Source organism: Pelophylax lessonae (assembly GCF_965119305.1).
Source record: "Pelophylax lessonae genome assembly, chromosome: 2".
Taxonomy (NCBI): Eukaryota; Metazoa; Chordata; class Amphibia; order Anura; family Ranidae; genus Pelophylax; species Pelophylax lessonae.
In genome coordinates this window covers 293,085,005-293,155,469 of record NC_138769.1, presented here as the reverse complement: position 1 = coordinate 293,155,469, position 70,465 = coordinate 293,085,005, and the positions used below count along the sequence as shown (strand labels likewise).

The 70,465-nt window shown below is 43.8% G+C and overlaps 1 protein-coding gene across 1 annotated transcript; it reads left to right on the top strand.

Annotated features, from left to right (window-relative positions):
* The first annotated feature begins 11,225 nt into the window (after positions 1 to 11,225).
* On the top strand, positions 11,226 to 66,652 carry FRS3 (fibroblast growth factor receptor substrate 3). Its single transcript, XM_082247620.1, has 7 exons — positions 11,226 to 11,285; positions 11,587 to 11,715; positions 20,300 to 20,382; positions 31,338 to 31,524; positions 34,919 to 35,080; positions 62,867 to 63,018; positions 65,009 to 66,652. Exons 3-7 carry the CDS (start codon positions 20,323 to 20,325, stop codon positions 65,999 to 66,001), a joined length of 1,554 nt encoding a protein of 517 aa, XP_082103746.1. The 5' UTR covers positions 11,226 to 11,285; positions 11,587 to 11,715; positions 20,300 to 20,322; the 3' UTR covers positions 66,002 to 66,652.
* Positions 66,653 to 70,465: the final 3,813 nt, after the last annotated feature.

The window sequence follows — 70,465 nt, the reverse complement described above, 5'->3', positions numbered from 1 at the left end:
AAATGGAGGTATATTTGTTAGGTGTGGGTAGGATAGGCTTCTCTGAAAAGGAGGGTTTTCAGAGATCGCCTAAAAGCTAATAGAGTAGGAGATAATCGGACAGATAAGGGTAAGGAGTTCCATAGGATTGGAGAGGCTCTGGAAAAGTCCTGGAGGCTAGCATGGGAGGAGGTGACGAGGGAGCTAGAGAGCAGGAGGTTTTGAGAGGAACGAAGAGAGCGATTAGGTTGGTATTTTGAGACGAGGCTGGTGATGTAGCTGGGGGCTAATCTGTGGATTGCTTTGTAAGATTTTGTAAGTATTTTGAATTTAATTCGTTGGGTAAGCGGAAGCCAGTGGAGGGCTTGACAGAGAGGAGCAGCGGACACTGAGCGATTTTTTTCACCTTTTTTTTTGAGCTCCATTTTGTAAAGCTATCAATGAAGTTATTAATAATGTTTTGATTATTTCTGAATGTGGACACTGATTTTGGGTCTTGGTGTGGCACATTGGGTGAATAATTTGTATCTAGAAAGGGCCCAATCAGTAACAGGAATAACTGTAAAGCCTGCCATCCAGGGCAGCCTTTTTCAACCAGGGTGCTCAGGCACCCTGGGGTGCCTTGAGGTTTGTTCAGGGGTGCCTTCGCAAAATGCCTAAAAAAATTGCTCCAAAATTGTATACAAGCCAGGAGATGGATGTAGCCTGCCTTTTAGTTACACAAAGTCACAGGATTTAATTGTGCACCATTACAACCTTCTAGCCGCCGGCTTCCTAAAAACCAACGACCCTCCCCTGCTCCTCTCTTTCAGTGCTGGAGTCATATTAGCTGAGTGATGGAGAAAAACTGATGGAGAAGAGAAACATTGGAATACTAGTCAGTACCAGTGTGCAAAGTGTAAAAGATTTGGAAGAATAAATCCCATCTAACTTTGGGTGTCCTATATATGTTGATGTTGATGTATTATGTACAACTATTAGAATAGTTTTTTACATTTTAGAATGGGGTGCCTCAAGACTGTTTTATAATTTTAGTGGGTGCCTTGAGATAGTCCATAATTTTAAAGGGTGTCTTGACTGAAAAAAAGGTTGAGAAACACTGATCCAGGAGGCTGAATGTAAAAAACAAAACAAAAAAAACCCTTACATTCTGGACAAGCTCCTTTAGAATTTTATGTGGCCAGCTTTACTTCTGCATCATTAATTTAGAACAAAGATTAAATTAGTCAAAACACTCCAAACAAGTAAAAAAAAAATGAATAAAATAAAAGCCATCAATAGGGGTTGGTATTACCGATAATGCAACAAACACTTATAAGACAAAAAATATGAAAATATAGTTTACTTTGTTCACATTTTTACACGGTTTCCCCTGCCTAAAGCATTTATGAAAAAATATATAGAAAAGATTCTAACTATGATCATCCTTCCTTGTCAAAATGTTTTCCTATCCAGAAAGTGAGCAGTCACTGAAAGGTTGTCTTTGATTTTGATTAATGTGCCAGCCAGGTTGCTGATTTCTATTAGCTTTGATTAGGTTTAGTTAAGTATTTGTCCTCTCTTTAGTTTAACCTGTTGTACTATGTTCAACAGAGCAGAACATTCACATCACTACAGTGCACTGACCCCTCTCATTCTGCAATAACAGGTCACTAGTTATCCTATTTTGGAATTATGGGTCACTGCATATATTGGAAAGAAATTCCTCCAAAATTATTCAAATAATACATGCACTTTTTTTGGCCCCCTCCTCTGACCTAACAGATTCCACCCTCTCTCTTTGCAGATGCACACTAAAGCCCCGTACACACGAGTAGAAATTCGGCCGGGAAATTTCGTCCGACGACCGATCTGCCGATTTTCGGCTTGTTAGTATGGTGCTTCTGACAACCGACTCCGACTTTTAGGCCGAAAATAGCCTGGTGTGCAGGCTATAAATTTTTTGTCGACCATCAAAACACGTCCGATTTTCGTCTCATTAGTACAGATTTCTATGGGGAAAAACCCTTATGAGCAAGACTAGGCATGCTCAGAGATGAAAGAACACATACAAAGCAATCCAACACATGACATCACTTCTGAAGTAGAATTCTGTTGTGCGGGAAAATTCGTGTGCAGCCTAGAGCACATTCCAACCAACAGACACGACTCTGGACAAAAGACGGACGACCGGTCGGCGGAAATTCGTTGCGTGTGTACGAGGCTTTACTGAGAGCCGACGTCCATGGACTCCAAGGATTGTTTATATTCAGTGTTGCAATTCCTCCCTCTATTGCCTCTTCTGAGCAGTAGAGCATCAGTGAAGCCTAAAGCCCCGAACACACAAGCCAAATGTTGGGTGACATCGGCCGGTTGTTATTGCCCATGTGCATACCAGCCAGTCCAAAAGAAGCAGGCCATTTGGCTGGCTTCTTTTGGACGAGCATCCTGAAAAACCAGCAGCTGACCGGCTCCCAATCAGCGCTCTCAGCCAATGACTGAGAGCGCTGACTGGAGTGTTCTGGCAGGGGCGGCTATCCCACTGTCAGAACACAACAGCTCAGTGGGGAAGATCGCTGTACCAACATTGGATCGTAATTACAGTAGCTCTGACCGGAGCTGACAGATTTTTTTAGTTCAACCCAGCAGAAATGCATAGTGTTTACCAGGCTTAACCACTTTAAGACCGGAAGGATTTGCCCCCTTAATGACCAGGCCCTATTTTGCGATTCGGCACTGCGTTAATTTAATGGACAATTGCGCGGTCGTGCGACGCTGTACCCAAATAAAATTGACGTCCTTTTTTTCCCACAAATAGAGCCTTCTTTTGGTGGTATTTGATCACCTGTGCGATTTTTTTTTTTTGCGCTATAAACAAAATAAGAGCCACAATTTTGAAAAAAAAAAGAAAACAATATTTTTACATTCTGCTATATGACATTAAAAAAAAAAAAAAAAAATTGAAAAATCTAAATTTTTTAACATTTTAGGCCAATTTGTTTTCTGCTACATATTTTTGGTAAAAAAAAAAAAAAAAAAAAAAAAAAAAAAAAAAAATCGCAATAAGCGTTTTTTGATGGATTTGTGCAAAATTTATCAGGTCTACTAACTACGGGAAAGATTTATGTTGTTTTTATTGTTTTTGTATTTTACTAGTAATGGCCATGATCTGCTATTTTTTGCGGGACTGCGATATTGGGGCGGACAGATCAGACCCCTAATTGACATTTTTTACACTTTTGGGGGTACCAGTGACATTACTACAGTAATCAGTGCTATAAATATGCACTGTTACTGTAATAATGGCACTGGCATGGAAGGAGTTAACAGTATAGGTGATCAAGGGGTTAAATGGGACCCTAGGGGAGTGATTCTAACTGGGGGGGGGCGTGGCTTTTGAGATGACCATAGAGACATGTGATCCTATATAGAAGGATCACATGAGCTCTGTGATCATTTCAGGGAGAAGGACGGTCAGCTGTGTTTACAACAGCCGACCGCCCTTCTCTCTCAGTGGGGAGCGAGCGTGGGTGTCAGACGGCAATCAGAGCCGCCTGAGACATGCATCGGCTTCCCCGCTAGCTTCCCGCGCGCCACCGACGTTGATCTATGACGGTTTGCACAGGAGAGCCACCCTGCCGCAGTAAATAGGCGGCGGGTGGTCAGGAAGTCGTTAAAGTGGTTGTAAAGACTTGTAAAGGTTTTTTATCTTTATGCATTAAGATAAAAAGCCTTCTGTGTGCAGCAGCCCCCCCACTTACCTGAGGTTCATCTAGATCCAGCGATGTTGCAGGAGTGTCTCGGCTTCCCAAGACTCCCCTCCTCGTTGGCTGAGACAGCAGCGTGGCACCATTGGCTCCCGCTGCTGTCAATCAAAGTCAGTCAGCCAATGAAGAGAGAAAGGGGGTGGGGTGGACCACGGCTCCATGGCTGAATGGACACAGGGAGCTATAGCTCGGCTCAGGTGCCCCATAGCAAGCTGCTTGCTGTGGGGGCACTCAACAGAAGGGAGGGGCCAGGAGTACAGAAGAGGGACCCGAGAAATGGCCCGGATTCGGCCCGCGGGCCTTGTGTTTGACACAAGTGATCTAAACCATTCCATTGTAGCTCTGGCTGTATGTTTAGGGTCATTGTCCTGCTGGAAGGTGAACCTTTGCCCCAGTCTTAAAGCGGAGTTCCGGCCACAAAATCGACATAATCGATTTTGTGGCCATCCGCTTGCTTTTCGTCACCTGAAAAGGAAATGGATAGTTACGTTTTTTTTTTTTTTTTTTACTTACCTTGTTATTGTAGAAAAATATACTCACCTTTCTTCCACTTCCTCCCTCGGCGGCCGCGGCCCGCGCCGTCACTTCCGGTTTGCAATGATTCCTAGGAGCTGAACGTCATCGCTCCCTGGAACCAATGCGACGGCACCAGCCCCGCTCGTCACTTCCGGTGCGGCGACGCATTCCTCCACAGCTTCTGGGCATGCCCAGAAGCTGCTTAGCAGGGAATGCGGTGCCGCACCGGAAGTGACGAGCGGGGGCCGGTGCAGGCGCATTCTGGGAGAAGAGGACACGGAAGAGGACGCAGAAGAGGATCGCGCTGGCTTCAGCTGCCTACATCCAAGATGGCAACGCTGGAGAAGAAATTTTAAAGGTAAGGATTTCTTCTTGCAGGTAACTGCGACCCGGGACAGTACAGAGGCTATCCATTGTGGAATGTACTAGCCCTGACTGTCCCAGGGGTATTTTTATTGAAAATCTTTTTTCATGGCTGGAACTCCGCTTTAAGTCTTTTGCAGACTCTAACAGGTTTTCTTTCAAGATTGTCCTGTATTTAGCTACATCCATCTTTCCATTAACTCCGACTTGCTTCCCTGTTCCTGCTGAAGAAAAGCATCTTTACAACATGATGCTGCCACCACCATGTTTCATGGTGGGGATGGTGTGTTCAGGGTGATGTGCAGTGTTAGTTTTCCCCACACAGCGTTTTGCTTTTAGGCCAAAAAGTTACAGTTTTGTCTCATCTGACCAGAGTACCTTCTTCCATGTTTGCTGTGTCCCTCACATGGCTTCTTACAAACTGCAAACATGGTTTTCTTTCAACAATGGCTTTCTTCTTGCCACTCTTCCATAAAGGCCAGATTTGTGGAGTTAATGACTTAGCCCCGGTTCACACTTGTGCGTGTGCGGGGTTCGCATGTAATATCGGAGCGCACTGCTCCGACATTACATGCGATCGGCTGTGCGGTGCGAGTTTAGCCATACAGTTTGTATGGCTAAATTCGCACCGCAGCCGCTCCAAACACGCACAGGACCCTTTTTTCTAGCCGCATCAGGATCGGATCGCACAGCGGTTCACACTTGTGCGATCCGATCCTGTGCGAACTGCACGATCGCACTGCGATATGCGATCAAACTGGGGGTGTCGTTAAGATTACATTGACACCCCCAGCGTATCGCATATGGCAGTGTGAACTGCCGGGGGTGCGTGTGCGATGCGGGAAAAGGCTGCGAATTCGCAGCCTTCCCGCATCGCATATATGTGAACCGAGCCTAATAGTTGTCCTGTGGACAGATTCTCCCACCTGAGCTGTGGATCTCTGCAGCTCCTCCAGAGTTATTATGGGCCTCTTAGCTTAGAATGAAGGTATTTGTTTAATGTGTACTGTTTTTGTAAGATTTTCGTACGAGAAAAATCAGAAACGAAAGACTGCACATGATCAGAAACAATAAACAAAAAAAAAAAAAAAAGTTTGTCATATAAGAATTTTCAGATATTATTCCCTTCCTTAGTTCCGACTTGCTGTGAAACAACGAGGAAAATCGGACGATCGTTCACCTGATTTTCTTATAGTGTGTACTAATGATCGAGCAATATCGGTTTTTCATTGCCGATAATGATATTTTGGTCAATGCATATCGTATCGGCTGATATTTTCGTACATTTAAAATTTTTTTATTTTATTTATTTCTTTGACAGGTACTCTTGTGGAGGGATCTGGGGGTCTAAAAGACCCCAAACCCCTCCTCTGCACTTAAAAGCATTCAAAACACCAAGTTTGGCTGTTTTGAATGCTGTCATTTTTTTGAATTTGGCGCCAAGTACCCAGAAGTGATGTCATGACATCACTTCTGGGTTTTTGCATGGAGACCCGAATGTGGCTTTGATTGGGTCTTCGGCTACTGTGCAGGCTGGTTGCCCGGGTCTCCCGTGGGACGGAAGACCCAGGGGAGCCGTGAAAGGCAGTTGGAGGGGGTGGGGACGTCCCCTATTGCTCCTTGTAATGACAGCTGAGTGGCTTCTCAGCCACATTGGTTGTCATTACAAGACAGCTAACCGTTGGTTATGGACACCGGTACCGGGGTGATGCCTCTAGCTGCAGGCATTACTCCCGTACAAGCACTTTCCCGAAATATCGATCACCTTGGTGGCCGATTCCGATATATCGGGGAAAGTGCAGATTGGCCCTCGATATATCGGCTTTGCCGATAATCGGTCGATCCCTAGTGTGTACCCCACTTTACAAGGTAAGGTAAACAAAAAATCGCAATGAGCGTGTTTTGATTGGTTTGTGCAAAAGTTATCGCAGCTACTAACTACAGGAAATTTATGTCATTTTTATTTTTTTTTTTTTTTTTAAACTAGTATTGGCGGCGATCTGCAATTTTTTATTTTTTTGCGGGACTGCAACATTGCGGCGGACAGATTGGACCCTAGACTGACATTTTTGACACTTTTGGGGATACCAGTGACATTACTACAGTATTCAGTGCTATACATATGCACTGTTACTGTAAAAATGACACTGGCAGGGAAGGGGTTAACTTTATTGAAGAGGGAGGGGTTAATGTATGCCTGGTGCTTACTGACGTGTGTGGGGGGAGGGAATTGTGTGACACAAGGACAGATCGCAGGTTCAGCTATGCTGAATCCTGCAATCTGTCACTGCCTGTCACTTAGGAGATCCGCCCGCTTTGTTTACACAAGCCGGTGGATTTCCACACTCGATCCCCGGCGATCGGGGAAGAGCGGCGGTGATCACCGGCGCTCTTTCCCTGGCCCGACTCCCGCTGTGACTGAATACAGCGGGAGCGAGCCTCCGGCGGCACGCGCGCGCAGCCCACGAGGGGAGGAGTCCAGCGACGTAGGTCTACGTCGCTGGACGATATCGAGCCACTTTGCTGCAGTACGGTCAACGTGAACGGTTGGCAAGTGGTTAAAATAAAAAAAATACAAAAAAATACCCAGATCAAGGTTTGATCTAGGTCAGTGCCAGGGTTAGTGTTTGGGTCAAGGTCACGATCAGTATTTTTTTGGACAAGGTTTTTTTTTTTTTTTTTTTGGTTTAAATTAGCATGAGTGTGTTTTAGGTAGGATAAAAAAAAAATAAAATAAAGCAAAATGCGCACTATTGTTTTTGGGCTGTTCTATGGGTATAAACAGCAACTGACATACGCATATGTGGTACTGCTGCGATTGTCAGGAGTAGGAGAATTTATTTAGGGTTTTGATTTGGTGAAAGGTTATGCTGCTAGCAAGAAATAAACAGCTAAATAAAAAAAAAAAATTTTTTTTTTTTTTTACTATTTTGGGACAATTTTCCTTTGATAATAAAAAGACAAAACCAAAACAAATATTTGGAGATAGCCATTACCATTTACCACTAAATGAAAGCCCAATTTGTCCTAAAAAAAAACAAAATGAGGTATAATCCATCTGGATGCACAACGTATTTGTGATGATATGTACGGTTTTACTAACACGTTTTTTTGGACCTGCGAGGTAAAGTCATACTGCGCTAGTATGCATCGCATGCTAAAACATTATGTTAGACTTACCTGAAAACTATTCTCTCCAGGAATTCGATGTAATCGCTGGAGGCAGCGTCCATCTTCACCTGGTTTTCCTCCTCGGTCCACAGTCTCCGGCTGTGTGACAGGCGGAGCTGCAGTGACATCACTCCCGCGCATGCGTGGGGAGATGTCATTTACTGTACAGGTATCTGAAGGAACGGCACAGGTGGCTGTTCCTTCAGAGCGCATGTGCCGATGAAGTGATCAGCTGCATGCAATGTAAATATCTCCTAAATGGTACAGATTTAGGAGATATTTACAGTACTTATAGGTAAACCTTATTATAGGCTTGCCTATATGTACAAATGTTGCCTTTGCGTTTACTTTATGTTTAAAGAAGTGGGCATAATGAAACCTATGGAACTGCCACCAATGGAAAACAGTGAGAGATTCCAGTTACGGGGAGGAGAATGGATTGTCCAGGAGAGGTAACTGTGGGCCCAGATAGCAAGGGTAACTTGCCACAAATTTGCATCAGTGTTGAATTGTTAGGCCCCTTTCACACAGGCGGACCATTCAGATCCGCCTGTCAGTTTTTTTTGGCGGATCTGAACAGTCCCCCCATGCATCTCTATGGGGCATCGGATGTCAGCGGAGACATGTCCGCTGACACCCGATCCGTCAAATCTGGACGGATGGAAACCCTATTTTCCCTCTGTCCAGTGGATCGGATCGGATGAGAACGGACCGTCGGTATCCCCATAGAGATGTATGGGGCTCTGACAGCTGCGTCTCCCCACACAGCACGGAGACACAGCTGTCATTCTCCTGCTCAGCGGGGGATCGGCGGATCAATCCCCCACTGAGAAAAATGGAGTCCGTCCGACGGACGGGCTGTGTGAAAGAGCCCTAAGTTTGTTAACTTGCTGCACATTTTCACTGGCAAGTTGTACACTTGCAGAGCACTTGAAGCACAATCTCTGGTTGACACTTTTCCCATATTGTTACACATTTTCATGGCAAGTCTCTAGCAAGACCAAAGTTGCACTGGGGAGTCTACAGCAAAAGCTCTGCAAGTCTACAGCATGAAAATTCAGTCACAGTGACCCCTGTGGTGGGATGACTATTGCACAACATAACTGAACCAGAACTTGCAGCAGACTTGCAGAATGTTTGCAAAGAAAGTTGATCTGGAGCAGTGTTTCTCAACCTTTTTTCAGTCAAGGCACCCTTTAAAATGAAAGACAATAGCAAGGCACACTTTAAAATAGTTTTACATAATGCAGCAACATCCACATGTAGGACACCCAAAGTTAGAGGGAATTGATTCTTCCAAAGCAAATACACTTTTGCACACTGGTAGTGACTAGTATTCCAATGTTTCTCTTCTCTCTCAATTTCTCCACATCAGTCAGCTAATGTGACCCCAGTGCTGAGGGAGAGGAGCAGAGAAGGGTCAAATAAGAATAGTGTGGGGGCAACAGACATCCTCCTTTTTAACTAATGACATCATTGGTTTTAGGATGCCAGTGTCTAGTCATAATGGTGCATAATGAAAATCGGTGGCTTTGTGTAACTAAAAGGCCGACTTGTATACAATTTTTAGGCATGTTGCTGAGGCACACTTGAAGGAACCCTGGTTGAAAAAGGCTGATCTGGAGTCATGCAATGTAAACTTGCTGCAATTGTGCAACAAACTTATGAAGCCTGGCAAGTCTAGCAATAGCTTAGCAAGGCATTTTCAAACTTGCAGTACAATTGCTTGCTATCGGGGGCAGTTTGCTAAAATATCTGGTGGTGTCTCAAATATTATGCGGGTGTAATAATTGTTATATAAACAAAATACAATTTTTTTTTTTTTGTAAGCCATTTGTTTTCCCTGATATTAACCACTTGCCGACCGCCGCAAGTACATTTACTGCGGTCGTCAGCCCCTCACAGACAAAGTGACGTATGGGTACGTCACTAGCCTGTGAGGCTCTGGGGAGCGAGCACGCGCCGCCGGTGGCGCGCTCCCGCTCGGTCACGGACCCCCCCCGCGCGTGTGCCCGGCGGACCCGATCGTGAGAGCGGGAGAAAGGCAGGTGGCTGATGTAAACAAACCGCCTGTCATTCTCCCCTGTGTAGGAATAGTGATCATACGATTCTACTATGTAGGACCGTTGATCACTGTTCCTACACTTCAAGCCACAGCCAATCACAGTTAGAATCACGCCCCTAGGGACACACATAGCCCCTCCCTCTCAAATAAAGTTAACCCCTTCACTGCCAGTGTCATTTTACAGTAACAGTGCATATGTATAGCACTGATTACTGTAGTAATGTCCCTGGTAACCCCAAAAGTGTAAAAAATGTCAGTCAAGGGTCCGATCTGCCTGCCGCAATGTCGCAGTCCCACAAAAAAAAAAAAAAAAAAAAAAAAAAAAAAAAAAAATCGCAGATCGCCGCCATTACGCGTAAAAAAAAAAAAACAACAAAAATGACAAATCTTTCCCGTAGTTGGTAAACGCAATAACTTTTGCGCAAACCAATCAAAATACGCTTTTTGCGATTTTTTTTTTTTTTACCAAAAATATGTAGCATAAAACAAATTGGCCTAAAATGTTAAAAAAATTTTGATTTTTACATTTTATTTTTGGGCAATTTCATATAAAAAATGTGAAAAATGTTGTTATTTTTGCAAAATTGATGCTCTTTTTTTGTTTATAGCGCATGATCAAAAAATCGCACAGGTGATCAAATACCACCAAAAGAAAGCTCTGTTTGTGGGGGAAAAAAGGACGTCAAATTTTAGGTACAGCATCGCACGTCTGCGCAATTGTCCGTTAAAGTCACGCAGTGCCGAATCGCAAAATACCCCCTGGTCAGGAAGGGGGTAAAATCTTCCGGGGCTTAAGTGGTTAAAATAGATTTTCCCTTTTTTTTTTTGCACTTTTAAAGCATGAATCCACTGTATACTTTGCATCCCCTTGGCAACCCAGTTGTCAGGGAATTCCCTGCATCAGCAAAGACTAATAAAATCCACAGTAGGATGAAGCTGCAGCAAAACGAAGCCAAATAACATGAAGCCCCAGATCATTCCCACACATGTGTGGCAGCCACCTTCTCAGGGGAAAGAGACAACCAGGAAGGCCGTAAGATGTGGCGAATCTCTCCCCCTAAATCCATCTCCTGTGGCCCTTTCTTCCAGCACTCGGTGTCCTTCTGTAACCAATGGCTACGTGTTTTATTGGGCCGTCGTGTAATTGTATATACAATGACCTGCGCCCATACATCGAGCCATGCATGAATTAGCATAAAGAATCTTCCTGACGTCAGAGCGGAGGTGTGAGCACCGGGGAAACTGACATCACTGCAGCCTCTGCCGGCTGGTCCTCCAGGTGGAGCCGCTCTATCCCGAGCCTTTTGTCGTTGATCCTCCGTCTGTGACCTCTGACCTCGACGGGGAGGCCTGCGCTGGCCGGGGGCTGCGATGTGAATGTGACCGGGGTGGCCGGTGAAGGTGGTGATGACAGGAGCAGACATGTATGGATGCGTGTATAGTGGGTGAGCAGCTTTGTGCTTTCATCATGTACCAATGCATGCACGCAGCATCCTATACAGATATATGCCATCTTCCTCTATGATACACACTGAGCCTCCTCCATACACAGCTGCTGGCCTTTCCTATACATCCCATCTGCATCATTGTCCTGGCCATGTCAGCAGTGAGATGCTGAAAAGAAATCCAGTGATACACAAGCACATGCAACCCAGGATATACATGGCAATGGAGGCTTGTAGTTTAGGAATGCATTAAGTGTTATTGATGAGTGATCAGTGTTTTCTTTTTCCTATTTACGGGCAGATGTTTACCATGTAGCCCTGTTTGGCCTCGCTGGATCCAGGTCATCAAGCAAAGAGAGATGATACTCGTAGCCGGGATCTGTAGTCCCTGAACACGCAAAGAAGATTCCTCACCCATGGCCACATCACGGTAAACTTCACTTTTCAATAGCAGCCGGGGTGGTATGCAGTGTGGTTTTCTACATTAGTGCAGGCCATTTAAAGGGGAACTCTAGGAATGATCATTTTTAAACTTGCATTGGCCCATCTTGGTTACATCTAATGGGTCATACACATTATAAGATTTTCTGAAGACTTTTTCCTTTAGATTTACCAAAACCATATAATATGAGGTCAGACCTAAACACTTTCAATTTGTATGCAAACAGGCAAGCCCCTGCACTACATAGAAAAGGTAAATCTGAAGGAAAAAGTCTTCAGAAAATCTTATAGTGTGTATAGCCCTTAAAGCTGGGGTACGCACAGATAAAAAATTGGCTGCTTTTGCAGGAATCAGCTGAATTTTTATCTATGTAACCCTCTCTGTTCAATAAGAGATCGGTAGACTAGCTTCTGTCAAACAGTCCTGCTGGAAAATCAGCCGCTGCATTCCTGATCAGTGTATTCTGACAGGAGGAGTCCCTGCTGTCACAGTGCAATAGTGCAGTGGGGGGGGGGGGGGAAATCCCTTCATCCACATCACTTGTGTGCATGCAGGAATCTGTGAGTTTTTTTTTTCCATTCAGCTCACTCAGGGGTGTCCAAACTTTGGCCCACCAGCTGTTCAGGAACTACAATTCCCATGAGGCGTTGTAAATCTCTGACATTCACAGACATAACTAGGCCTGAAGGGAATTGTAGTTCCTGAACAGCTGGAGGGCCATAGTTTTGACATAGCCGAGTTCACTGTTGTGTTCCCAGCTTTAACCACTTTACCACCGGAGGATTTTGCTGTCTTACGTCTAGGCCACTTTTTGCAATTCGGCACTGTGCGACTTTAACTGACAATTGCGCGGTCATGCAACGCCGTACCCAAACGAAATTTACGTCCTTTTTTTCCCACAAACAGAGCTTTCTTTTGGTGGTATCTGATCACCTGTGCGATTTTTACTTTTTGCGCTATAAAAAAAAGCGACCATTTTGAAAAAATAACTATTTTTCACATTTTTTTTAATATAAAATTCCCCCCCCCAAAAAATGAAAAAATCCAATTTTTTTTTATCATTTTAGGCCAATTTGTTTTAAGCGTATTTTTATTGGTTTGCGCAAAAGTTATTGCGTTTACTAACTAAGGGAAAGATTTCTGTCATTTTTGGTGTTTTTTTTATTTTTTAACTAGTAATTTTTTTTTGCTGGACTGCGACATTGGGGCGGACAGATGGGACCCTTGACTGACATTTTTGACACTTTTGGGGGTACCAGTGACATTACTACAGTAATCAGTGCTATACATATGCATTGTTACTGTAAAAATGACACTGGCAGGGAAGGGGTTAATTTTTATTGGTGATCAAGGGGTTAATGTGTGCCTGGTGCTTACTAACGTGTGTGGGGGGAGGTGACTGAGTGACACAGGGACAGATCGCAGGTTCAGCTATTCTGAATTCTGCAATCTGACCCTGCCTGTCACTTAGGAGATCCGCCCGCTTTGTTTACACAAGCGGGCGGATCTCCACACTCGATTTCCCGACGATCGGGGAAGAGCAGCGGCGATCGCCGCTGCTCCTCCCCTGGCCCGACTCCCGCTGTGACTGAATACAGCGGGAGCGAGCCTCCGGCGGCGCGCGTGTGCCGCCGAGAGGGGAATTTCTGGCGACGTAGGTCTATGTCGTCAGACGTTATCGAGCCACTTTGCCGCAGTAGCAGCTCAGTTAGCAGCGGTAAAGTGGTTAAAGTGATTGTAAAGTCTGATTTTTTTTTTTCCATTAAAAATAACATATTATACTTTCCTCCTCTGTGCAGTGGTTTTGCACAGAGCAGCCTGGATCCTCTTCTTCTCAGGTCCCTCTTCTGTGCTCCTGGCCTCTCCCATTGAGTGCCCCCACAGCAAGCAGCTTGCTATGAGCGCCCCCCCGAGCCGAGTCACAGCCCCATGTATTCATTCAGACCCGGAGCTGCAGTTCGGCCCCGCTCCCTCTCTCATTGGCTAACTTACTCTGACAGCAGTGGGAGCCACCGCTGCTGTGTCTTAGCCAATGAGAAGGAGAGTCCTGGACGACTGAGACAGTCGTGGACATCAATGAATCTAGATGGGGCTCAGGTAAGAATAAGGGGAGGGGGGCTGCTACACACAGAAGGTTTTTTTTTTTATCTTAATTTATAGAATGCATTAAGATAAAAAACCTTCTGACTTTACAACCCCTTTAAAGTGGAACTTTATTCCCCCAATCAACATTGGTTATTTTTAATTCTCATGCTGCTAGCATTAGTAAATAAGAAAATATAATACATTTACTTGTTTTACATTTTTTTTTTTTTTTTTTTTTACATTTCTTCAGTTACTTCCTGGTTTCTTGCCTAGGCAAATGATGTCATACATCCCGGGAGTCTTCAGGAGGGGAGGAAAGGAGGAGGGGTTTTCTCCGCTAAGCACAGTCTCCTGCATGCATGCTTGAGATAAGGGCAGATGGATTCCAGGAAGCAAATGAATCATTTGCCCTTGGGTGGCCACGGCTGGTGGGTTGTTTTTCAAAGTAATTTTTCAACAAAATAAAGCATGGAGACATAGATGGATGAGCGAGTTTGCTTTGAACATTAAGGTCTCATGCACACTAGACATTTTTACAGCTGCTGTTTTTGGCCTCCGGGGTTTTTTTTTCTTTCACAGCTTGTAAACTCCCCAGCATGTTATCCTACGTGTTCATGCACACATAGGCTTTTATCAGCGTTTTTTGGCAGGGTTGTTTTCTGGCTAGAAAAAAAACTCCTGAAATGGTTTGAAGAGGAGTTTTTCAGCTGTAAAAATGCTCTAACTCTCATAAAAGCCTAAAAAGCACAGCGTTGATCAGTGTTTTTGAGCTATACGTTTTTGTGGCAGTATAGTTTTGCGCAAAAAATGCTGCAAAACTCATTCTACAGCTACAGCTAACTCTACTGGCTTTTTTTTATTTATTTTTTTTAATGACATTCAGTGTGCATGAGGCTTAAAAATGAAAAACGTGTTTTTTGGTTTGTGATGCTCAGATGCAGTGAAGATTCACTTTAAGTACAGTGGCTTATTGGTTAGCAGGAATGAGCTCCATTTTGTTCGATCCCAGTGAGGTAGCTGTCACTGTACTGTGCCGATTATAAGCGGTCAAGGCATTTCCCATCGCACAGTTGTATGTAAATATGCCCCTTGTATATGGGGGGCAGGGAATGCCCTAGCTGCAGATGATTGGCTCAGTACTTTGACAGCTTCCTGCCAGGCCTGCTCACATGTGTTCGGAATAGCATCCAAACATGCAGGTAGGTTAAAAAGTAACTCCACTTTTGAGAAAAAGAAAACATTCCCCTCTTGGTGATATTTGTAAATTGCAAGGATTTTTAACAAACGCTGTTGCAGATTCCTACCTTTTTGTTATTCTGATTAATAGCTGTTTGTTTGTCTGTGTCCATGTGCAAAGTGAATTGGTATGGGAGTGATATTTTTTCATGATCAATCAGCTGCTGCACCTGCAGGGCTTTAATGAGGAAAGCTGCAGGGTCTGTTTCCCTTTTGGAGCATCTCACTAAAAATTAAATTTTTGTTGTAGGGGATGCCTAAAATCTGGCTTGTATCTTAGCGCAGACTTCTGAGAAAATCAGTAAGTCAATCACACAAGCAGGAAATGACATTTCTGTGGGGTGTTCTATATCCTCTGTGTACAGAACACCTCCAGGCTGCTATATTGCATTGCATTTCACAGAAAATTACAGCTCTTATTAAAATGGAAAGGTAATTTTTTATATATATATATATATATATATATATATATATATATATATATATATATATATATATATATATATATATAATAATTTTTTTTCCCCCACGGAAGTAGAGTTATCCTTTAAATGCTAAGTTCCCTTTTTAATTTTTTTTGTTTAATAAATTTTAAATGCACATTTCTCTTACGTCCTCCGACAGTCGCCGCCTCTAAGTCATCACTATTGGGTATTGACTTCCGCTCCGCAGGAGCTACTCCTGCGGAGCGGAAGTCAATACCCAATAGTGATGACTTGGAGGCGCCGGCGACTGTCGGAAGACTCAGAGAAAGGAATTTTACAGGTAAGATTTTACAAAAATTCTGTTTTTTTTTTTTTTTTTTTTTTTTAAGTAAATAAGTTTATTTTTTTCCCCTTCAGGAACCTGTATATCATTGCACCTGTGATCAGTAGATCGTGGATGCAATGTCAGGCTCCTGCAGACATTTCTTTAGCTGTCTGCCTATACCTATGTACAGGCTGTTCATTTCAGAGCTGCTGGTAGTGTTAATGGACTACAAGGGTGCTGATCAGTTCTCCAGGTGCAGTGTGCTTTCAGACTATTGATTTGCATGCACTACGGTAATTTATAAAATCCGACCTCTGTTTGCAGTGTCACTAGAATTTAAAGCAGAGCTCCAGCCCCCACCACAAATACTGTAGCTGCTGACTTTTAATATCAGGACATTTACCTGTCCAGGGATTCCAAGATGTTGGCACCCCAGACCATTTTTCAGTCGGTTCTCGGGTGCTGCCGCCACCATTCTTTGTAAGGGAAACCAACAGTGAAGTCTTGCAGCTTCACAGCCCATTCCCTACTGCACAGGTCTCCCGGAAGTGGGGACGGGTACTTGTCAGAAAACAGGTACCTGCTCCCCGCCTGAAAGACACCAGATGTGGTAGCGGAGAGGGGGAGAAAGCAAACGAGCGGAGCTTCCCCTTCTAGGTGGAGTTCCGCTTTAACTGAGACCTGCTGCAGATTGCAAGTGAAGTGTGGTTAGGAAATGTTTAAGGAACGCAGGTTTCCAGTAGGGATGCATCGAAATTTCGGCCACTGAAAATTTTCGGCCGAAAATGGGCCTATCCCATTTCGGCCGAAAATGGGTTAAAAATGCCGAAAGTAATGGCCACCGTGAGGAAGGAGGAGGGCGCAGCGCTGGTTTGAAAAGACGTGCCTCTGGCCGGCAGCCCGCCTCTCAATGAGGTCCCTACTACTGCGATCTCTGCATTAATGAACTAACAGACAGGGCGGGGGGAGCGGCCGCTAATAGCTGTAACTATGCAAGCCTTCACTTCACTTCCCTGTCAGCGGCACGATGTCCATGAATGAACTGACACTCCGGGCGGGAGGGCGGGGGGAGCGGCCGCTAATAACTATAACTATGTGAGCCTTCACTTCCCTGTCAGAGGAGATATCCGCCTGATAGGGAAGTGAAGCTCTCACATAGTTATAGTTATTAGCGGCCGCTCCCCCCGCCCTCCTGCCCGGAGTGTCAGTTCATTCATGGACATCGTGCCGCTGACAGGGAAGTGAAGGCTCACATAGTTATATCTATTAGTGGCCGCTCGCCCGCCCTCCCGCCCGGTGTGTCAGTTCATTCATGGACAGATCGTAATAGTAGTGACATCACAGGGAGGCGGGCAGCCGGCCAGAGGCGGGACTTTTGAATAATGGACATCGGAGGAGCTGAGTGAGTAGGAGAGGGACGCTGAGGCAGGGGGGGGGGGGTGGGAGCTGAGGCAGCTTACCATTGGTATTAGTAATATGCAGCATGAGGGGGTTAATGTATTGTCACTGCTGCATTAGTGACCAAGCAGTGGCAGTTAATTAACCCCTTTGTGCTGCATTAGTGCAACCAGTATCAGTGCAACCAGTGTTAATTAACACTGATACTGGTTGCACTAATGCAGCACAGAGGGGTTAATTGACTGCCACTGGTTGGTCACTAATGCAGCAGTGACAATACATTAACCCCCTCATGCTGCATATTACAAATACCATTGGTAATTAAATTAACCTCTTGCCAACCCGTCACAGTACATATACTGTGACAGGGTGGCAGCGACAGGTGTACGTCGCTGCCTGTTTTTGGTGTATGCCCCTGTTCTATCTAATTTAAAATTATTTGGGGGAAAAAGTCCTTTTCGGTTTCGGTTTTGGTTTTCGGCCAAGGGCATCCTGCATTTTCGGTTTCGGCCCAAAATGTTCATTTCGGTGCATCCCTAGTTTCCAGCACTGCGTTCCATGCAGGCCATACTGGCCCTAAAAATGGACATAAATAGATGGCATCTGTTCAGATCCACCTGAATGCTATTTTTGACCCTGACAGTTCTAGTTGTTCTTGATTTACTTATGAGTATTTTGTGTGGTTGAGTGGAGAATAATACATTGCCAATTTTTCTCCAGGTTACAAGATGGAACAGTTGTTATTGGCTGCTGTCAGCAGGAAGGACAGGTTACAAGTTTTTTTCCAGAGGTGGCCATATAACATTTCATACCAGTTGTGATGCCTCAAGAATAGTAGTGGGGCTAAAACTGGGGTTTACCCTGCTTATAGATGTAGCCTTCCTTGGTTTCTCCCTCCCCTATTTTGAAATGCTAATAATATGTTTAAATACAATATTTCTATTGCATTATGTACCCTACTTTAGACCCAGTCATGTCATCAGTGGGACTCTGCTTCTCCATGCAATGTAAGCGGATCATGGCTGGTGGGAGGGACATGCAGGGTGCTGTACATAGCTTCTCCAAAACATCCCCACCGCCCTGTTTTAGAACTCCTTTAAAAAGCTCCAGCCCTGATACAAGCAGTATGCTGGCACTGGGGAGGAGTTATGCAAATATCAAATTGTATTGATTAGTGGATGTCGGTCTGGAGGTGTGGGCATTTCTAGGCGGATTGCATTTGCAAGCAGATTGTTCTAGGTAACTCCCACATGTCATGCTCAGTCTCTATCGTTAAAAGAACTAAAATCAAATGAATGAAAGACGCAAGCCAAGGACAGTAGAGCTGGAGAGGAAAAGCAATAGATGATGTCCTATAGCTATAAAGTAAGGTGGGCTCTGTTTGACTTCCTGCAGCTTTTAATGCATGGGAACCTCAGTGTGCAGTGAAATCACTATGCAATTTTTATACAGGAGAGTAGCTTGTACAAATGTGTAGGACTAAGGCAAGGTTGGAGTTCAGCTTTAAGTAGAACATGGCATACCTTAAAATTCAATGAGTCTGAGACATGTTTAAGGTTTCTGAAAGTATATGGGAATCAGTTGGTATTTTGGACAATATCAAAAGTTACAATAAGTCAGGCTGACTAAGGATTCAAATAAAAATCTTTCATAAGTAAACTTGCACAGTTATAGTTTGTTAGGACTGAATATTCAAATACTCGTATAAGCCCAATTTTGGCTGTCTCTGTAAGCATTTAATAGCTCTACAGACTTTTGGATTACCCCTCTTATTGAATATACCCTGATAATGACTTCACTTATGATTAGCTTCTTAAGAATTACATTTGATGCTGTATACTTTTAAAATACCTTTGTACATTAAATCAAATGATATTAAAACAAATGGTAATTTGACCTTGATGTTTTGGTTGTATTTAATCACCACAGTTTTTTTTTGCTACTTGAAAAAAGACCGAGAATTTTGAAAAAAAAAATTTTTTTTCTTCACTTCTGTTATAAAATTTTGGAAATAAATAAGTAATTTTTCTTCTTCATTGATGGGCCCTGACGGGACAACACTGATGGGCCCTGATGAGGCTGCACTGATAGGCGGCACAGATGGTCACTGGTAGGTGGCAATAACAGGCTCCCGTGCTGCCCAGACCTGACTTGGAGACACAGTTGGAACCTGTCCAGGGGGAACCCTAAGGGCCCAGGGGGTCCCCTGCGAGGGGGCGTCTGGCACAGGGCCATTGCTGAGCTGGTTCAGCTCAGCTGGTTCCTGCTCTGATGTGAGGCTGAGAGTCTCCCCGGACAGCTCAGCCTGGACCCCCACCCAGTGATTCTGTAGGGGGAGCTTCGGGGAGCCTGGAGCGGGAGGCTTGAGTCTATACTGCCATGTTGTCACTGAGAGCCGCACAGGGGACACTTCCTGCCAGGGCTTCGCTCTGCCCTTCCTTCTTTCCTACAGCCCCGCATCTCCCCTAATCCGCTCTTCACAGTCCTGCCCCTCTCCTCCTTTAACACACCCTCACAGGGACACCCCTCCCCATCCCCCTGCCTCAGACACCCATGAGGCACAGTACCAAATGCCTCCTGGCCGCCCGGTGATGACATGGCTGGAGTCTGTTCCACGACACCTTTTCAGTGACTCCTGTTGTGCCTGCCTGCCCCCCCCCATGCTACGCCACTGGGGCTGACAAATGCCAAGGTGCCAGGGCGTATTTTCTAATCGCCATGGCGATCTGGTGCCTGGGATTTCTCGAGCCCTGGGACGGCATCTCAACTGCAAGCCAAATGCTTCACTCCCAGTTGAGGCTCAGTCCCACAATGCAAAATCTTCACTTTGTAAAAGAAATCTAGTGGCAGCATCCTGCATTTTGGATTGGTTTGGGGGAAATTAGGGTGCAGTAGATTCTAATGCTAGTGTGAAAAGAGTCTTAACACAAATTATGCATAAAAGGTACAAGACCTTGTCTTTTAAATCATGTTAAATTTTAAAATGAATTGTTAAATGTTTACATTGTGATTATGGACCTAATAGAGCAAGCTCATACAATGTTATGCAATCTAGGTCACTCAAGACAGTTAAAACTAAAATGGCTTTGTATGTTTGTTACAGAGGAAACCTAATGCACTGATATCATGGGAAGCTGCTGCAGCTGTCGAGAAGGACTCCCAGACAATCATCCCACCAAGTTTAAAGTAAGATACGGTGGTATAAATAGTAGATTGCAATTGAAGGGTTCTAACTAAATGCATACAGATTGGTCAAATTAGTTCCAGTATATGAGTTCATTTTCTTTGATTAGTTTGGGCACTACTTGTTCACAGCACCATTTTAAAATGCTTCTTGGTGGAGTTTGTGGCCTGTAGCAGCATGTGTTGATACACACGCGATAGGAACAACATTTTTACTTGTTTCCTATACTCCTGAATCTGCTTTCTGAGCAGCAAAGTTTTACCCATATAGTTTGGAGTTTTTTCTTATCCTGCAAAGGACAGCTTGATTCCACTCATCCCAGAAGGAGATTTAAAGCTGTAAAGATTTAGGCACCAGGACAATAATGGAGGCAACCCTCATCTCAGATGGAGAACTGCCCTCTCTGGTTTCGTAGTAGACACAATCTGGCATGAATAAGGTGCTGGAGGCTATTACCCTTGAGCAGCATAGAAGACTAACTTCCTCCCTTACGCCAGAACAGTACCAAATACAACTGCAGGCTGTTATGGAAAGATAACCTGGAAAACAGGCTACAATAAAGTAATCTCCAGGACTGCCAAAGAAGGTATCAGATCCTACAGGATTTACACCCCTGATTGTCATATCCAGCATAAAGAAGTTCTTTCCCACTTTTGTGTTGGAGACTTCTTGGCCACCACCATCCAGGGCCCCTCCTAGAACATTTATACCCAAACTACCAAACTTCAAGGATAGAGATATCATCCATCTTCTTATAAGGAAAACTGGTAAAATTATATTCAAAACAATATATTCTATTACAAAAATGATGTATATCCTGGAGTCTTCATTGAACGGCAAGATCACTGTACCAATTTTTAAGAAATGTATTGGCATCCCCTCATCTAAAATACACCATGCTTCATCCAGCACAGGTATGTGTTCTTGAAGAAGACTGCTTCTTCTTTGCTCAGCCTGATGAAATGCTTCAGTGGCTTAAAAAGCTTGACCATTGCTGTGGAGAACCAGCTTGAGGCCATTAACCTATGTTGAGTACTTCCCTTTTCTACTTATCTCATTTTCATGGAGACATGACTACCAAATCACCTTTTTCCTTTCCTTCTATTTTTTTTTTTGTTTTACTCACCATGTGTTACATATTTGCATAGTTAGTCAGGTTGGAAAAAGACACAAGTTCGTCTAGCTCAACCAATTAAAAAAAAAAAAAAACCACAAACCTACAATCCCATATACACAATCCTATACCCACAGTTGATTCAGAGGAAGGCGAACAACCCCAGCAAAGCATGATCCAATTTGCCACAGCAGGAGAAAAATTCCTTCCTGATCTCCCGAGAAGCAATCGAATATTCCCTAGACCAACTTTACCTATAAATATTAGTACCTAGTTATATTATGTAAGCCTAGGAAAAAAAACCCAGGCCTTTTTTTAAAGCAATATACTGAGTTGGCCAGAACCCCCTCTGGAGGGAGTCTATTTCACATTTTCACAGCTCTTACTGTGAAAAATCCTTTCTCTTTTTGGAGACCAAATCTCTTTTCCTCTAGACGTAGAGTGCCCTCTTGTCCTCTGTGATGAACCTAAAGTAAAATAACTCAACACCCAGGTTCACTATATGCACCCCTTATGTATTTATGCATGTTGATCATATCCCTCCTTAATCCTCTCTTCTCAAGAGAGAATAAATTCAGTTCCTCTAATTAGGGCTGAACGATAGTCGATGTGATATCCACTATCGTGCTGTGGGCTTGTGCGATAGTCACATTGCCGAAGATACGATGTAAGGCATAGGCATTAGGCAGGGAGAAGTCGGGACTCAGGATGACTCACAGTGGTTGTAGCAGAACACAGCCCGACATCCATCCCACACATTCAGTCTGCCTGCCTGCAGCTAGTCTAGTTCTCCAGCTGATGGTAATATGATCCTAGAGTGAGGAGCTCAGCTCCTCCCTGTAACCAATCAGCGTCTCTCAGCACACTGACACTGAAGAACTGGAAACAAGCTTGTATTGTAACAGTTCAGAGTGAAGAGTCGAGTCAGTACGTGTGGGACTGGACGGATGTCATGTCAGGCTGTGTTCTTCTACCTCCTGCCACCACTGAGTCCCGACTGTGCCTAATCCACACTGACTGTCACTGTCAATCCCTACAATAACATTAACCCCGGCCTGCCCTGGCTGTATGGTGCAATCTGCAAATACAATCAGAAGGAGGCTGCGCTGCTGCAATACTTCCATGATTTCCTCTCAATATCGCAATATATATCGTTGAAAAAAAATATCGCAATGTACTTTTTTTCCAATATCGTGCAGCCCTACCTCTAATCTTTCCATAGCTGAGCTCCTTCATGTCTCTTATCAGTTTGGTTGCTCTTCTCTGCACTTTCTCCATTTCCCTGATTATCCTTTTTGAGAACTGGTGTCCAAAATTGAACTGCATATTCTAGATGAGGTCTTACTGATTTGTACAGGAGCAAAATTATATCTTTCTCTGGAGTCCATACCAAAGACTTTGCTCGCTTTGGAAACCGCAGCTTAGCATTGCATGCTATTATTAGGGTTATGATATATCAGATCACCCAGATCCTTCTCCAGTATGGTTCCCCCATTTGTACTCCCCCCCCCCCCCCCCCCTCCTCCTCTCTCCAGTATGTATGAATGTATGATGCATGCATATTCTTAGCCCCCAAGTGCATACCTTTACATTTATCAACATTAAACCTCATTTGCCACATAGTTGCCCACTTTCCTGTGCCCACCCTACGGAAGTTACTGACATAAGTATTTTTCTCCCAGCTAGCTTTACCCACTAGCTTCTTACTTTTTTTTTTTTTTTAAGTAGCTCTTTAGGGTTGGAGATTGTTGCTGGACTGACTCAATCAGTTGGTCAGTGGATAGGTGATGACATGGGTGGGTTGGAAGAATTACCTTATAATTATTTGTGCTCAATTTAGAAAGTGATGGTAAGCCCTTTTTGGGGGCTTGAGCTGCTACCCTTTTTGGTTGTGGCCTTGAGTTCATTTCCACATGTAGGTGGAAAAGAGCGCCCAATATCCAGTGAATGTAAGTTGGAAGGTGCGTTTGTAATTGTTTGAGAGTAGCAACAAGTAATGGAGCCAAAGGTGGGAATGGACTATGAGCTACACATAAACTTTTGGTTCCTAGTCCATTCTGACCTTCGATACGGGTCCAATTGAACGGTCATATACATGTACTTTATGTTTTTTTAAGTATATCTGGATATTTACATTACACTTTCTTTTTAGTGTAAAGTTTGAAAACAGGCTTATTTACCTATTTTGTTCTTATCTTTTATTTTTTTTTTATATTTTGTATCAATATTCGAGTACTATGTATTTAAAAAAAAAAAAAGTGTGTGTAATGTAATATATAATGTGTGTGTGTGATATATATAATATTTTCAGCCACCATTTTTCAATTTCTACATAATCATATGTTTCTATATATATATGTTTTTGTACACTCTTCTGTTTGTCAAATAGCCCTGAGGAAGGGGGAGTCTTTGTTCCCCTGAAACGCGTTGGCTCATTTACTTGTTGCTACTCTCAATAAATGATTACAAACTCACCTTCCAACTTGCATTTACTGGATATCAGGTGCTCCTTTCCACCTACCTTTTACAAATGCTCTTGCTTTATAAAAAAAAAAAAAAACTGTTTCCAGTGACATGTCTCATCGATAGTAATGCATTACCTAGATAGTACTTTACAGCTGACTATTCTACCAGCATAAAGCAGTTTTTGAATTATCCTGATTATGCTGGTATCATGGCATCTTAGACTTTAGGCATGTGAACTTTTAACATCCTGTTTGGCATTTACCTAGTTTCCTTGTGCACCTTCTGTAATTGCTGATTGTATACTGAGAGTGGTTAAATGATGAGGTAGCATTATACACACACAGTGTGCGATTAGGAGCCTTTTGCTGTGACCCAGTAGTGAATCATTAATTTACCTTGCCTCATTTAATCTTTATATCCCATATAAGGGTCTTACTCTTCCTTCTTTTTGAGACACAACAGTTGTATAGTTTTTTTTTCAAGTTACTGTTATTGTTTAGGTAAAAAGTTCCTACTTGTTTGGCTGTGTATGTATATCCGGGAGAGAATTGAACATCTGCTTTTGTGTAACGCGTGTCCTTTTGGATACATCATATTATTTATTTGTTATGTTACTGTTAGTCCCCGTTCACACTGGGGCGACCTGGTCGCCTCACAGGTCGCCATAGGTCGCCTTCCATAGAGAAGCTGCGGACCCGTTCTAATAGGAGCGACATAAGTCGCTCCGACTTAGAAAAAGGGTCCGGAGCTTCTTTGGGGCGACCCGGAGCGACCGTCATAGACTTCAATGTTATGAAGTCCGTGCCGGCCGCTCCGAGGTCGCGCCGCGCTGTTTGCACCGCGACCTCGGAGGTCGCCCCGGGAAGTCGGATCGCCCCAGTGTGAACGGGGCCTTACACTTGATGTCACAAAAGCTACAACATATCACTTAACCCCCATTATTGTAACCTAAGAGTCGCTTCACACTGGGGCGACACGACTCTGTACTTCGGGGGCGATTTGTGCATTACCATGCACCACGACTTCGGAGCGACTTGCAGGGACCTCACATAATGGAAGTCTATGCAAGCCGCTCAGAGGTCGCCCCGAAGTAGTACAGGACCCTTTTTCTAAGTCGGAGCGACAAATTAGAACGGGTCCTGTAGCGGTCAATGGACCGCGATGGAGCGCGACTTGTCAGCCTGACAAGTGTGGACCGGCTCAGAGTGATATAGTTCAAGCATCTCTTTCTTTTTAATTTTGATGAATTCAGCATCTCAGAAAGTTTGACTATTCCATAAGACCAATAAAAGGATTTTTAATACAAAAATGTTGGATTACTGAAAAGTATGTCCATGTACAGTATATTATGCACTCAATACTTGGTCAGGGCTCCTTTTGCATGAATTACTGCATCAATGCGGCATGGCATGGAGGTGATCAGCCTGTGGCACTGCTGAGGTGTTATGGAAGCCCAGGTTGCCTTGACAGCGGCCATCAGCTCGTCTGCATTGTTGGGTCTGGTGTCTGTCATCTTCCTTGACATTACTCCACAGATTTCTCTATAGGGTTTAGGTCAGGCTAGTTTGCTGGCCAATTAAGCGCAGTGATCATTAAACCAGGCACTGGTACTTTTGGCAGTGTGGGCAGGTGCCAGGTCCTCCTGGAAAATGAAATCAGTATCTCCATAAAGCTGGTCAGCAGAGGGAAGCCTGAAGTGCTCTAGAATTTCCTGGTAGAGGGCCGCGGTGACTTTGAACTTGATAAAACAAATTGGACCAACACCATCAGGTGACATGGCTCTCCAAATTATCACGGACGTTCATGTAGGTGGACCGTACACAGATGATTTGCTGCTTTACATGACAGATCAGGGATCCTCATTACTTCTATCTCTTGATGTTGTTTTTAATTTTGGTGAATTATCTGTCCTGTCAATGAATTGGTCTAAATCTCAAATATTGCCACTGCATAGTTCCCTCCCACTCACCAGTACAAACTCTATTATATATTTAGGAATCCAGGCATTCGGGTATCCATCAGACTACTTTGATTTAAAGTAAAACTAAAAGGTAACATTTTTTATTCATTTTTGATAGATTAGAGGGCGATACAACCCCTGTCAGTTTTTTTTTTTGCCATCTGTGTCCTGTTGGGGAGATTTTCCGTCACTTCCTGTACCTAGACACAGAAAGTGAGAGGAAATCCCTTGAAAGCGAGTGAATCTCCTGTTACCAGAACTAGTGTCCACATTGGAAAATGTATCCTCTATTACAGTTCTGGGGACAATCCAAAATTTTAGGTTTTCTTTCACTTTTGGTGGTAGCAGTAAACAGGATAAATAGGGGAATATTTTTACCAGGGGCACAGACAGCAATAAAAACCTGACAGGTGTTCTAATTCCTCCCCACTCTATCCACAACTTAAAATAATGCCTTTATGTATACTTTAACTTGGAAGTCATTATAAACCTCATGAAAACAAAAATGCACTTTGGTAAAAATTTATCTTGAGTTATGGGTCGTGTAAACTTCATAAAGATGATTCTTCTTCCAAAAAACTTGTACAAAATTTGTCACTCACCACTATATGTAGCTCTAGACCGGGGGGAGTGGGGGCTTTGGGGGTGGCTAGCAGTATGTCATTCATATTACACAGCCATGCAACTATCATATATACAGTGCATGTTTGGATGGGAACGGAAATGACCATGTTTTTACATCTATAACAAACATTTTATACTTACCTGCTCTGTGCAACAGTTTTTTGCACAGGGCAGCCTTGATCCTCTTCCTCTTTATGGGTCTCCCGCTAATGCTTCTGACTTGCAACCCCCCCGGCCAAGTGCCCCCCCATTACAAGCCCACTTGTTATTGGGGCACTCCGTGCTCGTTCCCAAGCCCCGTTCTGAGTCAAAGAGACGCAAAGAGCAGGACTTGGGGGCCAATGGCTCCTGCTGCTGTATCTGAGCCAATCAGGAGTGAGAGACCCTAGAGAGCCTCGGCTCTCGTGCACATTGCTTGACTGAAATCAGGCTCAGGTACGTATTTAAGGGGGCTTTAGGGGGAAACTGCATGCAGAAGAATGCATTAGGGTTAAAAACTTTCTGCCCTTACAAACCCTTTAAATCCCTGAAAATATGGAATTCTATGATGAGCAAGCTACATATACAGTGGGTACAGAAAGTATTCAGACCCCCTTAGATTTTTCACTCTTTGTTATATTGCAGCCATTTGCTAAAATCATTTAAGTTCATTCTTCTTCCTCATGAATGTACACATAGCACCCCATACTGACAGAAAAACACAGAATTGTTGACATTGTTGCAGATTGATAAAAAAAAAAAAACTGAAATATCACATGGTCCTAAGTATTCAGACCCTTTGCTCAGTATTTAGTAGAAGCCCCCCTTTGATCTAATACAGCCAGGAGTCTTTTTGGGAAAGATGCAACAAGTCTTTCACACCTGGATTTGGGGATCCTCTGCCATTCCTCCTTGCAGATCCTCTCCAGTTCTGTCAGGTTGGATGGTAAACGTTGGTGGACAGCCATTTTTAGGTCTCTCCAGAGATGCTCAATTGGGTTTAAGTCAGGACTCTGGCTGGGCCATTCAAGAACAGTCACGGAGTTGTTGTGAAGCCACTCCTTCGTTATTTTAGCTGTGTGCTTAGGGTCATTGTCTTGTTGGAAGGTAAACCTTCGGCCCAGTCTGAGGTCCAGAGCACTCTGGAGAAGGTTTTTTTCCAGGATATCCCTGTACTTGGCCGCATTCATCTTTCCCTCGATTGCAACCAGTCGTCCTGTCCCTGCAGCTGAAAAACACCCCCACAGCATGATGCTGCCACCACCATGCTTCACTGTTGGGACTGTATTGGACAGGTGATGAGCAGTTCCTGGTTTTCTCCACACATACCGCTTAGAATTAAGGCCAAAATGTTCTATTTTGGTCTCATCAGACCAGAGAATCTTATTTCTCACCATCTTGGAGTCCTTTGGGTGTTTTTTAGCAAACTCCATGCGGGCTTTCATGTGTCTTACACTGAGGAGAGGCTTCCGTCGGGCCACTCTGCCATAAAGCCTCGACTGGTGGAGGGCTGCAGTGATGGTTGACTTTCTACAACTTTCTCCCATCTCCTGACTGCATCTCTGGAGCTCAGCCACAGTGATCTTTGGGTTCTTCTTTACCTCTCTCACCAAGGCTCTTCTCCCCCGATAGCTCAGTTTGGCCAGACGGCCAGCTCTAGGAAGGGTTCTGGTCGTCCCAAACATCTTCTATTTGAGGATTATGGAGGCTACTGTGCTCTTAGGAACCTCAAGTGCAGCAGAAATCTTTTTGTAACCTTGGCCAGATCTGTGCCTTGCCACAATTCTGTCTCTGAGCTCTTCAGGCAGTTCCTTTGACCTCATGATTCTCATTTGCTCTGACATGCATTGTGATCAGGAAGGTCTTATATAGACAGGTGTGTGGCTTTCCTAATCAAGTCCAATCAGTATAATCAAACACAGCTGGACTCAAATGAAGGTGTAGAACCATCTCAAGGATGATCAGAAGAAATGGAAAGCACCTGAGTTAAATATGAGTGTCACAGCAAAGGGTCTGAATACTTAGGACCATGTGATATTTCAGTTTTTCTTTTTTAATAAATCTGCAACAATGTCAACAATTCTGTGTTTTTCTGTCAGTATGGGGTGCTATGTGTACATTCATGAGGAAGAAGAATGAACTTAAATGATTTTAGCAAATGGCTGCAATATAACAAAGAGTGAAAAATTTAAGGGGGTCTGAATACTTTCCGTACCCACTGTACCTTTTTTTTGAATAAGCAAATTGCCAGTTACGCTTTACCTGAATTTCACTCCTGATGCACACAGTTTTTTGCGTTCATGCATGAATGTATGAAGATAGAAAAACCTTGAGCCTTGCCTTTAAAACCACTTTTAGATGGACTGTCTGATCATCCTCTTTTTTGATGTTCTTACCGCCACAACACTGGTCGGAAAACCTCCTATGTGTGTGTGTATATGTATGTATGTAAAAAAAAAAAAAAAAAAAAAATTATATATATATATATATATATATCTATATCCACAATTACTCAACCCACCAATGTGGTTGGCAGCATTTCACAAGAAATATTATGGGAGGTTGATGTGGATCCCTTCTAGGATGATGAATAGGATGCTTACAGTCCATAGACCCTTTTCTTTTCATGCCCCTTCTAACTGATGTTGTACAGTTTGACTGCACCGCGATTGCAGCTCAGTGTACACACGGGTTTGGTGCAGGTTAGCAGCGCCTTTCCCATTAGCTTTTATTATGTCCTATGGTTTTGGTACACTCTTAAAAAGGGTACCAAAACTCCAGCATGCAGGACATATGGTGCACTTTCAAAAAATGCACCAAAACCGCAGGATAAAATTAGAAGTCAATGGGAAAGCGCAGCGAATCCGCACCAAACTGGCGGGTACACTACAGTTCAACTGCAGTGCAGTCAAACCCTGCATGCCGTATCAGTGTGTAAAGCCCCGTACACACGTACGGATCGTCGTCATACAAACGTCGGCGGACGAAAGATCTGCCGATTGTACGCGTGTTAGTATGGTGCCTCCGACAGCTGTCTGCGCACAATCCGCGGACAAGAGTCTTTCTTGCAAACATGAAAATTTTTGTCTGCGGACACCAGAACGGACGATTGTTCGCCTGTCAGTACAGAAATCAGCCGACAGACCGCAGATTTGCAAGACTGGGCATGCTCAGAAAATTAAAAACACAGGGAAAGTTAACCATTATATGACATCACTTCTGCAGTCAGCTGAAGTCTGCGGACAAAATTCTTGTGCTGTCCTTGTGCTGTCTTTGCACTTTTCAACAGACACCGACATCCCAGGGAGAAAAGACGAACGTTTGTATGACGACGATCCGTACGTGTGTACGGGGCTTTAGGGGCTAAAATGTCTGACAAGCTCACTCATTTATACATTTTTCACAGGACTAAACTAGCAACGGTTTACTTATCTAAATGTATGGCCAACCTTCAACTACTCTGTCCTAAATGTCAACAGGTCCCTGGTACCTTTTTTATTCTGCTGATGACATGTCTGAAATTCAAGGCTACTGGCAATACGTTATAGAATTTCTGTGTAATAAATGGGCTCTCTCATGGAATTTGATTTCAAAATGTGTTTGCTTGGAATTGTTCATCATCCTTTATTAGACCAGTTTTTTAGAACCTTCCTGTATGAAGCTCTTTATGCAGCTAAAAAAAATTGTGACCAAAACTTGGATACAGGCTTATCTCCCACACTTACACATTGGTTGAAAATTTTTAATGACACATTACCAAAACCACCACCAAGTACAACAAAATCTAGGACCAATGGATTTCAGTGCCAATTGCATCAAATGAGATCTTTAACCAATGTTTTACACCCAATCCTTCTGTAAGAAACGTTGTTCAGAACAACTTTTTCAGGGAAAGAGTACTAGTCATTACTATTTTAGTATGACATTTATGATATTTGAGCATACAATATTGTGAGGTGGTCACTTGACTTTTAATTGGTTTTGCTCTTCTTCTTCCTCCTCTTCCTTTTTTTTTTTTTTTTTGCTATTAGCGATTACTGCTCAAAGTTCCTGTGAAAAAACTATGCTTTGCAACATATTATTATATACCATATTTATTACTTTTACACTTCTTATCTATTCTGTATTGTGTGACCTGTTTGTCATGTCATGTAAACTATTGTATGCTCTTGATGACCTGTTGGTACTGAAAAAGGGTATCTACCTTATGGAAGGAAAAAAAAAAGAAAAAAATGGTGCTTTGTTTTTGAAGCTTTATTGTAGTCACATGTAGTTTAGGACTCAAACAGTTCTGCTGGTGACAGCAAGAATGCAATCCAGAACTTCATGGACAGATTGGAACTGGACGAATTCCGATCTATGTATGGGCAGGCTGGTTGTACTATAGTCGATTGATGAATCTACTTCAGTACAACCAGCCTTTCTGTTGTGTTTTTTTTTTTTTCCGTTCCATTACTGCCGGTAGATATAGCCACAAGCAGTGATCATTGTATTCTGATGGCTGGGAACACTCTCGCTGTCAGAATAAAATAGCTCCATGGAAGATATTCCCCCATCAACACTAACTGTCTTGATGGGGGAATCGAGCAATTTTCTTTCTTACAACCCATTGTTGCAGGAAAGAAAATTGCATAATTTATGATCTGCCTTAGATCTTGCTACAAAGTGCCCTGGAACACTGTGTAACAATATTTTAAAATATATTCTGGTCTGAATTCATTAAGTATAATTTGTTATACAGCAAGTATGGTAGTTATAAAAAGTTACAGTGTTTGTTTCCGGAAATTTGTGATGTGTTTGAAATCTTGTTTCAGGTCACCAACGTGGATGATGAGGGGACAGAGCTGGGTTCTGGTATCATGGAACTAACACAGACCGAGCTAGTCCTACACACACGCAAGCGGGATGCTGTGAGATGGCCATACCTCTGTCTTCGTCGCTATGGATATGACTCTAATCTCTTTTCCTTTGAGAGTGGGCGGCGGTGTCAGACTGGTCAGGGTATGTGTTTTTTTTTTTTTTTTTTCATATATATGATTTACATACTGAAATGTCCACTGCCCCTCTAGTATCTCTTAGCAAGACTGCATACCATAAAAAAAAAAAAATGTTTTAGTCTTGTTGTCCAGGCCTGGAAAAATCTCCCTCAAAACTATGAGCCAAAATGTAGGAGCCAGCAATATGCAACTTGCTCCCCTGATGTCAATGGTTGCAGAAATGCTGCCTGTATAAACCCAGTTCACTCTGGTTGCAGTGCCAGCCAGCATGTTAGGATCAACTTCAATACATGGCTAAGACTGAGCAGCCCACTGTAAACACAATGCTGGGACTTTAAAGAATGGGGACATACCGCAAAAGCTTGTCCTGAAAAATTGTATGTTAGTGCATATAAAAAAGTTTTACGGACAGTACTCCTTGTTTCTGTCGCAAGTGCACTAATACGGCTACAATCACCTCAAGCAAGGTGTGTGTGTGTGTATTTACACTATATTACCAAAAGTATTTGGACGCCTTCCCTTGACACGCACGTGAACTTTAATAGCATCCCAGTCTTAGTTCATAGGTTCAGTATTGAGTTGGCCCACCCTTTTGCTGCTTTAACTCTTCCGGTCAACGCTGTCCACAAGGTTTAGAAGTGTCTATGGGAATGTTTGACCATTCTTCCAGAAGCACATTTGTGAGGTCACTAATGTTTGAGAGAAGGCCTGGCTCACAGTCTGCCATCTAATTCATCCCAAAGGTGTCCTGTGGGGTTGAGGTCATGACTCTGTGCAGGCCAGTTCTGCAAGTTCCTCCACCCCAAACTTGCTCATCTTTGTCTTTATGGACCTTGCTTTGTCCACTAGTCCAAATCATTTGTTGGAGGGGGATTATGGCGTGGGTTTTTTTTTTCAGGGGTTAGGCTTGGCCAGTGAAGGGAACTCTTAAGGTGTCAGCATACCTACGCATTTTGGACAATTTCATGCTGCCAACCTTGTGGGAACAGTTTGGAAATGGCCCTGCCTGTTCCAACATGACTACGCACTAGTGCACAAAGCAAGGTCCATAAAGACATGGATGAGCGAGTTTGGTGTGGAGGAACCTAACTGGCCTGCAGAATCCTGACCTCAACCCGATAAAACACCCTTGGGATGAATTTGAGCGAAGACTGTAAGCTAGGCCTTCTCGTCCAACATCAGTGCCTAACCTCACAAATGCGCTTCTGGGAGAATGGTCGAACATTCCTATAGACACACTCCTAAACCTTGTGGACAGCCTTTCCAGAAGAATTGAAGCTGTTATAGCTGCAAAGGATGGGCCAACTCAATATTGAACCCTACTGACTAAGACTGGGGTGCCAATAAAGTTCATGTGCGTGTAAAGGCAGGCACCAATACTTTCTACAATATAGTGTATAAATGTCTTGGTGTAGATTACATTTATACTCTTAATGTTTGGTACCAGTGTTTTTGAACATGATATTTGTACCCCCTCAAATTTGTTTATATATAGTTATGTAGGCTGAAAAGACATGTATACCCTGGTCTTTGATTTCGGTATGGACAAGGAGTCTACCTCATGCTAAACACTTTTTCATTCTTTCTTAAAAAAGAAAAAGGTTGCCACCACTTGCCTAAAGGTGCACTTTAAGAGAGAGTAGAAAGATCTGGGTCTTCCACATTTAGATTTGCTATTCTCTTATCTTTATTAAATTTGGCTTTGAAAAAGTGTTTTTCAATACGAAGTGTGGATCTGTTTAATAAGTTAGAATAGTTGTTGCTGCCTGGAGTACAACAATGACTTTTCCTTTTCTGGATGCTACTTTTAGGCCTGCCATACATGGAGCAAATTTCTTTGCAGGAAAGAAGTTTGCACGATTCCTCTATCAACATAGACAGTATTGATGCTGGAATCCCTCCTGCCGAGCAGTTGTCGGAGGTAGTGGTTATTGCTAGCGGCTATAACAGCTGCTAGCGATAATAGCAGGTAAAACCTAGCAGGCTGGTTGTACCCAAGTTGATCTATCAACTTGGTGCATTCAGCCAGCCCATAGATTGGAGCTGCACGATTCTGAAAAAAATTAGAATCACAATTTTTATTAGAATAAAGATCACATATTCTCTCATGATTCTTGGCGTAACATCATCTTTACTGGTTTTTTATTTTTTTTATTTTTATTTTTTTTTACTTTATGAAAGTGTATTTTTCCCCAAAAGATTGCGTTTGAAAGACTGCTGCGCAAATGCAGTGTGACCTAAAATATGCCAACGACCAATATTTTTTTTTTTTTTTTTTAGGATCTCTGCTAAAAAAATATATAATGTTTGAGGGTTAGATGTAACTTTCTAGCAAAAAATACAGATTTTTAACTTGTAAGCAACAAGTGTCAGAAAAATGCTTTGTCTTTAGGTGGTTAAGAGCCGGTTCACATTAGCGCGACATGGCTCCTTACTACTTCGGGGTCGACTTGTGCATTACATTGCACCACGACTTCGGAGCGACTTGCAGGGACTTCACATAATGGAAGTCCTATGCAAGTCGCTCCGAGGTCGCCCCGAAATAGTACAGGACCCTTTTTCTAAGTCGGAGCGACTTGTGTCGCTCCTATTAGAACGGGTCCTGTAGCGGTCAATGGACCGCGAGGGAGCACGACTTGTCAGGCTGTCAAGTCGCCTGACAAGTCACGCTAATGTGAACCGGCTCTTAAATTACCTTTTATATACAGACTGAAGTTCATGTTTATAGTTATGTTTCAGCCCTGAGCAATGTTGAAAAAACATTTGAGGCTCTTTTTTTTTGACAGCTATAAATGAGCAGAGAACGGCTTTGCACTTTATGAATTGTGGAAATGGAGGATTAAGATTGTTAGGGGGGTTGAATTGAGATTGCGATTACAATTAATCGTGCAGCTCTATCACAGTTGGTTCGAATCTCGGCCTAGTTTCTGCTGAACCAGCCAAGATTCTAACCATGTATGGTCTGCCTTAGGTTTGCCACCATTTTATCTTCCCTTGGTTTGTTAAATTTGTTCTGGGTGTTCAATACATTAGTCTACAGGACTAATAGCAAAATTTTGTCTGATAAGAAAAAAGGTCTTACGTTTGCAGTGTGTGTACAAACGCCAAAAAAGAGGTATTGAAGTGCATGTATCAGAAACGTTTTTATTTATGGATTTACCGCCTGGTTTTTCTGGTATAGGTAGCCTGTATCAGTTTCACATATGTGATTTTTAAAGGATAAGTTCACCTTTTATAACATGTCACACCCATATTCAGGTTTACCTGCAAAAAATGTGCATTTATTTATTTTTTGTAAAGGTAAACGTATCCTTTTAAAGTTTGACTATTGCTCTATTTAAATGATTTCTGGTGATCATTATGTTGCCTCTTACTCTTACTACTTTTACTTTCCCAAGGAATATTTGCTTTTAAATGCACCCGGGCTGAAGAAATATTCAACCTCCTGCAGGAACTTATGCAGCGAAACAGCATCAGTGTAGTAGAGGAGCCAGTTATGATAACCAGGACTGGACATCCAGTTGAAATGGACATGTCTCGTACCCCCCAACCCCCCGGAGGTGAGCCAGATTAGCGACAAATACAGTTGCATGTGTTTTATTTTGATATTTAGAATGGGCCACAGATATATGGGCATTTCTAGAACAAAAACTTTCAGAACTACTGAAGGCCACTAATGCCTCGTACACACGCAACGATTGTTGGCCGTGAATTTTCGGCCAACGTCCGATCGGCCGATTTTCAGCTTGTTAGTATGATGCTTCCGACAACCGACTCGGCCGAACAAAATCTGGTGTGCATGCTATAAAATTTTTGTTGGCCGTCAACAGAACGGCCGATTGTTCGTCAGTCAGTACAGATTTCGGCAGACAAAAATCAGATGAGCAAGACTGGGCATGCTCAGAGAAGAAAAAACACACGGAAAGTAAACCAGCACATGACATCACTTCTGAAGTTGGTTGTTGTTGGCCGAAAAAATGAGTGTGCAGTCTAGAGCAGCCTTTTTCAACCAGGGTGCCAAGGCACACTGGGGTGCCTTGAGGTTTCTTCAGGGGTGCCTTGGCAAAATGTCTAAAAATGTATCAAAAATTGTATACAAGCCAGCAGTTGGATGAAGCCTGCCTTTTAGTTATACAAAGCCACTGGTTTTCATTATACACCATTACAACTTTCTAGACACTAGCATCCTAACAACCAATGACGTCATCAGTTAATAAGAAAGATGTCTGTTACCTCCACCCTCCTGTGCCCCCCTCCCTAAGCACTGGGGTGACATTAGCTGACTTGATGGAAATAAATTGAGGGAGAAGAGAAACATTGGCATACTAGTCAGTACCAGTGTGCAAAAGTGTATTTGCTTTGGAAGAAATCACCTCTAACGTTGGGTGTCCTACGAATGGATGTTGCTGCATTGGGTAAATCTATATGAACAGTTTCTTAAATTTTACAATGGGGCGCCTCGAAACTGTCCATCATTTTAAAGGGTGCCTTGAGATTGTCTATAATTTTAAAGGGTGCCTTGACTGGAAAAAGGTTGAGAAACACTGGTCTAGAGCACATTTCAAACAACACTGGACAAAAGACGGCCGATCGGTCGGCCAACAATCGTTGCGTGTGTACGAGGCTTTAGTTTTGCAGAGAAGTGTGTAAACCGGGTTTAACGTTTTAAAGTTAACTTGTAATAAAAAAACCCATCAGAATGGTCACTTTTTAGTTTAGCTTGGCTTACATTTCCTTGCTCATGTCTGCTGCCTAGATCTCTTCTCAAGTCACCTTTAAAAGCTCTGTACTTCTTTGTATGGGGGAACACATGACATGCTTCCTGCCTTTCCACAATGCAATGCTCCGTGCCTGAGTGGTCAGTCTAAATTGTGTCACATGAGAAGTGGAGGCATTTGCCTTGCAACTTTATAGATTCATTGTTGATTTTTGTCTACTATTTTTATGGAGGCTGCAGTGGTGATTCAGTGGGTGATGCAGTGGGAGGTGGACAAGAAAAATAATAATGGCAGAGGGTGTCCCCATTATAGTTTTTTTTTTTTTTTGTGACAGATCTTTACTTGTGTGTGTCCCCATTAGGTAGATTTCACCTTAGAGAAATCTTCAAAATAGGCAAAATCATTAAATCTTGTATAGTTTTAGTAAAGCTTCCCAAATATATGGAGGGTAGCTGTTTGGTCCAAATTGTGACATAAGATGCGGTCATAAGTCATTTTAAATACATTTTTATAAAATAATATTTTGAATGCATTACCAGCCATTACATCTTCTTTAAAAAGAGTATTGTACATCCTCTATTACTGTGCATCAGTTTGTGTTACATTACAGTGTAAACAGACTAATCCAAACTTTGATATCATACAAGAGAAAATAGAAGTGTTCTCCTTTAGAAATCTATGCGCCCAATTTCATTAGATAAGTGCACCGCAGAGAACCTTTGCTTATCCTGTTCGACCCTGAAACTAAATTACCAGATACCACCCTCCTCTCCAGAGATGCATACTTTTCTCGATCCAGTAGCTGAAGCCTCTAGAAATTGTTTACATCCCACACCTGCAGATGTCCTCTGTCTCCTGGATGCATCTGCACAGTAGAGCCCCATAGAAGTCTATGGCGCTCATCTCCTCACACATGTAAATGAGCCCACAGACTTCTGTGGGATTCTACTGCACAGGCTCGGACAGGAGACCAAGAACTTGCAGCATAGATTATAACTAATCCCCAGAGGCCATGGCTGTCGGATTGGGGTACATTTATATCTCAGAAGGTAGGATGTGATGGGATCTGTTAGGTCAGCTTAAAGGGGCAGCAAATGGGATAAGTGTATTTTCCTAAACCTGAACTCCTCATCTCTTGACCGAATAAGAAAACCAATTTCTCCTGGTTACCTGTATGCATTGCAAGGTTTTTATTTTTTATTTTTTCTAAACTTCATTGCAAAATCTTACTTGCAGCTATTGCTAACCCATTGATTTTACTCCCTTCCTACTTCCTGTAAATTAATCTGATGATTAGTACCATTGTTGTAATAAAAACTACTGGGAAAAACTTCAGCCAATCGTATAAGCAGAAAAGTTTGATGCACAGCTGTTTAATATTTGCTGGCTACAAATTCAATGGCAATTATGTATTTTTCTCTATCGTCCATTGACAGACGCAGCTGGGTTATAGTAGTAGTAGTAGTAGTAGTAGTAGTAGTAGTAGTACTAGGCAGGAAAAAATTCACTGGCACGCCTACAGGGGCTGTCCTTCATGGCATAACCCCACACACACTCTGCCACAAGCCAGTTTCTTGCTGCCTAGTAAAAGCGTAGGACCTAGGTTTCCTGTTGGGATGTCGATCTGAGTTTTTTTTTTTTTTGTTTGTTTATTTCTCTTCACTCACTAACGCTAGCTAGTGTCAGGGGGATCCTCCTGGTGAACTACAAGCGACAACCGGCTGAGGTTTCACACTGTATAATATAGATCCTTATGGTCTCCCAGCCTGGCCAACGAGCGTGAGCAGGTTATAGTCCCGCACTAGGCCTCGCCACATCAGAGCCCCTGTGGACGGGGACGAGCCGGGACGCATTGAGTCGCAGCTTACCCCTTGGCTGGCAGCACACCCACTCCGGGTGGGAGGTGGTCTGTCCAGTGTGGAGCACACCAGGTCCATATTATGGTGAATAAACTGAACCCCCCTTGTCCCTAGTGACCTCGGGGGGGGGGGGGCACACTCCTGGGGATAATAGGACCCTGTTTTCCTAAAAGATCCCCCTGGCCTATCAGGAACCCGGCCCTGCTCCTGCATGGGGACGCTTTATTTGGCGCCCAAGGGGGGGTAGGCATGCAGCGGTACCTTGTCTGTTTAGGTAGATTCCTGGTGTGGCCTTGTATCTGGGTTCTGACTGCATGGCAGCGTTCGGCTGCCATCTTAGGTGTGGGCATCGGCTCCCTATGTGTGAGGTGATGTGGCCATTTTCCCTGGGCTTCCTATTAGTGATCGACCGATATCGTTTTTTTGTTGCCGTTACTGATATTGATTTTTTGCCCAATGCATATCGGTATCGGCCGATATGCGCCGATATTTTGAACATTTAAAGTTTTGCAAAATAAACACAAATTTCGACACAAATCTGTTACTGAACATGTTAAAGTTTATTTATTAACATTTTTAACATTAAGGGCTCATTCTTCACACCTAACTGCATGAAAACTGATAGGAAAACTGCACTTGCAGGGACATCAGAAATTTGCATCATCTGATTGTGAATGATGCATAAACTGCTGCAGTAGTGCACTCACTCACAGCAATAATTTTAAATCACTACTGCAGTGCAGTCAGTGCAAAATTGCTAGAAAAAAAGCGAGACAACAGCTAGACAGTGGATTGGACTGGAGTCAGTGGACTACTGCTGCAGTAGTGCACTCACTGCAATCATTTACTGCAGTCAGTCCAAAATTGATAGAAAAGCTAAACAAACAGCTAGACAGTGGATTTGAGTCAGTGGACTACCGCTGCAGTAGTGCACTCACTGCAATGATTTTAAATCACTACTGCAGTCAGTGCAAAACTGCTAGAAAAAAAGCTAGACAACAGCAAGACAGTGGATTGGACTGAAGTCAGTGGACTACTGCTGCAGTAGTGCACTCACTGCAATCATTTACTGCAGTCAGTCCAAAATTGATAGAAAAGCTAAACAAACAGCTAGACAGTGGATTTAAGTCAGTGGACTACCGCTGCAGTAGTGCACTCACTGCAATGATTTTAAATCACTACTGCAGTCAGTGCAAAACTGCTAGAAAAAAAGCTAGACAACAGCAAGACAGTGGATTGGACTGAAGTCAGTGGACTACTGCTGCAGTTTTGCACTCACTGCAACTACTGCAGTCAGTGCAAAACTGCTAGAAAAAAAGCTAGACAAAAGCTAGACAGTGGATTGGACTGGAGTTAGTGGACTACTGCCACAGTAGTGCACTCACTGCAACTACCGCAGTCAGTGCAAAACTGCTAGCAAAAAATACTGGACAGTGGTTTGGAGTGGACACTAGTACTACTACACTTTTCAATACTCCCAGTTAAGCAGAACAACATTATACTGCAGAAAGCATAATATTTCCGCATGTTCATGTTCACCTGTTAAAGGGCTTCTGTTTTTTTCATATAATGCTGCCACTTCAATAACATGCTCACTTGGTACAGGAGGAGAGGAGGACAGCGGAGCAGAGAGAAAGAGGTATCTTCTAGCATGGGAAGCAAGTCTTTTTGTAGCGTGCCTCATTTTCTTTTTTTTTTTTCACTTCTACATTTTTTATTAAGGGTTTGAGATAAGACTGCACAACAAAAACATACGTTCTAATTGTGTAATTTTAACAATGTAGGTAAAAGTAGGGTTCTTACATAATTTTTAATACAAATATCTAACAATCACAATCTCTTATCTCAACTTATCTGTAATACCCTCTTTCTATTCCTATACAACCAGCTTGTCTTCATAATAAAGCTACAAATAGTATGGTCTCTTCCCACCCCAATTTTCCTTCTTTTATACATACATAAACAACCCACAAAACCCTCATTTTCTTTCCACCACTGAAAAGGATCACCACTTCTGTCAGTTACTGGTTCATTCAAATAGAGATGAAGTTCATCATCCAGGCTCATTATTGCAGATTCAGAAGAATCCTCCTCATGAGGCCCCAATAAAACACTGAAAATTACATGATCAATTCGACCACACTATAGAAGATGCTCTTCTGTTTGTTGTCGTCTATTTGGAAATGTTTCTGTTTTTGAAGCATGCTGCTCTTTCAGATTATAAAAATGCTGTTCTCGACTTGTCTTTTCGGCAGTAACCTCCTGCACCTCCTGTTGAATATCTTCTGTCAACCATTGTTTTGCCTTGGCCAATACATCATCAGAAGAGAAAGCATTGTTCTTGTATTGAGGATTCAAAAGACTTGCCAGCACAACGTTTTTTATATCTTCATGCTTCTCAAAACATTTATCAATCAAAGTTCTCTGGCTTGACAGACCATCATTTGAAAGTTGGAGGGTGTTGTGTACCATGACACTGAGGTTTGACATACCAGCAAGCATTCCTTTCCGCATGTTTGCTCCGCTGTCTCGAAGTAGCACAAGCATCACTCGGTCTTTGTTGATTCCCCAGTCTTCAAATAGGCCTAGAAACCTTTCTCTACTGTACTCAGTGTGGGATCCTTTTTGTATTCAACACCAATTGCCTTTTTGTCCATTTGCTGTCAATGAAGTGGCATGTAAGATTTATTAATGACTCTGTCCTGACCAGCAGTCAGTCGTGAATGAGAGTGAGTTGCCAGCATTCTCTGGTTGCAGCATAGCCTTTACTTTCTGAACAACCTTTTGGTGAATCTTTCCCAGCATTTCTGTTCGATAATACTTCTCACGCTTCAGTGTGTACCTTGGCTCAAGTATGGACATCAACCGCTTAAATCCTGAGTCAGACACCATTGTAAATGGCTGGTTATCAGTGACCATCATCTCTGTGATTACTGTCCAGCAGTTGGGATCTTTCATCTGAATCTAGACAGTGACACGTTTTTTTTCAGAAACGTATCTGTTATTGTTGCCTGGGATGGTGGAGGAGGTATTTTATAATCACATTGAAAGTAATTTTGTTTTTTCTCTGCTGCATGATATAATTCAATATGATGAACTCTTAGATGGGCCCAAAGATTTGACTTCTTTTTGTTTTTTGCAGTTACTGATCCCATGCTTTATATTGTTTGTGCATGTGTTGAACACTGCTTCTTTTCCTGGAGATGGTTCAGACGAGAAATAGTCCCAGACCACACTTTTACTTTTTCTGTCTTCATCCATCTCCATTGCAATTTGAAAGAGACAATAAGGTTAAAAAAATGTCTGGCTGGTGTGGGGATTTGCGCTTGTAGGTAGGATTTGCGGGTGCAGTATAGAGGCAAAACAGATGATTCTTTAAGTAAATCAGGAGTGTTTTATTTACACTTCAGGAACACAAAAGTAACAGTCTTTCTTGGTGTTAACTCACACCCAACAAAAAGGAAAACGACAGTCTTTTAAGGCAGCTTTAAACACAGCAACAAGTCCATTCACCTGTGTCTCTTTGGTGCTGTTCACACACAACAACGGATCAGTTCACCTGCTTGTAACTTTTCCAGCCTCAGCACTCACTTCCACAGCCTTCTGGTGCATGGAGATAATTCTCAATCACCTGTTAGGCTGTCTGCCTTCTAAACCCCAGGCAAGACCTGGCCTGGAGCGTGGGGAGCAGCCACCCACCCATACCTTAACTGCTCCCAATAAGAGCCGGCCCGGATTCGGCTTTGCAGCCACACTAAAATAGAAAAATGTCAAACAGCACTAGCTGCTGCTGACACAGAATTACCGGCTCTTATCTCACCGAGGCCAGGAACCTCGGTGACACCTATCTTCCGTCAACCACGGATCCATGTGCCCTGCCACATACCTCCCCCCCTTTGTTCAACCCTCAGGGGGTGAACACATGTCATACAGTGTGCGCGAGACAGGGCATCCGCATTTCCCTGTAGGCGGCCTGCCCTGTGTTCCACTGAGAACTTGAAGTTCTGAAGGGACAGGAACCATCTGGTGACCGAGCATTTCTCTCCTTGGCCTCATTGGAGAGGGGAATTGTCGGTCACCAGACGAAATTTCCTCCCCAACAGATAATAGCGAAGAGACTCGAGTGCCCATTTGATAGCCAGGCACTCTCTCTCCACTATACTGTATCGGGTCTCTGCTGGGGTGAGCTTCCGGCTGAGGTACACGACAGGATGCTCCTCCCCATTGACCTCCTGTGATAGTGCAGCCCCTAGACCTACTTCCGAGGCATCGGTCTGTACTATAAATCCCTTCTTGAAGTCTGGTGTGACCAAGACTGGGGACCCACATAGTGCCGACTTCAAAGTGGAAAAGGCCTCTTCCGCCTTATCATTCCAGTGAACCATGACAGACTTTCGTCCCTTTAGTAGCCCTGTCAGTGGAGCAGCTAAGGTGGCAAAATGGGGAATGAACCTCATATAATATCCCAGCATTCCCAGGAATGATCTGACCTGCTTAGTGGTGACTGGTCGGGGCCAAATACGTATGGCTTCTATTTTGTTTACTTGGGGTTTGATGACTCCTCGCCCAACCACATACCCCAGGTATTTAGTCTTTTCTAATCCTATTGAACACTTTTTTGGATTAGCGGTCAGCCCGGCCTTCCTAAGGGCATCCACTACCGCCTGCACTGTGGGCAGATGACTTTCCCAATCCCGGCTGTGGATGACGACATCGTCCAGGTAAGCCGAGGCGTACTGACGATGAGGTTGCAACACTATGTCCATTAGTCTTTGGAAGGTGGCAGGGGCGCCATGCAGGCCAAAGGGTAACACCTTATAATGATGTAGGCCCTGAGGAGTAACAAAAGCCATTTTTTCCTTGGCAGACTCCGTTAAGGGTACTTTGGTGAGGTCTAGCACTGAAAAATATCGGGCTTGGCCTAATTCCTCAATCAGCTCGTCTACTCGGGGCATGGGATACGCATCAAACTTGGAGATTTCATTTAGCTTACGAAAATCGTTGCAGAACCGCAACGTCCCATCTGGTTTGGGTACTAAGACTATAGGACTGGCCCATTCACTTTTAGACTCTTCAATAACATCGAGTTTTAACATGAGTTGTACTTCTTCCTCAATAGCATGTCGCCGAGCCTCGGGTACCCGATATGGCTTTACCCGGACCTTGACCCGGGGCTCAGTGACAATATCATGTAGGATTAGAGACGTGCGTCCAGGGAGGTCTGAGAACACATCTGTGTTCCGACTAATGAACTCCCTGACTTCCTGGACCTGTTTGGAGGACAGGCTATCTGCAGCTTTTACCGAGGTTACTGCTTCACAGGCTTCAAGAGGAGGGGCTGGACCCTTTTCACCTAGAAATCTTGGCTGGGGGCTGTCGTTCTCGGACAAGTCCCTATCTTTCCACGGCTTTAGTAAATTTACGTGGTACACCTGCTCCGGCTTCCGCCGCCCTGGCTGGTGTACTTTGTAATTTACTTCCCCTATCTTTTCAAGCACCTCATAGGGACCTTGCCACCTAGCTAGGAACTTGCTATCTACTGTTGGTACTAGTACCACTACCCGATCACCCAGGTTAAAGTTCCGGACCCTAGCCTGTCGATTGTAGATCCTACTCTGGGCTCATTGGGCTGCCTCCATGTGTTCCCGGACCAAGGGCATCACCTTTTCCATCCGTTCCTGCATCTGGGTGACATAATTAACAACACTTTTGTAGGGGGTGGGTTGTTGTTCCCAGGCCTCTTTGGCTATATCCAACAACCCGCGAGGATGCCTACCATATAGCAGTTCGAAGGGCGAGAACCCCGTGGAAGCCTGAGGTACTTCTCGCACTGCAAACATCAGATAGGGTAGAAGCAGGTCCCAGTCCTTACCATCCCTGGAAACTACTCTTTTTTTAACATGTTTTTTAATGTTTGGTTAAATCTCTCGACCAGGCCATCTGTCTGGGGATGGTAGACGGATGTATGTAATTGTTTTATGTGGAGCAGCTTACAGAGTTCTCTCATAACCTTGGACATAAACGGTGTCCCTTGGTCAGTCAGGAGCTCTTTAGGCAGTCCCACCCGGGAAAACATTTCCATTAACTCCTTAGCTATAAGTTTGGCGGACGTATGTCGGCGGACGTATGTCGCAGGGGTATCGCCTCCGGGTAGCGAGTGGCGTAGTCAAGGATGACTAGAATATGTTGGTGACCCCTGGCAGATTTTGGAACAGGGCCGATTAGATCCATAGCGATTCGTTCAAATGGGACCTCAATTATTGGGAGAGGTATCAGGGGACTACGGAAATGGGGCTGGGGGCTAGTTATCTGACAGACCGGACATGACTTGCAATACTCTTCCACTTCTCTGAACACACCGGGCCAATAAAACCTCTGTAGTATTCGGTCCTGTGTTTTCTGCCACCCCAAGTGTCCCCCAAGAACATGTTGGTGGGCAAGCTCCATAACAAGCTTGCGGTACGCTGTGGGCACCACCAACTGTTCAACCAGTTCACCCAGGATTTGATTCACTCGATATAACATTTCCTGTTGAACAATAAAACGTGGAAACATCAATTCAGCCCCAGGGTTTTTTGGTTTACCATTAATGATTACAACATTTTCCCAGGCCCTGCTTAGGGACGTATCCCGGTGTTGTGCGGTCCCGAAATTTTCCCCGGAGACATTGAGGTCTGCCAACTCAGGGCCTGATGGCAAGTCCTCCACGTCCCCCACCATTACATTTAGTGGGGTGGTGTCCCCCTCTATCACAGAAGCTGTGGTCACCCCTACCGAGGGCCCTTCGGACTCAGGCTCCCAGGGCTCTGGCCTCACACTGGAACCAGGCCATTCTGCTAGGGTTGTCCCTGTCTCAGGCTTGTCAGACCCTTTAACCGTAGGCCACAGCGCCGGAAAACCTGGAAAGTCCCTTCCGATTATTAGTTCATGTGGCAACTTGGTAGCGACAGCCACCTCATGGGTCCATTTGCCGGCCGCTGTAGACAAAGTTACCAGCGCTGTGGGATAGTCCTTTAAGTCTCCATGAATACATACGACCCCGACTCTGCGGCCGGTATATTCAGCAGGCCGTATTAATGCCGTTCTCACCAGGGACACCAGACTTCCTGAGTCCAGCAGAGCCACCGCCAAAGTGTCTCCCACTTCCACCTGACACAGATGGTTACTGTCTATCACCTCACCAGTGCCTGTGGCGCATAGCTTTCGTGCATACAACGAGTGGCGGTGTCCATAGTTAGTCTCCATAGGCTCGTCCTGTTGTGGACACTCAGCCCTCACGTGACCTGGCTCCTGACATCGCCAGCAGACTATTGGGGCCGGGCGTACAGGGAGTACGTCTTGAGTGTGTCTCATTGCCACCAAGCGTTGGGTCTGTGGCGGAGATTTCCGGGGTTTGACTGGCCCCCTCCCCCCTGTACATCCCTGCAAGTTCTTGGTGGCCTCATAGCGCTCCACCAGGTCAACCATATCCAGAGCATTGTCAGGAGAAGCCTGGCCGATCCAGTGCTGGAGGGGATAAGGCAAGGCCCTCCAAAACATGTCAGCCAACAAGCGGTCCAGCATATCAGTGGGATTTAACAGATCAGGCTCCATTTTTGCAATCTGTGCAGTAAATCGTAATATTGTGGCCGGGCCGGTTCGGCCGCTTTGTAGCCCCACTGATGCACTCGCTGAGCGCGGACTAAGACATTTACGCCCAGTCTCGCCAGGATCTCACCCTTTACGGTCGGGTAGTCGGCAGCTTGGTCATCTGTCAAATCGAAAAACGCCTGCTGGGGTCCGGAACGGAGCGACCACCTCAGCCCACTGGTCACGGGGTAGTTTCTCCCGGACCGCCACTTTTTCAAATATGGCGAGGTACGTCTCGACGTCATCCGCGGGAGCCATCTTCGGTATTGCTGCACGGACCGCTTTCCGGACATCATGCTTTCCCCGAGACACCCCAGACTTTTCCAAAGCCAACACATGTTGCAGCAGCCGTTGATTAGTCTCCTGCTGTGCACACATAGCCTCCTCATGTCTTTTTTGCTGTTGCAGGATGGCCTGGGCAAGCTGCCTTATCATCTCCTCCATCTTTTCCTGTGGCTGCAGTTTAGCAGGCTTAATATAGGACATGTAAAGTCACGTTCAGCAGAACAAAAATATTTTGGCGTCTTACGCCAGCCTCACTGCGTTTGCCCGCATCCTCCACCAAATGTGGGGATTTGCGCTTGTAGGTAGGATTTGCGGGTGCAGTATAGAGGCAAAACAGATGATTCTTTAAGTAAATCAGGAGTGTTTTATTTACACTTCAGGAACACAAAAGTAACAGTCTTTCTTGGTGTTAACTCACACCCAACAAAAAGGAAAACGACAGTCTTTTAAGGCAGCTTTAAACACAGCAACAAGTCCATTCACCTGTGTCTCTTTGGTGCTGTTCACACACAGCAACGGATCAGTTCACCTGCTTGTAACTTTTCCAGCCTCAGCACTCACTTCCACAGCCTTCTGGTGCATGGAGATAATTCTCAATCACCTGTTAGGCTGTCTGCCTTCTAAACCCCAGGCAAGACCTGGCCTGGAGCGTGGGGAGCAGCCACCCACCCATACCTTAACTGCTTCCAATAAGAGCCGGCCCGGATTCGGCTTTGCAGCCACACTAAAATAGAAAAATGTCAAACAGCACTAGCTGCTGCTGACACAGAATTACCGGCTCTTATCTCACCGAGGCCAGGAACCTCGGTGACACGTATCTTCTGTCAACCATGGATCCATGTGCCCTGCCACACTGGCTACTGGCACCCTGCCCTGCTGTGGGTGGCTTGCTGGCATCCTGTTGTGGGTCGGTGGCTGACACCTGGCATTGTGGCTGGCTGGCACCCCGTTGTGGTTTAGGGGCTGCCGCCTGGCAGTGTGGGTGGCTGGCTGGCACCCTGTTGTGGGTCGGTGGCTGACGCCTGGCAGTGTGGGTGGCTGGCTGGCACCCTGTTGTGGGTCGGTGGCTGACGCCTGGCAGTTTGGTTGGCTGGCTGGCACCCTGTTGTGGGTCGGTGGCTGACGCCTGGCAGTTTGGTTGGCTGGCTGGCACCCTGTTGTGGGTTGGCGGCTGACGCCTGGCAGTTTGGTTGGCTGGCTGGCACCCTGTTGTGGGTCGGCGGCTGACGCCTGGCAGTTTGGGTGGCTGGCTGGCACCCTGTTGTGGGTCGGCGGCTGACGCCTGGCTGTTTGGGTGGCTGGCTGTCACCCTGTTGTGGGTCGGTGGCTGACGCCTGGCAGTGTGGGCGGCTTGCTTGCACCCTGTTGTGGGGTGGCTGGCTAACGCCTGGCAGTGTGGGTGGCTGGATGCACCCTGTTGTGGGTCGGTGGCTGACGCCTGGCAGTGTGGGTGGCTTGGCATCACCCTGTTGTGGGTGGCTGGCTTGGCGTCACCCTGTTGTGGTTGGCTGGCTTGCTGGAATACTGTGGTGGGTGGCTGGCTTGGTGTCACTCTGTGGTGGGTGGCTGGCTTGGTGTCACCCTGTGGTGAGTGGCTGGCTTGGTGTCACCCTGATTTGCGTGGCTGGCTTGGTGTCACCCTGTTGTGGGTGGCTGGCTTGGTGTCACTCACCCTGGCCTCTTGTGGGTGGCTGGCTTGCTGGAACACTGTGGTGGCTGGCTGGCTTGGTGTCACCCTGTTGTGGGTGGCTGGCTTGGTGTCACTCACCCTGGCCTGTTGTGGGTGGCTGGCTTGCTGGAACCCTGTTGTGGGTCGTTTGCTGGCACCCTGCTGTGGCTGGCTGGATGGCACCCTGGTGGGTGGGTGGTTGAGGCCAGGGCCTGTGTGTGACTGGCTGGCACCGTGACCGGACTGCAGCTGGCGGCACACAAGGCTTTCCAAGGCGTGGGAGGCAGCCTTAGAAGGCAGAATGTGTGCAATGCACCGGAGAATGGCGTGGCAGGCGGTCTTAGAAGGCAAAACGTGTGCAGCGCGCCGGAGAATGACGTCACATGTGCGACGCGCACAATATTGGCAATATTGGTAACTTCCGGGGCCGATTCCGATATATCGGGGAAAGTGCATATTGGCCCTCGATATATCTGTGTTGCCGATAATCGGTCGATTCCCTACTTCACATGCAGTTGTATTGGCGCCATTTTTTTGTAGCATGGAGCCACACAGAAGTTCGGCCTCTTGTGGATTGATGTCACTTCCTGTGCTCAGTTCTCCATTCTGCAGATGTTACTGGTTCCTCTGTGAGGTGATACAGTAAGGGGGTCATTTCTGGGCATTCCCTGCGCACTCGGCTACCTGCTGCTGTTTAAAGGGTAACTCCGAGTACAGCGCGATCGGGCGGTGCGGGCCGCGAATTTAAAGGGGCAGTGCACATTTTTTTGTCACATTGCAAAATGGAGTCCCAGGGGTTAAATTCTCCATCAGACTGCCTCAGTGCCACTGCCGGTATGTCTGGCTCGCAGTCCATAGTGTTTTTTTCTGCAGCATTGGAAAGTCTGGCATCAATGGTTGATCTTGTCATGAAACCTGTTGCTAACCAAAAACGGCCGCTGCCTTTTCTGTCTTCTGACTCATAGACTGATCTGGTCACCACGGACAACCCCCTCCCTGAAGGATCCCTGTTCTCACATTTGGATGGTGAAGAGGACCTGTCCTCAGCCACAGCGTTGGGAATGCACTATGGTGGAAGCACTGATTTGTTCAGTAAGGGAAACTTTACAATTGACTGATGAGCCCACACAGTCAGGAACGCGGGTAGTTTTGGCTCCGGCAAAGCCCAGAAATCTTGTCAGGTGTTTCCTTGTCCCGAGGCCTTTCACGATATTGTGAATGGACAATGGCGGGGTGCCTAAGCGCTTTAAACGCGGTTATCCCTTTGCTGACTCTGTCTCAAACCGCTGGCCGGTGCCACTTAGGGTGGACCAACCTGTTTCCAGGTTTAATAAATCGACTGTGGTACCCGTGGAAGATTCCCCGGCCTTCAAGGACCTGGTGGACAGACGGGTGGAATCCCTTTCCTGCCACCTCCATGTTTTGGTAGGTTCGGTACAAAAACCGATCTTGGTGTCCGTTCTGGTTTCACAGATGGTAACGGTATGAGTTAAAGTGCTTAGGGGTAACTTGAACGCTGAGATAGTTCCCCGACCTTGATTGGACTCGCGGACCAGATGGCCCAGGCCCTGGTGTTTCTGTGTGATGCGTCCTTGGATGCGGCCCCTCTGATTGCCAGAGGGTCAGCGGTAGGGATTGCCATACGCCGCATGGTGTGGCTTAAGAGCTGGTCAGCTGACCAGGCTTTCAGAAGGCCTTAACAGATCTCCCCTTTCTGGGCGAGCGATTGTTTGGAGACTCCTCGGAGGGGGTAAGAGTACTCTTCTTCCCCAATCCTCCAAAGGTGTTTTTTTCGTGTCTCAGGGACAGAAGAGAGGTAAAGTGTTCAAGGCCTCTGGAGGGAGCAAAAAGGCTTGGTCGGGTAAGCCCAAGACGAGTCAGTCCAGTTCGGCAGACAAAATCCTCTTCTGCATGGGGGGCGCCCTCGCCTGTTTTCTGGGGTGGGGGGATGACTGCGTTTTTTTTTCATGAGCCCTGGATGTCCTTGATCCGGGACAAATGGGTTCACAAACCGTTTTGTTCCGAGTACAAGTTCAAATTTCAGTCACGGCCGGCAGACCAATTCTTTCCCTCACATCTTCGTCTGTCTCCATATCGCTTGCAGGATCTCAGGGAGGCAGTGCAGGACCTCCTTGATCAAGAAGTGATTGTGTCAGATCCCTTGCAGGACTGATTTTGAGGTTTTTATTGAAACCTATTCACGGTGACCAGGAAAGAGGGCAAGGTGTGTCCTAATTTTGTGCGGGTGCAGTAGTTTCAGATGGAATCCATTCGGTCGGTAGTAGCGTCTTTACATCAGGGGGATTTTTTAGCCTCCATTGACATCAAAGATGCATATCTGTACATCCCTATATATGGGGGACACCAGAGGTATCTCTGTTTTGCGGTGGCGGAGGAACAGTTTCAGTTTGCAGCATTACCTTTTGGTCTCGTCTCCGCTCCCAGTGTCTTCACCAAGGTTTTAGCCCCAGTGTTGGCGTTGCTGCGCAAATGAGGGATTGCGATCCTAGGAACTCTCACCCAGCCTTGTTGGGTGATCTGTTAATCACGGTTCAGACCCTTCAAGAGTTCAGGTTGATCATCAACTTCAAATAATCTGCACTGACCCCGTCGGTGCGACTGGATTACCTGGGACTAACTCTGGACTCCTCCATGGCGAGGGTTTTTCTTCCTGGGGACAAACTTCAGATGTTGCAGGAAGAGATCCAATTTGCTGCTGGAAATCAATCTCTCTTCTCTACGGACATGCATTAGAGCCCTGAGTCTGATGGGGTCGACCTTCGAGGCTGTCCCATTCGCTCAGTTTCATTCCAGGCCTCTGCAAAAGGAGATCCTTCTCAAGTGGACTAAGGGTCTACAGTTTGAGCCGCTTCACAAGGTCAACGATCTCTTGGTGGCTTTAGTCGCCTGCCTGGAATCAGGGCAAATCCTTTCTACCACTGCTGTGGACGGTGGTCACAAAGGATACCAGCCTGTTGGGCTGGGGCAGTATGCTGGACGACCCCTGTGCCCAGGGGAGTCTGGTCGACTGAGGAGTCTTCTTTACCGATCGATTTTCTGGTACTATGGACAAATCGACTGCTCGGTCTCCCGGTTCGGATCCAATCAGACAATGCCACGGCTGTGGCCTACATCAAAGCGGCACAAAGAGTGCCCGGGTGGCCCAGGAGGTGGCCGAGATTCTGATGTGGGCGGAAGGATAGGTTCCGGCTCTCTCCGCAGTTCACATTCCGGGAGTGGAGAATTGGCAAGCAGATTACCTGACTCGTCAGGTTCTGGATCACAGGGCATGGTCCATTCATCCAGAGGAATTTCGTCTCCTGTGTGTCTGTTGGGGGACCGCAGAGGTCGACCTTTTTTGCGCCTCGGCTACACAAAGAGGTGCAAAGGTTCATGGCCAGAGCTCGAGCTCTTCTGGCCGATGCTACGGATGCATCGGTAGCTCCTTGGAGCCAGTATTGGCTGATTTATGCCTTCTCTTCGATACAGCTGATGTCGATGTTTCTCCACAGGATGGCGGTGGAAAATGTTCTGGGGATTCTTGTGCCTGCAGGCTGGCCTTGTCTGTTTTGGTATGCAGACCTGGTAAAGATGGTCGTTGTGCCTCCCTGGTGGTTGCCTTTGAGGGAGGACCTGCTGTCTCAGGGGTCGATTCTCCACCCTGCTTTACGGTCACGGACTTTAATGTCGTGGCTGTTGAAGGCCAGGTGCTGGGAGATTGCGATCTCTCTGAGTCTGTGCTTCCTACCCTGCTGAGGGCTAGAACAGCGACTTCCAGAAAGATTTATCATCGCATGTGGAAGATGTATATTTCATGGTATGAATCGCAAAATTGCACCCTTGCCTTTTTTTTAGTGGCTAGGGTCTTGGCTTGCAGAAGGGAGTTGAGCAGTTGGCCTTGGGCATGATCAAGGGCCAAGTGTCGGCTTTGGTGATGTACTTTAATGCCCGTTGGCTGCTAATACCTTGATTTGCACTTTTCTTCAAGGGGTGTGTCATATGGCTCCTCCGAGACTACCCCCCTTGCTTCCGTGGAATTTGACTTTGGTTTTGTCTATTCTTCAAAAGCCTCTTTTTGAGAATATAGGGACATTTTTTGAGAGTATAGGGACATATCTCTGCCTTTGTTATATCAGAAGGTTGCTTTTTTGGTGGCTTTTATGAGTATCTGAGTTGGCGGTGCTTTCCTGTCGTTTTACCTTATTTGGTCATCCACAGAGATAGTGGTTCTCCGACCTAATCCGTTTTTTCTTCCTGCAGTGGTGTCTGATTTCCATTTCAATGCAGACATTGTTTTGCCTTCACTCTGTCCTAGGCCTAAGCATCCCAAGGAAATTGCCTTGCACTCTCTGGATGTGGTTCGGGCGATCAGGGTTTACCGGTTGGCCAGGGAGTCCTTTAGGAAATCAGACCCTTTTTTGTCCTTACTGAGAGATCTCATAAGGGTTTGGCTGCATCTGCTGCGACTATATCCAGATGGATTTGGCAGACGGTTGTACAGGCTTATTCATTGAAGGGTCAGGTTTCTCCTTTCCCTGTGACAGCGCGTCCTACCAGAGTGCTGAGTGCCTTTTGGGTTTTTCCTCATAAAGGTAGATTTATGGGTAGATTTGTTGGCATCTTCGGTAGATTTGTTGGCATCTTCGGATGCATCCTTTGGCCGCAAGGTTTTGCAGGCTGCTGTTTAAAGAGACTTGTTTTTCTCTTTTAGGGGTTTATATTTGCTTTCTATGGGTACGCTCCTGTGGTTCCTGGTTGAGCTTTGTTACCCAGTTGGCTATGTTTAGCCTTTAGAAAAACGGTACTTTTTTTTTCTTGGTTGCTGTCTTCCCACCCCTTATGCCTACACTGCTTTGGGATGTCCCTATGGTATAAGAAGCATAAGAGCTGTGTCTGTCAATGGACGATCGAGAAAACTGGATTTTTGTAAGAACTTGCTGTAAAATCCTTTTCTCTGAAGTCCATTGACAGATGCAGCACCTGCCCCTCTGTTATGGGGAGGGTTTGTATCTTTTTCACTGTTTTCTACAAAACTGGCTTGTGGCAGAGTGTCTGTGGGGTTATGCCGTGAAGGACAGCCCCTGTAGGCGTGTCAGTGAATTTTTTCCTGCATAGTACTTCTCCTGTAGGGGGCAGCATAACCCTATGGTATAAGAAGCATAAGAGCTGCGTCTGTCAATGGACTTCAGAGAAAAGGATTTTACACTAAGGTCTTGCAAAAATACAGTGTTTTTTATAGTTGTCCACCAATTATGCTTTCAATCTTGACCTAGATAAGGTAGCTCACACTGATGTTTTATCGACCACATGGGTCTCTTGCTTCTTCTCTGTGGCCTTTTAGTGGGTAGGGATAATTAAAATAAAATTTGCCCCCAACCCCCTCCCCTTTCCTTGTTCTCCAGTGGAAAAGTAAAAGTACTTTCAGACAAATGCTCAGATCAGATCCACCTGTCAGTTTTCAGGTGGATCTAAACGAAAACTGAATGTTTATGGGCTAACAGATATAAATGTAAAAGGTCTGAATTCCTTGCAGTGTTTTCAGACCTAAGGGTGATGGATTGTAGGTAAAAGCATGCAAACAGATGCGCGTCCCGTTTACATATAAACCTAACATGGGTCCTTTACAAGTTGCAGGAAAAAATGGGTGCGTTTCAGATAAACAGCGTCCCGCTGAATGGCAAAGGACCCTTAAATTTAATTACATTAATATACGGCTAAAATACCTTAGGAACTGTATTATTGTTTGTTTCTCAGGCTTACACTTTGTAAATTGCAATTTTTATTATGAAGGTAAGCTTAAAGTTGCCATATTCTTTTTCTGAAATCAAGTAAGTGCCGCCCTCAGTGGCATAATGCAGCACCTTGAAGACCTAGTGCCCTCATTTTGGACCTTCTACTTGTTGGGATTGCTTAACCACATCAGCCCCGGAAGGTTTTACCCCCTTAATGACCAGGCCATTTTTTGTGATTCGGGACTGTGTTACTTTAACGGAAAATTGCGTGGTCGTGCGACGCTGTACCCAAATACAATTGATGTCCTTTTTTTTTCCCCACAAATAGAGCTTTCTTTTGGTGGTATTTAATCACCTCTGCGGTTTTTAGATTTTGCGCTATAAACAAAAAAAGTGACAATTTTGAAAAAAAGCCATAATTTTTACTTTCTGCTATAAAATATTCCCAATTAAAAAAAAAAAATTAATTTTTTGTTATCAGTTTAGGCCAATTTTGTATTCCGCTACATATTTTTGGTAAAAAAAAAATCCCAAAAAGCGCATTTTAATTGGTTTGCGCAAAATTATAGCGTTTACAAACTACGGGATAGATTTTTGGACTTCTTATTTATTTTTATTTTTTATTAGTAATGGCGGCGATCTGCAATTTTTAGTGGGACCGCGACATTGCAGCGGACAGATCGGACCCCTAACTGACATTTTTGACACTTTTTGGGGACCAGTGACACTAATACAGTAATCAGTGCTAAATAATATGCACTGTTACTGTGTAAATGACACTGGCAGGAAAGGGGTCAATACTGGGGGTGATCAAAGGGGTTAAATGTATGCCTAATATGCTTACTGACTGGGTGTGGGGGAGGGGGTGGTTCTGTGACAGGCACAGAGAGATCGCAGTTTCAGCTTAGCTTAGCTGACTTGATCTTTCCCTGCCTGTCTAACAGAAGATCTGCCTGCTTTGTTTACATAAGCAGGCGGGTCTTCTCTCGGTTTCCCGAACGATCACGGAAGGGCAGCGGCAATCGCTGCCATGCCTCCTGCTTTGTCTAAACATGGTGAGGTAAAGTGGAACTAAACCCGTTGATTTAAAAGTTTCGGTAAACAATTACGTTCTCAGCACATGACAGGAATAGAACTGTCACATTGGCTGTGCTCTCAACAAAACTGTCAAACCATCAAATAGCTGGTGTCCTAACTGATCACATCATCAGCATCATGGCAGTTGAAGATCAAACCAAGGCCAGTGAGGGTATTCTAGGGGATAGGATTTCCCTGGGACCCCCTAGAGAACAGACCCCCTTCCCCCTCCTTTTTTTATTTTCTTTTTAACACCCCCCTCCCCCAACAATATTTTTTAGTTATTTTCCGAAAAGCTCCCCCTCCAATCTATCCCTCCCTCCTATCCCTAACTATCCCACACACCCTACTCCCCTTCATTCACATTGTAGATCACATACATCTCAAAGAATTAGAATGTCATCAAGAAGTTTATTTCAGTAATTCCATTCAAAAACTGAAACTCGTATATTATATAGATTCATTACACACAGTGTGATATATTTCAAACATTTCTTTCTATTAATTTTGATGATTATGGCTTCAATTAGTGAAAACCCAAAATTCAGTATCTCAGAAAATTAGAATATTGTGAAAAATTTTTAATATTGTAGACTCTTGGTGTCACACTCTATAATCGGCTAATTAACTCAAAACACCTGTTAAGGTTTCCTGAGCCTTTAAAGTGTCTCTCAGTCTGGTTCAGTACGTTACACAATCATGGAGAAGACTGCTGACTTGACAGTTGTCCAGGAGACAGTTATTGACACCCTCCACAAGGAGGGTAAGTCACAAAAGGTAATTTCTAAAGAAGGTGGCTGTTCAGAGTGCTGTATCCAAGCATATTAATGGAAAGTTGAGTGGAAGGAAAAAGTGTGGTAGAAAAAGGTGCACAAGCAACAGGGATAACTGCAGTCTTGGGAGGATTGTGAAGTAAAGGCCATTTAAGAATTTGGGGGAGATTCACAAGGAGTGAACTACAGCTGCCAGTTCTTCAAGTGCCACCACAAACAGATGTATCCAGAGCATGGGCTACAACTGTTGCATTCCTTGTGTCAAGCCACTCCTGAACCAGAGCAAAACGATAGACAGTGCTCAAAAGCTTGTGTAAAAATACTTCCCCAAAGTAATATAAATGTATATAAAGTAAATATATAAATCTATTAATTGCTTAATAAATTTAACACCAATTGTGCTTATAAATGGCAAAAAATTATGCATATAATAAGTGACTGTGCACAGCGTGAGTTGCTCCAGACTCCTATATAAGTCCTTTGTGCATAGAGCGATAATCAAAACAAGTCTTATAAAGTGAATCGTGCTTCAAAAGTGTCAATTCCTCTGGAATAATCCAAAAAGTGCTCTTGTGCTTGACATAGTGACCAAACAGACAATAATTCAGTGACCATAAGCACTAAAGTGTAGGCTCTAGTGGGATTTTTATGCGTGAGTATCCTCCACCGTGTTTTCAGCCCACTTACGAGATGACCCCTTGGGGTCTAGTGTAGGTAAGTGGTCCCAGTAAGGCAACTTCCGGAGGTCCCTCTATATGGCACGATACATCAGGGGGTGCTTTCCTCTGGAGTAGGGAGTTGTCCTATGGGAGGCTCCGCTGTAATCCCTCTGTAGAGAGCACGATGTGGGGATTGTATATGGGTTCCTCTAGCTTCCACTCTTCTAACTCGTTGGTGGCGTGTGGTCTCAGCATATGAATATAAGAGAGGCAGGGAGGCTCATAGTGTAGCATTTAGTAGACTAATTTAATTTATTTGCAAAAAGTCACATTACATTTGAGTATAGCACAGCCGGCCGGATCGTGGAGACGCTTTTCCGCGTTCCAGGTTGCGTTCCAAAGGCCGGATGTGACGTAAGGACGTACCTCGGGACCCGACTCATTTCGTCAGCATACGTCTGACGTCATCAGGGATCACTTCCTTATTTATATATCACCGGAGCAGGCGGTTTGGCCAATCGTGTTTGCAGAGTGCTTAATATTTATCTCGTACTGGCCATATACATACACCCTAATGCCATCTAGTGGTCATATGGTATATGTATGTATGTATGTATGTATGTATATACATGTATGTATGTATGTATGTATATGTAATATATATATATATATATATATATATATATATATATATATATATATATATATATATATATATATATATATATATATATATAGTACAGACCAAAAGTTTGGACACACCTTCTCATTCAAAAAGCTTTCTTTATTTTCATGACTATGAAAATTGTAGAGTCACACTTCAAGAGGTAGTCTCCTGAAATGGTCTTCCAACAGTCTTGAAGGAGTTCCCAGAGATGTTTAGCACTTGTTGGCCCTTTTGCCTTCACTCTGCGGTCCAGCTCACCCCAACCATCTCGATTGGGTTCAGGTCCAGTGACTGTGGAGGCAAGGTCATTTGGCACAGCACCCCATCACTTTCCTTCTTGGTCAAATAGCCCTTACACAGCCTGGAGGTGTGTTTGGGGTCATTGTCCTGTTTGAAAAATAAATGATGGTCCAACTAAACGCAAACCGGATGGAATAGCATGCCGCTGCAAGATGCTGTGGTAGCCATGCTGGTTCAGTATGCCTTCAATTTTGAATGAATCCCCAACAGTGTCACCAGCAAAGCACCCCCACACATTACACCTCCTCCTCCATGCTTCACAGGGGGAACCAGGCATGTAGAGTCCATCCGTTCACCTTTTCTGTGTCGCACAAAGACACGGTGGTTGGAACCAAAGATCTCAAATTTGGACTCCTCAGACCAAAGCACAGATTTCCACTGGTCTAATGTCCATTCCTTGTGTTCTTTAGCCCAAACAAGTCTCTTCTGCTTTTTGCCTTTCTTTAGCAGTGGTTTCCTAGCAGATATTCTACCATGAAGGCCTGATTCACACAGTCTCCTCTTAACAGTTGTTCTAGAGATGTGTCTGCTGCTAGAACTCCGTGTGCCATTGACCTGGTCTCTAATCTGAGCTGCTGTTAACCTGCGATTTCTGAGGCTGGTGACTCGGATGAACTTATCCTTTGCAGCAGAGGTGACTCTTTGTCTTCCTTTCCTGGGGCGGTCCGCATGTGAGCCAGTTTCTTTGTAGCGCTTGATGGTTTTTGTGACTGCACTTGGGGACACTTTCAAAGTTTTCCCAATTTTTCGGACTGACTGACCTTCATTTCTTAAAGTAATGATGGCCACTCGTTTTCCTGTACTTAGCTGCTTTTTTCTTGCCATAATACAAATTCTAACAGTCTATTCAGTAGGACTATCAGCTGTGTATCCACCTGACTTCTGCACAACACAACTGATGGTCCCAACCCCATTTATAAGGCAAGAAATCACACTTATTAAACCTGACAGGGCACACCTGTGAAGTGAAAACCATTTCAGGTGACTACCTCCTTGAAGTGTGACTCTACAATTTTCATAGTCATGAAAATAAAGAAAATTCTTTGAATGAGAAGGTGTGTCCAAACTTTTGGTCTGTACTGTATATATAAAAATTGATTAATTTAACCTTTTGGTTACTGGTATAAAAATCCATGTATTGTATATGGTTGAATAGGCACTCTACTAATATGGCAAGTGGCCCTCTAGTGGTTGTTTGTTATAAATGCTGCTCTCAACCTCATTCCTAGGGTTTAGGGCAAAAATGCCAATCTACCCAATTAGGATTTGTGCAAAATAGGCGATATATAAATATTGGATATATAAATACATACACTAAAAATTCAAATTTCATGTAGTTGCAACATTCTTATAAATACAACATTCCTAAAATTTATATTTATAAATTGGGATCAGATATTTTATGTTTAAAATTAAAAAATATATTAAAAAAAATAGAATAAAGTAAAAATAAAATGTGGGTATATATTTATTCTAATAAAAAATAGAATAATGAAAAATAGGTGTATAAAATATGTATATGAAATGTGTATATAAAAATATGGGTTCTTAATAGCAATGATTATATTCAGTAATTAGAAATGAAACAGTTTAGATCAATGTCCACGTTCATACCATTGGGTTGAATCGTGTTCACTCCTGAACCAGAGACAACGTCCGAAGTGTCTTTCCTGGGCTAAGGAGAGAAAAAAAGATTCAATTGTTGCTCAGTAGTCCAAAGTCCTCTTTTCGGATTTAAGTACATTTTGCATTTCATTTGGAAATCAAGGTTCCAGAGTCTGGGGGAGGAGTGGAGAGGTACAAAATCCAAGTTGTATGAGGTCTAGTGTAAAGTTTCCACAGTCAGTGATGATTTGGGGAGCCATGTCATCTGCTGGTGTTGGTGCACTGGGCTTTATCAAGTTCAAAGGCAGCGGAGCCCTCTACCTGGTAATTCTAGAGCATTTCATGCTTCCCTCTGCTGACCAGCTTTATGGAGATGCTGATTTCATTTTCCAGCAGGACTTGGCACCTGTCCACACTGCCAAAAGTACCAGTGCATGGTTTAATGATCATGGTATCACTGTGCTTTATTGGCCAGCAAACTCGCCTGACCTAAACCTCATAGCGAATCTGTGGGGTATTGTCAAGCGGAAGATGAGACACCAGACCAAACCATTCAGACGAGCTGAAGACTGATATCAAAGCAACCTGGGCTTCTATAACACCTCAGCAGTGCCACGGGCTGATCGCCTCCATGCCATGCGGCATTGATACAGTAATTCATGCAAAAAGAGCCATGACTAAGTATTGACTGCATACTATAATGTACATGGACATACTTTTCAGTAAGCCAACATTTCTGTATTAAAAATCCTTTTTGTTATTGGTCCTATGTAATCTAATTTTTCTGAGATACTGAATTTTGGGTTTTCACTAACTGTAAGCCATAATCGTCAAAATTTAAAAGAAAGAAATGCTTGAAATATTTCAATCTTGTGTGTAATGAATCTATATAATATACGAGTTTCACTTTATGAATTTCTGAAAAAGCAAACTTTTTGATGATATTCAAATTTTGTTGCACTGCACCTGTACATTTCTCACCCTATAATATGCCTTTTACTTGTTTCTTGGAGGACAGGTTTACATTATGTATCAAAACAGCTTTATTCCTTTAAATTGCATGGGTATTAATATCTGCTGGCTTTTCACCAATATTCAAGCCTCTTATTCCAATATGGGTAGGAGGTTGGTAGTGACCCTCGGTTTCAAAGGTTTTTGATTCGATAGATTGGGCCTCCATGTGCGCGATACTGGAACATTTGGGATTTAGTCCCTCTTTCCTGAAGCGGGTAGACATCCTATATAGATGCACTAAAGCAGGGCTTGACAAATTTGCCTGAAATCTAGGAGCCAGTTAAAAAAGTTAGGAGCCAGTTTTTTTTTTTTTTTTTTTAACTAACAACCAAGCTTTATTTAATAAAACGGATACTAAATTTACACATAAATACGACTAGAACCCCACTCTCCTCTATAGCGCAATTGGATGGAAACAGACTGTCTGTCTCTTTCCATCCGATGCCATCTGATCGGATCCACGGGATGGATAGAAAATAGAACCACCATCCGTCTGTTTTTGGCGGGCAGAGTCAGATGGCGGCAGATTACCACTCCATAGAGGAGACTGAACGGTCCGATCAGGTCTGCCTGAAAAACTGACAGGCGGACCTGATCAGACAGCCCGTGTGAAAGGGGCCTTCGGCTGTGGCACGGCGATGAGGAAAAAAAAAAAAAAAGAGAAATATATATATTTTAAAAAAAAAAAGAAAAAATTATCATTTATTTTTTTTACATTTAAAAAATAAATGAATAATAATAAACCACACTCCCTGTCCACTTACCTTTAAGCAAAGGTAACTGGACAGAGAGATGAAGCCTTAAAAAACTTCCCTCTCTTCTCCTCTTTGGAAGGAGAAGGGAAGGCTTTGAGAACATGCATTACTCCCGGCCACCACAAGAGGGCGCCAGTTCCCCTAGCTTCTCATCTCACAGAAGAAGGCCGAAAAGCCGGGGACTCAATTTTTGGACGGCGCGGAAGTCCGTGATCTCGAAGAGGAGGTGGGGGGCGCAAAAGGGACGGGACACCTCCTGCAGGGCACCCCAGGCGCCAGGTCGCTAATTCTAGTCGCAAATGCGACCTGGCGCCCGGGATTTGTCGAGGCCTGCACTAAAGCATCAATTAAGTTTGGAAATGTGGTACCCAGCCCCCTTTGTGGTGTAATGAGGTACACGACAGGGCTGTCCCTTGTCTCCCACAATTGTTGCCTTGATGATGGAGCCTATAACTGTGGCTCTTCAAACTAACCCTTCAGTAAAAGGACTTAAAGTGGATCTTCACTGCATTTAAGTACCACAAACCAAAAACACTATTTTAATTAATTTTAAATATTCAAAGCAAACTCACCCATCCATCCTGGTCTCTGTGCTTTTATTTTGTTGAGAAATTACTTTGAAAACCAACCCCTTAGAATTTCTGGCCATGGCCATCTTGAATAAGAGCAGATTATTCATATAGCATTTACTTCCGGAAATCCATCTGCCCTTAGCTCAAGTATGCATGCAGGAGAGTGTGCTTTGCTGACAAACACGCCTTCCCTCCTGAAGACTCCTGAGATGTATGACATCATTTGTCTAGGCAAGAAACCAGTAAGTAACTGAAGAAATGAAGAAAAAAAAAAAAAAGTTTAAAACCAGTAAATGTGATATACTTTTATTTATTTACTAAAGCTAGCAGCATGAGGATTACAAATAATCAATGTTGATTGGGAGATCAGGGTCTTGTAAAAAAAAAAAAAAAGGAGCAGGTCATCGACGGATAATGCTAATTTTTGCTTAAGTAGCTGATCTTTCTTTGCATACTACCTTGACCATATTAGATACTTTTTCTTGCTTCTCGGGGCAGAAAGTCAACTGAAAGATTACTTCGATTGATCCAATGCTACAGGTAGTTTGTGATGTTGCCCTCCTCTCCAGTGGGTGACCCTAATTAAGTACTTGGGGGAGCAGTTCAGTAATGATTAGGCCGACTTTATCCCATTGAATTTAACCCCTCTTTTTAAGTTGGCAAAATCCAGATTTGAGTCTTGGTATCCCTGCCCTTCTCACTTATGGAAAAGATTAATCTACTTAAGATGAGTGCTTCATGTCTTTTTGTACATTCTTAGAAATGCACCTGTTTTGATCCTCCTGTCTCTATTCAGACAATTGGATGCAAACATCTCCTTCTTTCTGTGGAATAATAAACCTCCTAGACTTGGCCTCGCAACTAAAGCAGCCGGTAGCTATCAGAGACCTAATCCTCCCCAACTTCAATATTTCCTAGCCGGGTAGCTTGTACACGCTCACAACTGGCTCTGACTGGATAAAGGGAATGCCTCAATGATGGGGGAGGCTATGGTGCTTGGTCCTGGGAGGCACTGCAATTACTCCTTTTTTAGGGGTTGCCGCGCCCCATACACTCTTACTGTGGAACCATGAGGGCTATGGTTAGGGCATGGAAAAAGGCTTGGGGTGCTTAATCCTGAGGTCTCCTGCTCATGATCACCTCATCTTCTGCTGTGGAACAACCCCAACCTTCCTCAGTTGTTTCTGGTCTCAGAGCCAGTCATTTGGGTGCTTAGGGACATCAAAAAGCTGAGTGATCTAATATTTAATGGATGCCTTCCATCATTTGCGATATTACAAGCTAAGTACTTGTTACCTAACTAGTATTTCTTTTGGTATCTGCAATTACATCTGGCACAACGCATTACACAAATAATGCAGAAGTGGAGCAGGGCGTTGAGACAAGAGATACCAAAAAGGAGTAATATCTATATTTTTTAAAATTCTTTATTTAGCAAACACAAATACAGAGTCCATACGAAGGAATGTTTGGGTAGAAGATGTGTTCTGGGAGGTGAAGGAAGCCGTATATTATGCAACCTAAGATGGGAGAAAAAAAGGCTCAGATTGCACCTCCAGCCCAGTACAAGAACCTCTTGCCCTCAGCAAGAGCTGATTGGGGGAGGAGGAAGTAAGAGGGAAAGAGTAGGGAGAAAAAGTTCTCAATACCACCCTCTTACAAAAGCAGTGACTCTGTCGAAAGACGGTGGCATACAGGATTCAGTCAATGGTTCTTGTGTTTTTCACAGTACTGTAATTGTTTTAAAGCACCCGAGAGACTTGGAACAGTCAGGGTCTTCCAAGCTCTTGCTATTACCCGATTTGCTGCCATGAGAATGTGTATGGTTTAATACCACTGTATAATTAGCAGGCCTTCTCATTTAGCACCCCCACATAAATATTTATATAGTATGTAATGTTTCATACTTACCCAGTTGCTTACTTTTTATAAATTAAATATTAAATATTTTTTTACTGAACATAAATTGAAATTTAACATAAAACTTTGCACTCTTTTGATGATTTTTCATTTATTATATTTTTAACTGAAGCTTTAGGATACACAGGTTTTCCCAATGGGTTTCAACATTTTCCTCGAGATGGACCATCTTACCCATCTGTACGCCACCCATCAATGGGAAATCTCAGACACCCTTCGGTTGGAGAAGAATCTGCACATGGCTTGATTACACCAGATGACCAGGTACCATTAATTTTTTAAAACCGTATACTTGTATTTCAAGCCTGTATTTAGAACTAAACATGCTGAATAGAAAAAAGAAATCTGCACAAATTTAAACAGAACTAAAGTTGACATGGTTGATGGGCTTTTGCCATAATGTGCAAGTATGCCCAGCATAATTTTTAAATTATGACACTGTAAGGTATACTGAATACAATTATCCAGTGGCAGCAGGGATGACCAGTTCAGTGAAGTTGTTATTAGGAAACTAAAATCAGACTGGGTATGATTAAAATAAAGTTTATTAATGCACACAACATCTACTCAACACCAACAAACCAGAAGCAAAGCAAAAGGGAAAAATAAACGTGACCGTAAAGAAAAACTTAACTATAATACACTATATACAAATAAACCGGGCATGACTGGGACTAGGAATCAAGGGGAGCAAAAATGGAGTAACCGGATAAAGGGAACTAGATGCAAGGTACAGAATATGGCAGGGATCAGGATAATCAGCAAGCAGATGTGTCTAGGACAAAACACCAAAGCACTATTGCAAATCAAGGGAGGGGTTATATACCTTTTCAGCAGCCAGCATCAGGTGGAGCCTAATAACTGGGATCTGCTGGGAGACACCCGTTGGTGGTTATTGGAACTGCTCCCTTCAGCTTTGGGAATCACAGTGCCACCTGCAGGTGATTTAGGTCATGATGTGCACACTTGCCTCCTAAAGAGTCCCCTCCCCCACGATTTGACATTTGTCATCTTTCTCAATGCTTTTGTTTCTAGAATATAAAAGTGAAACAGAACATGTTCATGTTGAGATTCTTTTCACTGTACTTAGCAACTTTTCAAAATCTGGCCCACACATACTGTTAAGATGTTCTAAGTGAGCATTTTTCCAGTTGCTTGCGCCTTCCTGTGAATTCCAGAGTTGTCTGCATAATAAAATTTGCTTTTGTACGTTCTGTCTGTTTGTAAAACTGTTCCGGGCAATTTCTCCCAAACTTTTTTACTAATGGACTGGGCTATTTGGACCTATCTTGAGAAAAATGTATTCATAAACACTTTCACCTTTTTTATATTGTTAATTTTTTGTCTAAATTTCTTTTTCATTTAATTAGCATGTCATAATTTTTTATTTTGAACTTTCGTACATGGTAAATTTTAATGGTGAAGTACGGCAAAACAAAAAGGGATTATTTTTCCAAGGTTCCCTGGTAAGTCTACAGAGGCTGTTGCTTAAATTGAAAGTTTGAGTGCATGAGTAGATATCCACCAGGTGGCAGCTACACTCTTTCCAAAATTGGCAGTCTTGCATTGCATGCTATCTTGTAGTGTCTGCACTAAGGAAGAACTTTAAAGTGGTTGTAAAGCCTGAACATTTTTTACCCTAATGCATTTCCTGCATTAAGGTAAATGTTTCAGTACAGTATGTGTATCACCCCTCCTCATTCCCCTTAAACTTACCTGAGACCAATCTCCGTCCAGCGATGTGCCTGTCTATAGCTAATCTCTTCTTGTTCTCACAAGCTTTGCTGAGAGCAGTGGGAACCGTTGGTGGGGTGGGGGTGATATGTGCAGGAGAGGGATGCAGAGGGTATGACAGCAGATATAGCACATTCAGGAGACGAGTACATAGTGTGATGGGTGGCACTATGGGAGGGTAGGAGTGCAATTAACCTATCTGCTGGCAACTGGCTGCTGAGGGGTTAATGCACATAACCTGGAGACATACATTGGATGCTGAGGGGTTAACCTACATGAGCTAGGTGCTGAAGGGTTATTAGATCATAGTTAGGTTGTGTGAACTGCTAGGCCAGAGATTACAGTGCCTTTGTAAACCATAGCAGAAGTGTAGGGGGGGGGGATTGTATGATGCATTTAGCGCTTGTGGCTGGGAGCCCTTAATGTCTACCAGAGCCTTTTATTTTCAGTTTGTCTAACAGTTGCTGTTTTTTTTACCTAATATAATCTACTTTTATTTTTTTTTCCTTTTTTATTCCAGTCACATACCTATGTAAATACAGCCAGTGGTGAGGAGGAGACAGGTGGGCGACACTGCATGCACTCTTTGCCCGAGGCACATGCGCCATACCATGAACCACCAAGGCACATGCTTGGCTCGGGTTGCTCCATTGAGGAACGCAATCCCCAGGTCTTTTTGCAACCAGGAGAAGTGAAGTTTGTACTTGGTCCAGCACCAGCCTATAGACGAATGCCTCTAAGGGGAGACAGCTTCTGTAGACACCACAGGGACTGTCAGGGCCATGTCTGTGCTGGTGACAGAGAACCAATACCACCACATAACAATAACAATGAATGCAAAGATCAGTGGAGTTCGCACAAGTGTGCATATGAGAATATCAATGGGCTAGTACCACCAGGAAGTATAGCTCTTCGTAGCCGGACTGGTAATAGGGGCCTCAAGTTGTCAGCGGAAGGTCTGCCATACAACAGCTGCTCACATCGTAGGACGGCAATGTTACACTATGAGAATCTACCCCCTCTACCCCCTGTTTGGGAATGCAGGTCCATGCACCCTGTTGATGATGATGATGATGATGATGAAGAGGAGGAAGATTCTGCAGATGCTATGACTCCATCTCTTAATGGGTACCATGATGACCCGGTGCAAAACTATGTGAATGCTGAGAGCGCCACTGCATGTGGTGGTTACCACCACCATCGTCCAGACTGCCAGCCACATAGGAGCTGCCCATCTAATGTCTTCAGTTTTGATTTCCGACGGCCACGTACAGAGCAAAGGCAACTCAACTATATCCAGGTGGAGCTGGAGGGCAAGAATGAAGGAAAAGGAAGAGCAATCCCTCAGATTACTTGTACCCCAGCTCCAAATCATCCGCAGCGTTGTGCAGACTCTTATGCTGTCATTGACCTCAAAAAGACAGCTGCTATGTCCAGCCTTCAGAGAGCTATGCCCCGGGATGATGGGACCTCCAGAAAAACCCGACATAACAGCACAGACCTTCCCCTGTAAATGATATTGGTTCTAGTGTTGTCTCTCTGACCTTTTACAAAAGCCATCTCTGCGGCTCTTACCTGTCTTTTCTTTGTTTCCTATATATGACTTCTCCTTAAACTGTAGTTTGTGCAGGTTCTGTTTTGTTCCTCTACAGAGCAAACCTAATACTGAACAGAATGTGAACACTCATTTATCAAGAGGAGAAAAATGGAGGGATTGTTAAAAGCTACACAAGGATACTCCATAGATTTACTCTGTACAACTGTGGCCACCTGAACGTCTGACTGATGACTGCGACCATGTTGGCATCTTGCTGAAAATGTTCTTGTTGAGTGAAATGTTTGTGCTTTTTATTTTTAATTTTTTTTTTTTTTTTTATTTATTTATTTTTTTATTACTGTTGCATTTGTAGATTGCATTTTCTGCATTTACTGATTAATTTATTTAACTTATTTTTCTATTTATTTTTGTAAACATCCCATGCCATATTGTGCCCTAAGTAATCGCACTTGCTCCGAATCAGATGCTTAAGGTCACTACTTTGACCAACGTGCTTCATTGATTTGAAGCTTGTACCTCTTTTTAGAGCATCGAGACGTTAGCATGTGACAAACTAAGAAATGTATATACCCCTTGATTGCATTTTTTGCATAATCTTATATTGAAAAATAAGCCTTCATCAGCATTTGAAAAGGAAAAGTGTAATATATGTACTGTATGTGTGTGTGTGCGCGATCATGTATGTGTACAATAGTGGAATCAGGAGTACTTTTCTTTACATTTCAGAGGCTGAAGAATATTTACTGTATGCCATGCCCATATTTTTGCATTTACTTGAATGATAAGTGCCAAAAATTTATTATTGTGCCATTTTAAAAGAAATCCTTCTATGTACTGTTACTTAACATAACTCATTGGTCACACTTAGGGTTTCCCAAATGTACATAGTGTACAGATGGAGACTATAGCCAGTGTTAAACTCGCTGAACAGCACTATAGATGATGGTTATTCTATACATTTTTTCACCTTATCCTGAATGAATGTTTATAAACCTAGAGATTTAAAGAGTAATTATATCTTTCTGAAAAAATAGTTATTCTGAGGCAGGAAAAGGGTATTTGCCTAGTTTGTAAACTGCGCATGAATGATATTTTAGGCTTTTCAGGGAGCTATTGCCTAACTAAAGAGTCAGGGGTTGAAATACTGAAACTGGAGAGTGCAAAATCTGGTTCAGCTCTGCAAAGAAACCAATCAGCTTCCAGTTTTTTTTTCCAAACCTTAATTGAACAAGCTAGAAGCTGATTGGGTGCCATGCACAGTTGCACCATATTTTACAGTCTCCAGTATTAGTAAATCAACCCTATAATTATTCTGCATATGTCTGGTAAACACACACAGCTTTTTTTTCTTTTTTTAGACATGAACTCTTGGATATCATCGACTTAGCTCTACACACAGTGAATTTAGTCTAGACTAATTCCAACAAAGATCTTCTTATATTATTATATGTGCATTTAACATATTTTATTATTTTTTTTTTCACGTAAAAGCCTCTCTTGTGTAGATATTCAAAGACTACTGATGTAGGCAGCCATCTTGAATGTGAGCTATCTTGGAGTTTTTATTCAAGTGATACTCTATATTATTCCCCTGTGCTGTAAATGATTAAACACTCCCAGATGAGAGGGCTGTGATTTGCCAGAATGGAGGTGCTGTGCTAAGGCATTGCCATTTTCCTGAATAAGTCAAATGTTCTAGCAAGTTTATAGGGAAAATTGTAAGCAACGTTAAAAAATATATTGATGAAAAATACTTCAAATAAGCATTTAAAACACTAGATTTTTCTGTGCATTTACTTGCAGTTGTTCAAGTTGGGGGCAGAGTCACTGGGTCACTTTAAACTATCTTGAAGTAGTTTTCTACTTTGAAATCAATTAAAGGAAATTTACCTTTTTATATAAAAAATAAATAAAAATAATGCACATTTTTTTGCAGGTAAAAAAAATATGCATTTATTTACTTTTTACACTAGAGCCTGTAAAGCATTGCACCCATGATCAGCAGATTACAGATGCAATGCCAGGATCCTGCAGATCCTCAGTATACTGTATGCCTGTACCTCTGATATGGCCAAGCAGTTACTAAATTGCAGGAAGAATGAATGAACTACGAGTGCTCACTTGCGCTCTTGTTCATTTAGCACTACAAGCTGTCTGCCACAGAACTCTGTGATTGACTGATGTGGGCGGAGTCCCTCATGGCCTCTTTGGTTTTAAATTGTGACAATGTGTGCGTTGAGAACAGATAAATACTTTGTCATTGCAATGAAAATTGCAATCAATTCTATAAAAACTCAAAAACAGATATAAACATATAGCATCCATGATATACGTATATATGAAAAATACACCCCTGTATAAAAAGCATATTTAAAAAGGAACCCCCGCCAACACCACAGCACAATAATTACCATTTAAGGCCCTAATGGCTTTTGGAAAGAAGCTTTCCTTGAAACGGTTTGTCCTCGCCTTAATGTCCTGGAACCTCCTGCCACAAGGCAGTATTCCGAAAAGATAGTTTCCAGGGTGGTATGGGTCACTCGCTATTTTACCTGCCCTACTGATACAACAGGACTTAAAAATTTAGTTTAAAGGAACTAATCTGCAGCCGACGACCTTGTGCATAGCTTTTATTATTTTCTGAAGGGCAGCCTTTTCTGCCAGTGTGCAGTTAGAATATCAAGCTAAAATGCAGGGTGACAGCACACTTTCAATGGAAGAGCAATAGACTCCCAAGATATTTTTTCGTAGGCCATTTTTCCTGAGAAGTCTCAGGAAATATAAACCTTGCTGATACTTCTTGGTAACAGCTGTCACGTTCAATTACCAGGATACATTTTCTGAAATATTAATACCTAAAAACCTGAAAGCGGATACCTACTCTACCTATTCTTTTAATTCCTTATAGAAGATCCCCCCACATGATATCACAGGGACAGGTGGATTGGGGGAGAAAAGGCAGGGGCTGAAACATGTTACATGTCCCCCCCACCCTCATACTGATCGAACATGTAACATTCTAAAGGTGAACTTCGCCTTTAAATCTTAACTGCATCTCAATGATTGGAAACTGGGTCAGTTTGCATTGGTACACTCTCACGTGTGTACTCTGTTGCATTGTTTTCGCCTACATTGCAATTCCCTGCATGCTTCTCTCTAGATACATCTGACTAGTTATTTTTGTTTAAGCCCAGCCACAGCTTGAGCAGTTCATCATGCTTTTGTTTGCCCAGGGGTAAGAGTATCAAGTTGTTAATTGAAGCTAGCAGTAAGATATTTCGGGATGCATTTGTCTCTAAATGGCTCTCTTTACAATAACGGGCTCCAGAGCAGTGCTGAAGAAGCTGTGAATAAGCAGAGCAGAAAGAAAGCTGGTCATAGATGGATAAAAATTTAGCCAGTTCGGCAGGGACTGGCTGAATTTTGATCCCTCTTTGACCGTTCCTGCTCAAGAAAAGTCGATTTAATGATTGGCTTCTCTTAAATAGGAATGTTAAGAACATTTTCATTTGGTCTGTGCTGCAGACACTATATAAGCTAGGAGCCTGTTTTAACCACTTTCTGACCACCCGCCGCCTATTTACTGTGGCAGGGAGACTCTCCTGCGCAAACCGACGTAGATCTACGTCGGTCCCTACTCGTCAGCGGGGGAAGCCGATGCGTGTCAGGCGGCTCCGATTGCCGCCTGACACCCGCGATCACTCTCCGCTGAGAGAGGACGGTCGGCTGTTGTAAACACAGCCGACCGTCCTCCCTGAAATAATCACAGAGCTCATGTGATCCTTCTATATAGGATCACATGTCTCTATGGTTATCTCAGAAGCCATGCCCCCCCCACAGTTAGAATCACTCCCCTAGGGTCACATTTAACTCCTTGATCACCTACCTAAAAAAAAAAAACGAGGTCAGAGCATGTTGCACACATAATTAACGATGATGGGAGGATGGTTACAGAGGACACAGAGAAGGCAACCGTGCTCAATACTTTCTTCTCCTCAGTCTTTACACAGGAAAAGGAGGGGTACACTGACCATGACTGTATGGTTAGCAGTACTTTACTGGACTTGCCGCTATGGCTAACAGAGGGTGAAATCAGGGATAGGCTGGATAAAATCACCAGGCCCGGATTGCGTACATCCGAGAGTACTCAAAGAACTCCGTAAGGTTATATCTAGACCACTGTTCCTGATCTTTGCAGATAGTATTTTGACAGGAAATGTACCAGGTGACTGGAGGAAAGCTAACGTGATCCCAATATTCAAAAAGGGTAGAGGCATGTCCCGTGAAATTATAGGTCGGTCAGCCTGACGTCCATAAAATGTAAACTTCTTGAAGGGATGATAAGGGACTATATCAAAGAGTTTGCTAAAGAGAACAACATCATCGGTAGTAATCAGCACGGGTTTACAAAAGGGCGTT

Excerpts from the sequence above, each read along its gene's own strand:
- FRS3 (XM_082247620.1), top strand. The coding sequence starts at position 20,323 with ATGGGAAGCTGCTGCAGCTGTCGAGAAGGACTCCCAGACAATCATCCC. Across the intron at positions 20,383-31,337 it reads ATCATCCCACCAAGTTTAAA|GTCACCAACGTGGATGATGA; the intron begins GTAAGATACGGT and ends ATCTTGTTTCAG. Across the intron at positions 63,019-65,008 it reads TGATTACACCAGATGACCAG|TCACATACCTATGTAAATAC; the intron begins GTACCATTAATT and ends TTTTTATTCCAG.